General features: G+C 36.4%; 2 protein-coding genes and 2 non-coding genes across 4 annotated transcripts; 2 read left to right on the top strand and 2 right to left on the bottom strand.

The window, feature by feature from the left end:
• Positions 1–17,269: 17,269 nt before the first annotated feature.
• On the bottom strand, positions 17,270–17,376 carry LOC145103610 (small nucleolar RNA R71). The gene has a single exon (XR_013706694.1). It is a non-coding gene; the product is annotated as a small nucleolar RNA R71 (small nucleolar RNA).
• A 7,358-nt stretch (positions 17,377–24,734) lies between these two features.
• LOC145098242 (uncharacterized) lies at positions 24,735–25,229 on the bottom strand. The gene has a single exon (XM_079035895.1). It carries the CDS (start codon positions 25,227–25,229, stop codon positions 24,735–24,737), a length of 495 nt encoding a protein of 164 aa, XP_078892021.1.
• Positions 25,230–26,166: 937 nt separating this feature from the next.
• LOC145103472 (small nucleolar RNA R71) lies at positions 26,167–26,273 on the top strand. The gene has a single exon (XR_013706564.1). It is a non-coding gene; the product is annotated as a small nucleolar RNA R71 (small nucleolar RNA).
• A 7,830-nt stretch (positions 26,274–34,103) lies between these two features.
• Positions 34,104–36,003, top strand: LOC145100059 (coniferyl alcohol acyltransferase-like). Its single transcript, XM_079037476.1, has 3 exons — positions 34,104–34,530; positions 34,757–35,314; positions 35,567–36,003. The coding sequence occupies exons 1-3, from the start codon at positions 34,114–34,116 to the stop codon at positions 35,972–35,974; spliced, it is 1,383 nt and encodes a 460-aa protein (XP_078893602.1). The 5' UTR covers positions 34,104–34,113; the 3' UTR covers positions 35,975–36,003.
• The last annotated feature ends 26,297 nt before the right edge of the window (positions 36,004–62,300 follow it).

A 62,300-nucleotide genomic window follows, 5' to 3' on the forward strand; every position in this document is an offset into this window, starting at 1 on the left:
ATTCAAATTGACCAATTAATTTCATAATTATCTATATTTGACCTAATCTTAATTTTAGTCATTAGATAATTACCAAATAATTTTAAATAATCCATATTTATCACATAAACAACTAATATTTAAAAGATTTGAAATTATCTATTCTTTTGGCAAGGATAAACACTTAATTAAGATAAAATTCGGATTTTAACTTCATAAAACAAATTAAGCATCAAGTCCAAGTCAAAACAGCAGCCAAAACCCGAAAATCCCTCTGCCTGACGAACTGACTCGCCGAGTCAGACCTGGACTCGCCGAGTAGGGGTCAACTCGCCGAGTCCAGATACTGACTCGCTGAGTTGAGTCGGGCAGGGGCCAAAAACTCGATTTTCAGCAAATAAAGCAGTTAAGCATCACATACAACTGAAACCAATCAAGGCTCTGATACCACTAATGGGTTTTAGGCATAAGAAACATTCCTATGTGCTCATGCATACCCTAATGCTTGGATCTAGGTTTCACTATTGAACATGCATTGATTCCAAGACTTAAAAACCCTAATTTAGCATATAAACAACTAAATTAACATATAGATCCGATCTAGATGTTTACCTCTTCAATTGTCGGCTTAGATCTTCACTTTCTTCTTTTCTTGAGCTTAGAGTCACAAATGCAACTCCTCTAATGGTTCACAAACCCCACAAGCAAGAAGGCAATATGAGAGAGGGAGAGCGAGGCTAGAAATCGGCCTAGGGATCTCTTAGAATCAAGTGGTAGCCGAATTCAGTGCCCTAGGGGTCATATTTATAGTTACAGGTTACTAGGGTTTCAGTCTAAACCCTAATGGACAGCTTAGCGACCAAGCAGCCCATGGAACCTTCTGGAATAAGGCCTTGGACGAAAATATGATGGTTACCCATCATAATTTCGTTCCTCCTTAAGCCCATTAGGTTTCCTTAACCTAAAACTCAACTATCATACATTTGACAGTTTATACCCCTTTATTCAATTAATCTCTTTTGATCATCAAATTAATTCCTAATTAATTTATGACCAATACTAATTAAATAAATATGATTTCTCCTTTAATATATTAATCTTATAATATATTCATAAATCATAATACTCTCTCTTTCTCCTTAAATTACCTTGTCAAGTTGCTTTGGAGAAGGCAACCCAGAAGGACCATGCACAACTGGGTCAAGTACATACCAAATATAGTTACGGGCTTAGACACTATTCCAACAGCTTTATATCACGAGCAATCTCATATGGTTCATTGCTTCCCTGATCCCATACCTATAGTGGCACTCCTTTAGTCTTATCTCTGGCTCGACCAGATCTAATCCGTCTGGGTAACTCCGAAATCCAATCCACGGATTTCCATATCCTCACTGCTACACCCGAACTGGTGGGTACTACTGTTCTTTCCGCATCCTAACAACACACTCACGCTATTTACCAACCTAGTGAATGCTACGGCTACACCCGCAGACTTACAACACTCTAGCATTATCTGACTGCTAGTGAATGCTACGACTACACCCGCAAACTTACAACACTCTAATACTATCTGACTGCTAGTGAATGCTACGACTAAACCCGCAGACTTACAACATTCTAAAACTATCTGGCTACTAGTGAATGCTACGGCTACACCCGCAGACTTACAAAACTCTATCACTATTTGACTGCTAGTGAATGCTACAGCTACACCCGCAGACTTACAACACTCTATCACTATCTGACTGCTAGTGAATGCTACAGCTACACCCGCGGACTTATAACACTCTATCACTATCTAACTGCTACTGAATGCTACGGCTACACATGCAGAATTACAACACTCTAATACTGGGTCGAGCACGCACTCGACCTAACACACAACTAAACTTGAATCCTAACTGGAAGTCTAACCTGGTTCCCAAAGCTTGCTATCACGTGACCCCACTGTATCAGTACCGCGCCCATGCCCGTGATCAAAGTGTCACAGTAAACCACGAAAACATCTACACCCTCTGGCAGGGTGAGAATCGGTGCCTTGTATAATCGCTGTCTGAGAGTCTTTATGATTCTAAATTACCGGTGTTCTTCTAGGCCGATGCGATAAACACTGTTTGCTATGTCCAAAACCATGTCCTGATCAACAAATCCCAAATGAAGACCCCATATGAACTTCTGTACAATCATAAGCCATCGGTTGCAAATTTCAAAATATTTGGATGTCCTTGCACCCTTCTTCAGCTAGAATCCAACCCCAAGTTCAACTCGAAGGATGATGAATGCTACTTTGTAGGATACGCCGCGTGCACTGCTTATCGTGTATACAACAAGACCACCAAGAAGATTGTGGAATCTTTCAATGTGTGATGGCTGGAAGATAATGAGACAGATGCCCGAGTCGGTCCTGATTGGTTATTTGATTATGCTTCTTTATTTAAATCATTTAATGTGTTTTCAGATGATGTGTCAGGTTCTTACTCAGGTACGAAGGTTTTTATTGAAGATGAAGAGGAAGATGTTGTGTACAAACCACATTTTGTGCCTCCTACGACTCCTGTGGTGGATGAAGCTGTTCCAAGTACTTTTTTAGGTTCTCCAAGTCAAAGGATCAATCCTGATGTTGAAGCCACTCCTCTTACTCATGCTGAAAGAGAATTCATGACTAGAGATACTTCCGTTGCTACTCAATCATTCATGGAGCTGGAGCTTCTCTTTCCTGAACCAATAGCAAATGAGTATGTAGCAAGCACCTCTCACGGTTCCAGATCGTCTAAGGTGGATGATTCAACAGATGACGGACTCATCAACATCAACAACCTTCCTGTCATAGTCAATGACATCAGCCAAGAGATCCCATCTATACTTCAACGTGATCATCCGATCGAAAATGTCATTGGCCAACTGGGCGACGAAGTTAAAATGAGAACTCAGAGTGGAGATGTCAACTCTTGTCTCTACTCTTACTTCATTTCTCAGATCGAGCCAAAGAATGTGGAAATGGCACTGAATGAGCCTAGTTGGGTTGATACGATGCACGAGGAACTTAATCAATTTGAGAAATTGGAGGTATGGAAGCTGGTTGAGCTGCCTAATGGAAAGAAGTATTTGGACACGCACTGGGTGTTCCGTAATAAGCAAGATGATTGTGGGGTGATTGTGCAAAACAAAGCACGTCTGGTTGTTCGTGGGTTTCGGCAAATTGAAGGTCTTGACTACACTGAAGTGTATGCTCCTGTAGCGCGCCTTGAAGCTATTTGTATCTTCCTGGCTTATGCTTCCTACATGGGGTTCACCGTTTATTAGATGGACGTTAATACCGCCTTTCTATATGGAGCTGTGAAAGAGGAAATTTATGTTGATCAACCTCCTGGTTTTGTTAACTCAGAATTTCCAAATCATGTCTACAAATTAGACAAGGCTCTATATGGGTTACATCAGGCTCTTTGTATGCTACTCTAACAAATCATTTTCTTGAGTATGGTTATACCAGAGGCATGATTGATTAGAAGCTCTTCATCAAGAACTTGGATGCCGACCTAATTCGTGTACAGATATATGTTGACGGCATCATTTTCGGGTTAACAAGCTCGAAGTTGTGCAAAGAGTTTAAGGCTGTTATGAAGAAGAGATTTGAGATGAGCTCTTTGGGAGAAATGACCATGTTTTTGGGGCTGCAAGTTCGACAAGATTCAACCGGAATCCTTTTGCATCAAGGAAAATATGTTGAAGACATGCTTGAGAGGTTTGGGTTTAAAGATTCTAAAGTTGCCCTGAAGCCGATGACTGAAGGACCCTTGTTGACTCCAGATCCTGATGGAGAATCCGTAGATCAAACAAATTATAGATCAATGATCGGATCCCTGATGTATCTGACTGCGAGTAGACCCGACATCATGTTCGCAGTCAATCAATGTGCACGTTATCAGGCTAATCCTAAACTCTCTTATTTAATTTCTATCAAAAGAATTTTTAGGTATCTCAAAGGTAGCCCAAAACTGGGTCTTTGGTATCCTAAAAAATTCTGATTTTGATTTATATGCATTTGCTAACAACAATTATGGAGGTTGTGAACTTGACAGGAAATCAACTTCAGGGGATGTCAATTCCTAGGAGACCATTTGGTGTCGTGGCAATGCAAGAAACAACAAAATGTCTCAACCTCAACGGCTAAGGCGGAATACATTGCTGCCTCTGCCTGTTGCTCTCAAGTAATCTGGATTCAACACCAACTTTTGGACTACAGTTTGAATTTTCTAGAAAACCCTATTTTTTGTGATAATGATGCTGCAATCCAATTAGCTAAAAATCCTGTCCAACACTCCAAAACCAAGCACATCGACATCAAAGTTCATTTCATTAGAGATTGTTATGAGCGTTCGCTCATCCGTTTGTAACAAATTCACACTGATAATAATGTGACATATATGTTCACCAAACCGTTCAACAAAGCTCGATTCAATGTGCTTGTGGGCTTTCTCAAAATGATATGTTTTGAAGACTAATTTTTGTTTTAGGTTAGTTTAAATTTGCGCATTTATTTTCCTTTCTCTCCTATGCACAAAATTAGGGGGAGAAGTAAAAACAAAACAAAAATCATAAAATTCAAAAATCCAAAAATATGTTCTAATGGAGGTTGTCTGCAGGTAATTAGTTAGGAAGTGATATTAACCAAGTGATAACAGGCAATTTTAGTTTGTGTAAGGTACAAACGATGAACTATGTAGGCTTTGTGTTCAATGCACTGGTAGGCATGAAAGATTTAAGTGGACCAGACTAGGCATAGATTGACATGTAAAAGGACTTGACAAGTATTGACTTAGATAGTTCCGTTTGGTCTGAAAATACGATGCTCAGGTAGATTAAGCAGTGAGATATACATGGGAACCTACAGGCTACACTAAATTAATATGTATCTAGAATTGTGGCTTAACTTTCTCTTGATGTATGGTCTCATGCCCTTAATTCCAGTACTGATAGGGCGACTGGGGAATTGCGATAAAGTAGGTCGGTAGAAGGTTATTTTCTTACTTTCTTTCTTTCAGTCACATCTTGCCCCCTCTCTATGACTGGAAGAGATCTGACCTGGACTGCAACATATGCAACTCTATTTCTATGCATCTCCTTCTATATGCAATTATTTCTGTTTGTTAGTCATATGTTGTCTCCTTTGTGTGATAAGTTCTTATCCGACCTGGAACACAACATATGCAATATTCTATTTCTCAATCCCTCTAATTCAGTTAGTCATATGTTAATCCCTCTGCATGATTGGAAGAGATCCGATCTGGGAATAAGGCATATGCATTTCTAAAATTTATTTTCTTCCTTAATAATTGTCTGCTCATCTAAAGTAAGGAGTATTTTGGAAGTCCTTGATTATCGGGGTATATCAGGAAGCGGGAAACACATTCTAGTACATCTAAAATTGAATATTTAACAAGTTGTCTGTACATCTCGCTGCTGAATTTAGGTGGACAACAATATCCTTGGTCGTCGTCAGCTAAATGGTCCCTCTAGGAGTATTATTTAGGTATATAGGTTCAAAAGTTTTGTCACTTGTAGAATGTCCAAATTCGGCACAATCTTTCATGTTTAAGTGAACCACAATACCAATGATTGACTATATCTATTCATGAAGGTGGAGGTACTGAAAAACATATTAAGGATGTTTTAAATCTTTGATCCCAAAATCATGAAAATAAAATTAGCAATGTTGAAAAGAAATTAGTGTTATTTTATTTTATCTTTTTATTTTATTTAATTTTCTACAAAATTAAAACTTTTAAAAAATTGTTTGTTTGAATTTAATTTTTTAGATTTAATTTTATTTTATTTTAACTTTAATTTTATTTTTTAAGTCTTCCAAAATGTTTTCATTTTCTATTAAATTGGATGTATTGGGCTTAGACTTGAGGCTTTTGGGTTTGCAGCCCATGGGCTATGAACCGGATATGATCCAAGGTATAAAAGGTAATGTTTCCGGCTGTAATCCTCATCACCCTCACTTTTTCTTTTTCGGCCGCAAACACCCACTTAGTTTCTCTTGACTGTTCTTCGATCCAATCTCTGATTCACCATCTATTTGCTGTGTTCATCGGAAATTCACCCTTGTTTCTTGTAGATACATCAAAGGCGACCCTCACCATGCTGAAACTAACTTGAATCTATCGCGTTTGGAAGGATTATTGAAGCAAAAACGGTTTTCGGCATCGAACAACGTTTACGGCTGCAAACCGTTTACAGCCGTAAACACGTTTATGACTGTTAACCTGTTTTCGGCCATAAAATTGTTTTTCGTTTAAATCTTGTTTCATTAAGGCCTAATCAATTGATAATTAAGAAAACTTAATTTTAATTGATTAAATCATTAGTTTTCTCACTTGGCTCGTTTGGTGCAGAACAAATGGCAGACTTGAAATTTGCGGATAACCACAACATTGCTGCTTTCTTGTTTGATCCTCTAGCAGCACACCAAGAATTTAGGTCTATGATTCATGGACTTAAGAGATGTTGTCTTGCACATGACTTCAGGTCAAATCCCATCATTTGTCAAGACTTAGTGAAACAGTTTTGGAACAAGGCTTTTGTGAATAAAAGAGAAGATGGTGAAGACACAGTGGAATCCACTATTCAAGGAAAGAAGATTGTAGTGTCTAAGCAAACTATTCACGAAGTTCTGCAAATGAATGACGAGCCCGGGTTTAAAACTGAGATCTCTGTGGAGCAAACTAAAGAGATTATTGAAAGAATGGGCTATGAAGGAGTGTTTCCATCTACCGTGAAGAATCTATTGCCTCCTTACTGGCGATTTCTTGCTCACTCCTTCATAATCTGCATCTCAGGCAGGCAATCTAGTGTTGATGAGATTTCCTTATTGAACACTGGTGTTATTACTGCTCTTTCCATGGGTCTTGAGTTTAACTTTTCAAGATACATTTTGAATAAGATGATGAGCAATTTAGAAGGAAAAAGGAAGGATAAGTTTCTGATGTTCTCAAGATTTCTCAGGACGATATTTGACAGTAAATATCCAGAGTTAGAAAGAAGAGGTGAATCCTTGGACTTGAAGTCTTTGGGTGCTAATAATTTTGGCCTCATGAAACAAAACCGCAAGGGTACGAAATTTGTATTTCAAGGAAAGCACCCACTAGAGAAGTTTGGCTAATTTGTAGAGATTAGTGAAGCATCCAAGTCAGAAAGCTCCGCAGAAAATGAAGATGATGAAGATGATGTTATTACCGCTTCTGAGCATGAAGAAGACCCTGTTCCTCCCATTGCAATTATTGCCAAGGAACATGTACCGATGACTAATGTGGAGGTAAATGATGTGACGATGCGAATGATGATGATGAAGATGAAGATGTGATGAATCTAGGGGATAATGTGCTTGACTTTGATGATGATGAGGATGATGATGCAGCTAATATGGATCAAGGTGGTGATCTATCCAGATTTGATGATGATGAATTACTCTTCGACTTCGAGCGGGGTGATGATTTCAAACCATGTAATAAGGAACTCAATGTGTTCTTTGATGATGTCCATGATGTTGTATAACCTACAACGGAGACTGAGGGAGTTATTAATGTTCTCAAGGTGACGCCTCCAACTACGGATCAGATGGCCGACACTTCAACTAATATGGATTCAACTAGAAGGATTCCTCCCCTTTCAGTTGCTACTCCAGCCACTTTGCCATCTGAAGGTGATCTTATCATGACACTAGCCTCCCAGCCTCCACTCAAAAGGAGAAGAGTCGATCCATGGCTGGGAGTGCGTATTAGAGAACAAGCTTTGCCGACCAAACAATCTTTTGCAACTGCTACATCGACCCAACAAGCCCACGTTTTGAAAGAAGGACCAAGTGATGTTTGATCTTCGTATGAAGCCATGAGTTCTTTAATTCCTGGGGGTTCCTCTCCACCACAACCTGCGCACGATGCTACCTCCGAGAGGCTTGCCAGGTTTTTGGCTCAACAAGATTCTAACCCTTCGCCCCGAGGTAAAGGGTTATCTATAGGTGAAGGAAGTTTAGGGGGAGTGGACCCATCAATCATTGAGCTCAAGGAGGAGAACGGAATTATAAATCAAAAGCTCATTGAAAAGGATGTTTTGATAGGAAAACTTTACGTCAGAGTTTCCGAGCTTGAAGATGAAAATATTCAAAAATCAAAACAGATCTCCGACATGCAGCTAAACCTTGGTGCCTTGACTCCTGGTTTCTTCGACCTAAAAAACAAGCTAATCAGTGAATTTGATGACAAATTCAAGACACCGGTCGCTGAACCAAATGCAACAGAACCTTCTCATTGTGATCCTTCACAAGCTGCTCAAGATTCTCCTGTTGATCAATATGTCAGAACCACAAGAATTGTTGACCAATTTTAGAATGAACCGGCTCAAGACAATCCAAGGATTATTCTCAAACAAGCTCAGAAACATGTATCTTCAAAAACCAAGGGGAAGTGGCTCTTCATGAAAAATTCAGATCCAAATGTTCGTGGAGACCAGCCCCAACTGACTTTGACCGAGCTCGAAAAGAGGTGGTTCAGAGAAAAGTATGGCAACCGGTCAGGAATTATTCTGTGGATTTTCATGACAAATTAAATTGGTGGTTGGTAAAGCGCAAGAGCGAAAAGGTGGAGTATTACAAGCACAATAATGACTTTTCTTCTTGGACAAAGTTGGACCTCACTGAAGTTGCCGATGCTCCATTTTCAAACCCAGCTAATGATCCACGAGGAACAGATTTCAAACTCATCTTGGAAAATCAAGTTAAGAGGAAATTTGATGGGATGAAAACTGTCGAATCATTCATGAAAAGAGCCAAAGGTGTTCTTGATCCTAAGACCAACAAGAGCTTCAAGAATGTAATGTTGCCTCTTACAAAGTGGGTTACACAAATTCCTATTGTTAAGCATTTTTGTGATGGATCACTAAACAATATGGAATACTGGGTTTTTGATGAAGCCACAGCCTCAGTTGTCATCAAATTCTCGGATTGTGTTTTTCGTATTGTTGATAAGAAGGATTTGCTACAGTTTGGTGAACGGGATATTCACACTTTGGCTTACAATCAAATCGTATGCAAGCATGAGATTTTTGAGGTTGCTGCTAAAGAATTTACAAGCATGATTGCTAAGATTATCAAAAAGAAAATGTGGCTGGGAGTAATGGGAAGGTCAGACGTGCTTATCATTGAGAAGGATTGAGCTTATGCTAACCTCAAACCAAAGGGGAGACTGTTAGTTCATATTTTGTTGGTTTGGGCTAGGCATTCATTTATATGAGTCTTGTTAGTATTTTTTTTAGGTGTTTATAGGGTTTGCGGTTGGGTGAACCGAAAACAAGGTGTTTTTGGTTCAACTGGTGTTTATGATTGCAAGGTTGTGTGCGGCCGTGAACTGTTTATGGTTCATGTTCCCTATTTATATGTGTCAGTCTTGTCAGAATGTACAACAGTTGTATGTGTGTGTGTCCATTGTACCAGACGTTTGCGGTTCAATAGAAACGTGTGCAATTTGAATCATCTTCTCTTACAAAGTGTTAATATTTTTCAAGATGTTTGGTTCTTTGGTTTTGTTATTATCACAAAACACTACTATAGCACAAGATAGAGGAGAAAGAAGTTAGAGAAGGAGATTGCAAAACCAAATAGCCTCAATCATGGTCTTTCCAATACCGAATATTAGGTTTCAAAAATGGAATGTGAGACAAGGTGTTGAGTTTTAGATGACCATTAGAAAATATTATTACTAACAGATAAATAAAAACGAAGATAAAAAAATAATATATAGAACATTATTCAAAGTAAGCAAGCAACAGGGTAAGAGACCAAACTGTCTGTCATGGATGATAAAAGGTGAAGACCATAAGTCATAGTGTAACATCCTTTAAATTAATAATAATAATAATAATAATAATTTAGCATGTGTTTAGCTATGGTTGTATAAGACAACAACTGAATTGATATTTCTTATAATGCTAATTTAATGAAAAATGGAAGTGAATAAGCTTAGAATGCGGATAGTAACAATCATAAAGAGTATGTAAGAGAAATTAGTGAATAAAGAAGTTTCATAAATTGATAAACACCCTATTTAGGGCTATGAATATCATGTTATTGATTGTAACACCCAAAAAAATCATAGAAATTTAAAATTTTTAAAATCAACCATTTACCAATCATTGTTTACAAAAGAGTCATTGTTACAAAGGTATTATTCAAAATCAGAGTTTTCCCAAGATCCTATAACACAAACAGGAAGATGTGCATGATCACGCCTTCGCTTTCCCGTGATCATCTGAAGTACCTGAAACAATAAACTGAAACTGTAAGCCAAAGCTTAGTGAGTCCCCCTAAAGTACAAACACATAACATATAACAACATATATTGGGTCCATAGCTAACGGACTGGATTACCTTTAAGCCCACAATATGCGTATGGCTTGTCGTTCAAGCCCACAACTCATATTCGGCTTGCTCTCGAGCCTACAACATACGTTTGGCTTGACCTACAAGCATACAACTTATGTCTAGCTTTCTCCCAGGTTTGTTAGCTACCGCACAAAGCAATACTACCTAAACCCAACCATACCATGTCGACATATACATACCATATAACATATATCCGATAACAGATAAATATATAACTAGTCATCAGACAAACATATAGATCTACAGATCACTGCTGCATACTACATCCTATTTACCAGGATACCGATCACTATAACATATCGAAATCCTCTATATCAGGATCCATAATCTAGTGGGTCGACATTGGTGCTTTCGAACCGTAATTATAGCGAGGAAAACTCAATTCTCAGTCTGTAAAGATATCTGATAGAACACAACTCCGAATGAATATTCAACTGGTCACCTAAACACCAAATAATGCTAAATATCAAGTACCACTGAATTTTCCTAGAATACCCTTAGTTCAAACTAGGTCAAAGGTCAAATTCTACAAACCAGACAACTCGACCCATCTGAGTACACGAGACGTACTCGATGGTTGACCAGGAAATGAGGGTTTGGCCGTGTACGTGTAACGTACCAATTGGTACGCCCAATATACACAAATTAACTTCTTCTTAATGTACTAAGTGCTTAATACTTGAACTTTGACATCCAAATTGCATATCCAAGTCCCAAATATCGCTCTTGAACATAAAGTTTCCAACTTTATGGTCTTACATGAGCAATAAGTGCTAAATGCTAGAAACCCCAACCTCTTAACCAATTAAGACCACCAAACACAAGCACGGGGAAGAGTTAAGAGCCAAGACCCTATTTTTATGCTTCTAAACTACTCACAGCGTGTAAAAGGATGGTTAAAATGGGTTGTACCATGCCATACTCAAAAGGTCAATTCTTGGGACCAAAATGTTCATGAATCAAGAACTTAGCAAGATCTAAGAAATTACAAGCCAAGTTTAAAGCTTTATACCTCTTTGAGATTGCTAGATAGGTGAAGATCCCAAATCCAAAGCTTCCAAGGTGGTTCTATTTCCTTCTTTCTCCTTCAAGACCACCAAAAACACACACAAGGGTCAAGAATGCTCAAACAAGTGGCTAGAGTTTGCTAAGGTCATATGGAGGTATTAAAGGCTGATGAGAGATGAGGTTTGGAAGCCATAAGTTGATTAAATAGGGTCCAAACCCTAAAAATTAGGGTTTTTGGATATCACAGGTATGCCCCACATACACTAGGTACGCCCTGTGTACGTGAGTCCACCACAAAAATTACAAAAATGACACTATGGGTCATTTTGCAAGCTTTCTCATGCATATGGGCCAAAATGCAATAACTCTTCATTGTTAGGGTTAAAATTGAAAATACCTCATCATCGGAATGTTACATTAATATACTCCCATGTTTTGGAATTTTGAAAATGGCATTTTGGTTGTTTGGGTAATTAAAGTATACATACCCCTATGTTAAAGGTTATGAAATTTGGTATTAAATACATTAAATCGATTGATTCTTCATTTTATAATGTAACCAGGATGACAGGGTAAAAGTGGCAAAAAGAGTCAACCTAATATGAGTTTGTATGAGAGAGTTATGAGTGTTTGAATTTGGGAAAAAATGTTGCATGAGTTGATGAAAGTGCATCACCAAAATAGAGAAGCAAAACAAAAAACACGGACCATATTTTTCTAGGCATGAAAACACAGACCTATGTAGCTTGACGCAAAATAATAAGTGTTTAAAATGTTTAAGTCGTTTAGGTAGGTCTTGTAACCTTCTAAAACATTCCAAAACTCTCCTTAAACTTCAGAGAACATTATAGGATGATTTTAGGCGTTAGCACAAATTTAGGGCAAGGAAAATAATTTTAAGGGAAGAAAAAATATTTCATATACATCTAATTGAATAAAATGTAAGTTTTCTTATTATAAAGCTTTGACAACTGGGTTGGAAAATAACTCACAAACCCTAGCTATCATGTGGTTTATGTAATGCACACAAATACAGGCTAGACGTTTTAAGAACTATAAATTATAAGTATTCGTTTTATCGAATAATTAAATCATCAAATAGGATAACTGTAAATAAATAAGTATCCTTAGTATGCAATACGAATTATACAAATAATATTTATATATTGTGTACATGTTTTAGGAACAAATTCTATGGGCTTATAATATTTGTATAAAAAATTATTTTAAATCTAACAAATTACATTAAATAAAAGTTTAAAAATAAAAAAATTACTTTGGATAATTAGTCTTGACAAAACTAGTAGTAGTCATGATGACAATTTTATGGGTATAAAGAACATTCAAATTTGACTACGTATGATAAAGTTATGATTGTTTGAAGTTTCGTATTCAGTCCTATACGGAAAAATGTGTCATAAAAGATCATAGATAGGTTGTTTATTAACCTAAGTGATCTAATCAAAATGCATGGTAATTGTAATTACTAAAGTGTGCATATAAAGAACACCTAAATTTGACTTCGTATAGATAAATTATGATTTTTCGAAGTTTCAGTGCGACAAGGTACAACAATATGCAATATATAAATCGAAATAAAAATCGGTTGATTGTTTGCAAAAACAATATAATGAGAGTTGAAGATATCGTAAATATGAATTCATCGATATAGAGAACGTCGAGAACGTTGTTTGTATGAAGAAATTATGAATTTTTTATGGTCTTTTACAATGTAATCTTCATAGACTGTAAATATAAGATGGAATGAGAATTATCCAGCGAAGTCTAAAGGAAAGTTTTAGCACTTATAGATACAAACGTGTAGATATAAAGAACGTCGAAGATGGAGCTTGTATGCAAAAGATATGATTTTAGAAAACCTAATAGCGTACCAAATGGAAAAGGTGGCAACCACTTTTGCCACCGACCAATCAATGTGGCACCAGTAAGAGCATGACATGTGGCACCATGTAGGATGGAACACATCGAAGAGGCGCAGTGCACTTCTGAACCTAGGAGCGACATGCCCTATGAAAACCTCCTATAAATAGAAGCTGAACTCTCTTTATTTCCTTGCCCATTTTCACTCAACCCTCTCTCCCTCAAACTCTCTCTCAAACCTCTTGTATCTGACTTCTGAGTATCAATTATTTTAGCAAGGTGTTGTAGCATTGTAAATCCTGATGAAATGAAGTATTCAGAGTCAAGGCTATATCTGCGACTTTTTGCTAGAAACTCTATAACTTAAGCTGCACTTACTACGCTTTACGTGTGACTTATATTTATATTCATGACTGTTATTATGAATTTGTAAATACGATTTATCAGTGATTTCATTCAAAATATTGATTGGTCTACTTACGAGAGTGATGTCTAGGCTAGATCTAGTGAGGTGTTTAAAGTGGATTTTCCAAACAATATACTACATATATCGAACAGATCCTACTTCCGATAGGATCTTACCTAGTTGTTCCTTATTTTATAGAACTCAAACTATTTCTTGGAATTATTGTAGAATCAAGAAATAATTTATTAAGCTTATAAATACGAATGAATACAGAAGCATAGTACAACTCGTATTTAGATTGTATAAAAGGGATAAACAGAAGTATTAGTCGAGGATATACCTTTCTTGTGGATCTTCCACCTCAATCATGTGAGTGCATAGTTACTTACATGAACATGATTTTAATACAAGTATATATTAAAAGTTTTAAATATGTGTTGAAAGTTTGTATGTGAATTAAATGCTTATTATCTGGAATATGTGTTAGATGTATATTCGACGACATACATTATGCAAACCAGATATAGTTATATACGCGTTAAAGTATTTATATGATATTATTACTTGAAATTATTAATAGAAGTATTATTACTAAAAAAATATTAATTTATATTAAATACCTAATACTATGTGTTAAATATATACACTAAATTAGGATAGTGTTATCTAAATATAATAGGTATTGGATGTTGATTATAGGGATTGTAGCCTAGTCTAGTTTCTAAACTTACACATAAAGGATGTTTAGATCCAAATAAGTTGGATAATAGTATGGTCATACTTTATATCATGATAGTATCGTGAATACTATATTGACGATGAAGAATGAACTGGTCTAGTTACAAACTAAGGTTTTTCAACGAAATTTAGCTCGAGTTGAAAGAATGCTTAGTTATACCCTATACTGCAAAGATATTACATAGGCACAGAATTTGTGTTGAAGGTTGATTACATGTATTGTAATCTTGTCTAATTATACACTAAGGCCCAACGGAGATGCTCGGTTTATTTATGTTTGGATAATGGATAACATCATATTAGGGTATGTGTAAGATGGGAACGGAGAGTAGAACTTTGTTTGATGACATTGATGTTTGGTGGGGTATGTTTTATGTACATGAGTACTATATTAGTATTCCCTATCCTTTTTAAACAACCAAAAATGGTATGTCTATATCAGGTAACCATTAGGTTTGTAGATGACCAGTCATCTGCCGAAGTAGGATGAAGACCACTAACTAAACATAATCTTGTGGAATCACTATGATATGTGCATATATATATATATATATATATATATATATATATATATATATATATATATACACACACACACACATTACATCATATCTTAATATTTGTAGTTATTTTTATTCTCATTATACAACAAAAGATTCTTAATCTATTGTGTGTTGTGTTGTAGTCGTAAAATACATGCTCAAAGCAAAAAGGAAGCTGGAGGCTAAGAACTTTGATCAAATCTAAAATGAAGATAAGTCCCATTCTACGTCATGGTGACATTACGATACCGTGGTGTTTTGAGATTTCATGTCGAACCTCAAAGACTTGCGGATTATGTGATAACCCAAAGACCACATCGTGGTGGACCGACTTCGAGAAAACTATAAATCGAAGGCGTATTCCTCCAAAAACTGAACTTTTGTTGGAGCTTTTGTTGATTTTTGAAGGCCAGGAACATAATTTGAAGCTTGGAGTTGCAGAAGATCGATTTGAAGCTTGGATTTGAGAGATTTGAGGCAAAACAACTTACTAATACTTTTTATTCTTGTGTTTAATCATGAATAACAAGTTGAACTTCGTTTTTATGTGTTTACTTGCTAAAATCATGGGCTAAAAACTGCTGAGTTTCATTAATTTAGATTAGATTACTTGTCTTTTAATTGTTTGATTTATGGATTGGATTATGTTTAGTTGGTTATTTGTTACTTTAACTTATTAAAGAACCTCTTTATGCTTATGAGAACTACTTTTCTTTTTATTGTTGAGTTTAATTCAGTTTGCATGACCATCATTCTTGATTAAACTTGAATCTTATGATCTTTGTGAATTGAAAAATTGTAGGACTAGTGTTTTGACCAAAACTTATGGTTAAATAGAAAAGTGAGTAAGTAATTGTAGGAGCTAATATATGACGAGCAATCTTATGTTGAATTTATTTAATGAACCAAATTGATCAATCCATTATAAGTCTAACTAACTCGAACCGAACACTAGTAAATTTGTTAGTGTACCCACTTGATCACCGTATGAATGAACATATTTGCTAAAGGATTAGGTTAGTAAACATTAACTTGATCATCTTAGGAATCGGTAACCAACAAAGTATTAATCCATTGCACTTCCATTAAATCAACCATAATAGCAAGTATATCGAAGCTAATGAAACTCTCTCAATTATCATGGTTAAAATCGTTTTTTGAGTTTCCAGCTTTTAATTTAGCTTTTTGTTACATTAGTTGATAATTAGTTTTAATTTAATTAATTAAGTTTCTAGTCTTGCAAAACTAGAGAAAACCCCTTTCATTTATTAAATAGTAATTTACGTAATTAGTAGATAAAATTAGCTAATCATTTTGTTCCCTGTGTTCGATACCCAACTATTTGTGATATTATATTTTCAACTAGGAACACTGCCTTAGGAATAATAATTAGTTACATTAATAGGTTAAAACTAGTGCATATTTGTTTTCGTATCGAGTTTTTGGCGCCATTGTCGGGGAATGGTCTATTTTTAGTTAATTTTAATCTACTATTTTATTAGGAAATTTTTTGTCTATTTTCTTTTAAATTTTCATTTTAGTTTTCTTCTGTTTAACTTACCATGCCGTGGACATAAACACCACGTCGTGGTGTCATTGCATTTTAATTTTAATTTTTTGTTTTTTTCTATTTACGCATTTCATTTTTTTTTTGTTTCAGTGATTTATGACCCGAGGATCAAAAACACCAATCATACCACCGTTTGACGATCCTAAGTCAGCATTCCATAAGAAGAAGACAACCAAATTCGGGGAATCAAGCAAAAGGGCTTATAGAAAGAGAATTCAAAATTTTGAGAAGACTCCTAACAAAAAGGAATCAGTTTATGATCCAGAAAGCGAACTCGAATCAAACAAAGTAAGCGAACCCGAAAGCGAGCCAAAAGCCAAAATGATGGACATTGCTGAAATGATGATGGAGGCATACAAGAGGTAGATGTGTGAAGACACTGGACCGGGACTTGTGCAACCCGCAATTCCCAATATAGCTAGCTTTGAACTAAAAATACACATACGTGCTCAATTGAAAGGCATACCATTCTATGGGAAAGACCACGAGGACGCCTACAAGCACATTGATGAGGTCAATGATATCACCGACTACTTTAACATACCAAACATACCACCAAGACAGTTTTGCTAAGAATGCTCTCTATTACTCTTAAGGGTGCAAAAAAAGATTAGTTGAAGGCACTCCCACCGGGCACAATAACAACATGGTCACAAATGCATGAAGAGTTCATACAACAATTTTACCCACCATCTAAAGTTTCAAAGTTGAAGAAGGCTATTGCAAATTTCAAGAAACAAGTGGGGGAGTCACTGTATGAGGCATGGGAGCGATACAAGGGTTTGTTGAGGAATTGTCCTCAAAATGATCTAAATGTGTAACAAGAAGTCTCGACTTTCTATGATAGGGTAAACATAACGAATATGAAACTACTTGATTCTCCAGGTCACTCACAAAGAAAGCACCGTTCGTAATCAAGGAGCTAATTGAGGAATTTTCCAAACATTCAAGAGAATATCATAACCCTCAACAAGATGTGACAAGGGGAATCGTGAGTTCCGCTTCAGATGACATGTCAGCGATCTTAGAAATGTTGCATAACATGGATAGGAGGATAACTACAATAGATCAATCCATCTATGCAATTCGAGCGGTGATCATTATCGCGAAGATTGGAGAAAGCCCCAAAAGAAGTGGTTGCCTTATGACGACTACAAGAAAGCCAAGGAAGAGAAATATGAAAAAAAAGGAAAAGGCATTTAACAAAAGAGGAACTGGCTCTTGAAAATAAACTTGATGTCGAGACAATGCTTGCTCGTTTTGCTACGACACCAGAAAAAAGACACAAAGATACTGAAGCAATACTTAGAAACCAGCAAGCTGCAATCAAGAACATTAAGCAACAAATCGGGCAATTATCAAAGCAATTCAACGAAAGATTACCGGGCTTACTTACAAAAAAAAACTGAACAAAATCCAAGAGGAGCTCACATCCAGACCATTACAACGCAAAGTGGAAAAATTGTTACCTATCTGACTCCTATTAACAAAAGTAACCCAGATGATGAGCAGGAAGGAAGGGAATCAAGTCAAGGAAAAAGTAATGAACAGTCACCATGCCATGGTGAAGAAAGCACGACGTGGCAAGCACCTAAAAACAAAATTGTTAAACTGTTAAGCCATACCGTGCACCGCTGCTCTTTCCAAGTAGAGAAAGACAAGATAAAAATGTTAAAGACTACCAGAAGTTCCTAAAGAAAATCAAATCCCTTCAAATCAATATTGCGTTCATTGAAGCGTTAACTCAAATGCCAAAGTATGCGAAGTTCCTTAAGGATCTCTTAAAAAACTGAAAAAAGATGGGGGGAGGTATCTAAAGTAGTACTAAATGAAACCTGCTCAGCTGCTATGTTGAACATGCTACCAAAGAAGATAGGTGATCCGGGTAGTTTAACATTTCCATGACAATTCGGGAACCTATCCTCAAGCCACGCTCTAGCTAATTCGGGAGCAAGTGTCAACTTAATGCCTTATTCATTCTTTAAGAAACTTGACCTCCTAAAACCAAGACCAATCCGAATGGACATCCACTTAACAAAAAAAACGGTGACCTTTCCAAGAGGAATCTGTGAAGATTTATTAGCTAAAAATGACAAGTTTATTTTTCCTATAGATTTCAGTGTTTTAGACATGGAGGAAGATAAAAAAAAGTGTCGCTTATTCTTGAAAGGCCCTTTTCAAGCACCGCCCAAGCCTTGGTTAACATAAGAGAATCTAAACTCACTCTTTGAGTTGGATAAGAAGCTGTAAATTTCAGGGTTAATAGAACAATAAAACATTCAAGAATAAGTGATGTGATATGGGCATATTTAATCATATAATTTATATATTATCTTAATACTTTATGTTGATTTTATCTCATTTAATGAACAAAAGGTTCTTAATTAGTTTAGAATTTCATTTTTCAGCAACAATGACAAGCTCGGATGGAAAAGGAAGCGGAACTAGTGATTGGAAGCTTGGATCTTGGATTTTGAAGAAATAAGGATATCAGACTCGTGAGAGTAAAATGTTGCATAGAGAAGTGGGAGGATATCGGACTCGTGAGAAAAGTGTAAGGTTGGGTGTAGAGCCCTAGTAGAGAATGAGATGACTAGGTGTCATCTAAAAATAAGAAGTCAAAAACATTAGGAGTGTGTGACTTCCTAATGTAAGAGGTGGGTATTTAAGTGAAAATGCATCTTTTAGATGTATTACATGTAGAGTTGATAGGAAGAAGTGAGAAAGTCATAACAATTGGCTTGTGAGCAGCTGAGGGATAAAGAAGATAAGTACCCAAAATTTCAAGTAGAGAAATGGGTTATGAGACAAGAGATAAGATAGTTGTGAATCAAATAATAAAGTGATAATAGTGAAACGAGATAAATATGATGTGCACACAGTGTATGAGCACTGCAAACACATGGTACTTATTGTGATTTAATGGAGTCGTTAAATTACTTTAGGATTAAGTGGTTTGGGATGAGATGTGATAACATGGTAGATTGAGAAGAACTTAACATGTAATAAATGGGACTTGTGAAGTAGGGATGGAATGGCGAGATTAAACTAGATAACTATGGTATGTATGCAGTGTATGGGTGCTACAAATAGATTGTACTTATTGTGGTCCAATGGAATCATAAAGTTACTTGAGGATCGAGTGAATGGACAAGAAATATTAACATGGTACTTGGAAGAATATTTCATGTTTAAACTAAGACTTGGAGTATTTGAAACAGAGGGAAGATACATGTGAACGTTTGGTGCACAAATTTTTAAGAGATTGTTAATATAAGAGTTGTAGTTAGATACAACCCTTTAGAATGAAAGTGAAGTGATTAAGTGTAATAATTCACTAAGAGTTAGGAAAGATTTATAAAAATGGTAGTGTAACCCCTTAATAGAGTTAGAATGACATAGTGGAAGCACAATGGATTGGTAACTTAATTGAGAGTAGATGGCTAAAAAGTTTATTGGTACACTTGTGAGAAAGAGAATGAAAAAGGTAAGTTTATGCACATGGTTGTGAAAGTGGGACAAAAAGATGAAAAACGTTACTAAGTATGCAATATGATTGCGTAAGAGTAGATAGCATAGTATATATCCCTTACCAACCATTTTGAGTAAAGAAATGAAGAGATTTTGGCCATTACATTAAAAATGCAAGTAAATGGAAAGTAGATTATTATTTTGGGTTAAAAGGTTAAAGTTAAAGATAACCTTAGAAATGACCCAAAGAGAGAGGAAATGGCAAAGTAAAGTAATAAATTATTTCAAAGACAAAATCTCTTTAAGGAGGGTAGATTTTAAGAACCCAAAATTTAAAGAGATTTAACTTTTAGTCAAATATTAACCAAAAGGGCAATATGGCCATAAATTAGAATTTAGTGAGATTATGAAGTTGTGACTTCATGAAAATTACCAAGATGAATTTAATTCACTAAGATAAGGTAAGAGGAGTAAGTTCAAGAGAAATAATCCATGACAAGATGAATTGTAGTCAAAAGGGTAAAATGAGTATTTTTTATGTTTTTTGGGCCAAGTTTGTGACTTAATTGATTAAGACCGGTATTAAGGCAATTAAAAATGAATTAATAGAGTTATATAGTATGTTCCCATATTCGCGTGGATATAAAGATCATACAAAACGGGTTAGAAATAAAAATGTTGTGCAAGTTAGAAGATTGGAAGAAAATATCCCAAAGTCAGAATGGAATCAGCTAAGGAACTATTGTCAAGCAGTTACTGTGCCATAGTAAATATATCACCATGGTGCGGTGAAGGATGATGGGGATTCAGAAAAAATCCTTCTTTGTAAGTAGAGGGCAATGTATCTTTCCCCACGGCGTGGTATATTGGTGCCACAATGCGGTAGCCAAAGTAGGATGGTGTTGTGGAAAGGCACCATGTCTCAGTGAAAGACTGACCATGGCCAAATAATGTGCACCGTGGAAAAAAAATACATGAACACCATACAATTATGAGACAGATTAAAAGCTTTTAAGCCCTCATTCTTGCCAACAACACTCCCTATTTCTTAGAGAAAGGAACTTTAAAAATTTGAGGAAGGAGAAAGATCAAGTATTATCAAAGGTGTTAGAAGCAAGGATTGAAAATCAAAACTCCTAAGGTAACCATCTTCATCATTTTTAAGCTAGAAATGATTTAATGGTGATTTATGAAATTGAGATAGATATGAAAGATTACTCTTAGGAAGCTTGTTATTGATGTTATTAAGAGTGTTTAGGGGCTTTGAACAAGCTCTATATATATGATTTCCATGGTAGAATGAATCCAATGAGAGTTAGGGTTTGAAATCTTAACTAGTGGTAATGTTGAATTGATGAATTAGAGATTGAGTGTAATGAATTAGGTAGTATGGATGCCTAGTTTTATTATTTGGATTGAATTTAGAAGTAGAAAAATGAAATGTTAGAATTATGATCAGTTAAATGATCATTTTAACATAAGGAAGTAGATAAGCTCTTAATAGGCTAAGTCAAGCTTTAAGGAACTTGAAATTTTGTATAAATAGGCCTTGTACAAGAGGATGATCCAAGATGCATCAATAGAAGATTGGAGCCATGTGATAATTAGTCTTCACTAACTAACAAGGTGAGTAATAACTACCTTTCTCTCTCTCTCTCTCTCTCTCTCTATGTGTGTGTGTGTGTGTGTGTATATATATATATATATATATATATATTCAGTTATATAAATGTATGTATGATTATATTCTTAGGATCATGTATCCGAGCATGATATAAAGGAAGCAAAAATAGATTATATGCACTATAATCCTATGTAAGATAATGTACATATAATTATACGTTTAAGATCATGTAACTGAGCATGTACATATAATTATAGTATGTATGGTTAGATGAAAGGTATTTTTTAATAACTAAGAGATTTAGAAATAGAATATGATATATGTGTTATCATTGATGTGTGTAAAACGAACTAGTTTTAATCCTACTTTTAGTTAATAAATTGAGCACACAAAGGCAGTGAACCTGTCTTTTAGTGGTATAGTTGGATAAGTAGGGTGTCAAACTCAGGGAACGGAAATTAATCTAGTAACTAATTTTAACTAACAAGTAATAAAAGTAAAGGGCTTTTTCTCTAGTTTTACAAGACTAGAAACTTAAACTTAGCACTTAAAACAATTAACTAACTAAACAATTAAAGCAAATGACAAATTCACCAAATTTATTAAAGGGTTTCTGTTTAAGTTCAACTAATTCACTCCTATGGTTATTTAAATGGTCAATTAATTATTATTAGTTACCAACTATAGTGGTTAGGTTCATGTTCATTACTCCTAACCCTTAGACAATTAATCAATTCAAGCATGGCCAATTGTTTAATCTAATTAATTCCCTAGTTCAATTGTTTGGATTAAATAAGATTTGTAATTGGTTAGTCAAGTTGGTGTTTCAATTAACCTCTTGTTTGTTGGTTTCTCAAACAAGCTCACACATTAATTTACCCATTCTCTAATTAATCTTAATTTCATATTCATTACTCTTAAGCATATGATCAAGTGTTCACATAACATATGAGGTTAATAATTAAGAGATGTTCATGCAGCTTAATTACCTTCCAATTAATAGAAAATAGTTGTCATTAATGCATAAGGTTCTTTAACAAACTTAATTTAATAAAATCACCAAATAACAATCAATCAAAAAGTATATTCTAAACCATAGGAGCAAATTAGTCTTCCCCAACAGAAACAAAACGAATTTAGTTCATAGTCATGATAAAAACAAACTCAAAAACAGATTTAACTAAGCTAAACATACTTAATTCCTAAAGCTAAGTGGAATGATTAACCTAGTTGCCTTGATTCTTCCAAGGATTGAAGATTAGGGTTCCTTAGCTCCTCCAAGGGTTCTTCAATCGCAGATGAAGCTCCAAGAACGTCAAAAGTCCCTTTCTTCAAGATAATGGTTTGGTATTTATAATTATCTCAAAACAGGGTGTACTCGGCGAGTAGTAGACACAACTCGCCGAGTAGGTGCTATTTATCCGTCTCAGATCAGCAGTCTTGACTTATCTTCTGGAATATTCAAGTGTACTCGCCGAGTAGGCTCGAGAACTCGCCGAGTAGGAAGCTTTTGTCCCTCATTCTTCATTCTTTGGTCTCTAATTGCTTCCCCTTGTTCCATTTTACTCCCAAGCATGTCTTTTGGACTGAAAACAAAATTTAAACATTATTAAGTACCTTTTGTCCACATTATACACATAATTGGTTAAAAATGAATAAAAATGTATGCTAAATAATTAACTAATTATGCACATATCAAAATACCCTACACTTGACTTTTTCTTGCCCCCAAGCAAAACTGAAATTTAAACATATTAGAACCACATATGACAACTCCAATCTAACCCAGCCATTATGCCAAGACCGCAACGCATGCATTTGTGTCTAAGATTGTCCTAAATACCCCCATACTCCAAACACTCACAATCCTCATAAACATTCGCCCACTCACCCCGAACTATGCTCATTTTATGCATCCCTCCGAATCCATCCCCAGAAAACCTCTTAACCTCAAGGTATTTTTGGTTGAGCAACCTAAGCATACATAATCTATATAATTACAATTTATGATACCACATTGGAGCTCTTTGGAATTCTTCACTTCTTTGACATTTCATCTTTGATCTCTTTGAATTCACCACCTTGTTGTTTGATTTTTGGTATCTTCAACTTTTTGAATTTCTTTGGAATTTTTGATCTTCATATTTGACTTTTGACTTTGATGCTACAAAAATTCTTCAAACTTTTCTTGTAATTTCTCTCTTTTTTTTTACATGTTCCTCACTTTTCACTCAAAACCCTACATGCTTAAACAGGGGCGCTCAACTTCAACCTTTATTGGCTAAAGATAACAATTTTCCTGGATACATTTCAAGTACACGATGCTAAACATATTGCATCCCTCAGGCTGAACGAGTTCGTGTTTTTGTCCCATGATTTCACTGGAATAAGGAAGCCACAAATGCACTAGAACGTGTATAGGCTCAACTAAACATTTGGGTTTTCATGCAATTATCAACACAATTCTAACATGGAATCCTAATTTGCTTTTACCAAAATTTTCTCAATTAATTCCTAAGTAATATTTTTGGTATGCAACAATTTTTTTTAAAATTAGCCTAAATTAAGACTCTAAATTTTCTAATATGTGACCAACCCCCTACCCCACACTTATTTTATGCAATGCCCTCATTGCATATTATGCAAAAAAAATAAAAATGCAAACATAGAAAGAATTGGAACAAACTCCCCTGGGGTAGCAATCGATAGGTTGATACTCTTTTCTGAAACTCCATCTTCAATTGACTTTAGCCATGGGAACAGCTCATCCATGCCTTGGGTGTCATGCGTCTCGTATGGTTGACAGCTCAAAAATATCACGGAACAAGCTTCTTAGAAAATCCCCAGTAACAACTCTTCACGAAAAGTGGATAAATGTTGCAGTGAAAGTGCTCAAAACAGCTCTGGAACTCGAAAATTATCAATGTACTCGGTGAGTAATAACGTGTATTCGGCGACTATCTCTTAACTTGGGACTACAACGTGTAATACCCCATGTACTCGCCGTGTTGAGAAAGGGTCTTCCGAGGATGATCAGGACTTGAGGATCCGCCTCCATATCTAAAATTATAAAATCAGCTGGAAAGATGAATTTGTCCACCTTGACCAGTAAGTCTTCGCATATGCCCCTTGGGAAAGTGAATGTCTTGTTTGCTAAATGAATTGCCATGCGAATTGGCCTTGGTTCCGGGGAGATCCAGCTTCTTGAAGAATGAATATGGCATTAGGTTCACACTTGCTCCCGAATCGGCTAAGGCATGAATTGTAGCTAACTTGCGAAATTGGCAAGGTAGTGTTAAGCTCCCCGGTTCACCTTTCTTCTTTGGTAGCTTGTTTAGCATAGCAGCTGAGCAGTTTTCATTGAGGACTACCTTCTTCACTTCTTCAATCTTCCTTCGATTAGTGAGAAGTTCCTTAAGGAACTTAGCATATTTGGGCATTTGGACGACAGCTTCAATGAAGGGTATGTTGATTTGAAGAGCCTTGATATGATCTAGAAACTTCTGGTACTCCTCTTCCTGCTTCTCCTTCTTAGCTCGGGCTGGGTATGGCATTGGAGGCTGATACATCTTTTCAGGTACCTGCTTCTTCGGATTTGGCTATGTACTCGCTGAGTCCATATCTTGTACTCGGCGAGTAGATGTGTCAGATTGAAAATTTTGATTTTCTTCTTGATTTTCTACTTCCTCCTTCTGTGAGTCCTTGGGTGCTTCATTCTGAACAGGGGCCAGAGGAGTGATTATTTTCCCACTTCTTGTTGTAACTATATTTATGTGCGCTCCTCGTGGGTTATTTTCGGTTTTACTAGGAAGTTCGCCTGGTGATCTTTGGTTGATTTGTTGAGCAAGTTGCCCTAGCTGCATTTCTATGTTGTGGATAGATGTTTGCTGGTTTCTAAGCATGGTCCTTGTTTCTTGAATTGCAGCATCATGATCACTATGTCTCTTTTCTGAAGTAGCTACAAATTTGGTAAGCATTTCTTCCAAACTAGGTTTTCTTTCATGTGCCGGCTCCTCCTTTTGGTAAAACCCTCTTCCTTTCTGCCTAAACTTCTCCTCCTTAGACTTCTTGTACTCTTCATATGGGAGTCACTCTTTCTTTGGTTTTCGCCAATCTTCATCATATCGGTCTCCACTTGAGTAACAAACTTGCACCTTCTTGTTGCCATTTTCATCCAAGTCGCAATCTCTAGTAAGATGAGGCCCATTGCAGTTTTCACAATCCACACGAATAGCATGGATCGTTTGATCCATTTTATCCATCCTCCTATCCATGGTTTTTAGCATAGCCATGACCGCGGACAAGTCTTTAGTAGCTGCATATGCGGCTCCCCTAGTAACATCATTTCTTGGGTTGTGGTATTCTCTAGAGTGTTTAGAGAATTCTTCAATTAATTCCTTGATCACCGGGGGTGGCTTCTTTGTGAGCGGGCTTTGCGAGTCAAGTAACTTCCTAGTTGTGACATTGACTCCATAATAGAAAATGGAGACTTCTTGCTGGCTATTTAGGTCATGATGTGGGCAGTTTCTTAGTAAGCTCTTGTACCTCTCCCAAGCTTCATATAGTGACTCTCCAGCTTGTTGTTCAAAGTTAGTTATTGCTTTCTTCAGTTTGGATATCTTGGAAGGTAGGCAAAAGTGATCAATGAATTCTTCTTTCATCTTGGCCCATGTGGTGACTGATCTGGGGGGAAGTGACTTGAGCCAGTCTTTTGCAACACCTTTGAATGTCACCGGAAGCATGCGAAGTAGCTGAGTCTCACGAGGCACATTTGGAACATTAAAGTAATCAGCTACATCATTGACTTCATCCAAATGCTTGTAGGCATCTTCATGGTCTTTTCCATAGAAAGGAATTTCTTTAAGTAAAGCTAGGATATGACCCTTGAGCTCAAAAGTAGCAGTCGTGGGAATTGCGAGTTGCACAAGTCCCGGGCCAGTGTCGCCGCGCATCCTATTCTTCCATTCCCCCATGTGGATTTCATCAATGTTAGCCATGGTAAGAGCTAACTCGTCGTCGGAGTCGGAGTCATGCCTGTATGTGGGTTCTTCTTCTTCCTCGGTGTCGTACTCGGTGTCTTCCTTGATCGGGTCTTCACTTGCTACAGACGCGCTGGATGCTCCTAATTTGCTGCTCTTCTTCTTCCCAAAAACAGTCATCAAATTGGACAAAGGTGACTTCTTTGGTGTACTCGAGCTCTCCACGTCCTTTCCTTTGTTTCTTTTTAATGCTGATTCGGGATCTTCAAACGGGGGTACTAGCGGGGTGTTTGATCCTCTGGTCATGAAAGTCCTGAAATAAAAAAGATAACAACGTAAAAAGAACAAAAAAGTGTACTAAAAAAACGAAAATTAATCTGAAATACTGTTGTACTCGCCGAATAGGTGCGAATGCACTCGGCAAGTATCAGTGAAATTTTGGAAAACTCCTAAGCTTAAGTATATAACTAAAACAGATGCTAAAACCTAATTACTAACTACTAATCTGCAATAAATTAACTTTGTGCCAGTAAACTCACACAAAGGATCGAAAAAAATTAGAAATTAGATTAATTATTTAGAACCGTTCCCCGGCAACGGCGCCAAAAACTTGATGTGTGTAAAACGAACTAGTTTTAATCCTACTTTTAGTTAATAAATTGAGCACACAAAGGCAGTGAACCTGTCTTTTAGTGGTATAGTTGGATAAGTAGGGTGTCAAACTCAGGGAACGGAAATTAATCTAGTAACTAATTTTAACTAACAAGTAATAAAAGTAAAGGGCTTTTTCTCTAGTTTTACAAGACTAGAAACTTAAACTTAGCACTTAAAACAATTAACTAACTAAACAATTAAAGCAAATGACAAATTCACCAAATTTATTAAAGGGTTTCTGTTTAAGTTCAACTAATTCACTCCTATGGTTATTTAAATGGTCAATTAATTATTATTAGTTACCAACTATAGTGGTTAGGTTCATGTTCATTACTCCTAACCCTTAGACAATTAATCAATTCAAGCATGGCCAATTGTTTAATCTAATTAATTCCCTAGTTCAATTGTTTGGATTAAATAAGATTTGTAATTGGTTAGTCAAGTTGGTGTTTCAATTAACCTCTTGTTTGTTGGTTTCTCAAACAAGCTCACACATTAATTTACCCATTCTCTAATTAATCTTAATTTCATATTCATTACTCTTAAGCATATGATCAAGTGTTCACATAACATATGAGGTTAATAATTAAGAGATGTTCATGCAGCTTAATTACCTTCCAATTAATAGAAAATAGTTGTCATTAATGCATAAGGTTCTTTAACAAACTTAATTTAATAAAATCACCAAATAACAATCAATCAAAAAGTATATTCTAAACCATAGGAGCAAATTAGTCTTCCCCAACAGAAACAAAATGAATTTAGTTCATAGTCATGATAAAAACAAACTCAAAAACAGATTTAACTAAGCTAAACATACTTAATTCCTAAAGCTAAGTGGAATGATTAACCTAGTTGCCTTGATTCTTCCAAGGATTGAAGATTAGGGTTCCTTATCTCATCCAAGGGTTCTTCAATCGTAGATGAAGCTCCAAGAATGTCAAAAGTCCGTTTCTTCAAGATAATGGTTTGGTATTTATAATTATCTCAAAACAAGGTGTACTCGGCAAGTAGCAGACCCAACTCGCCGAGTAGGTGCTATTTATCCGTCTCGGATCAGGAGTCTTGACTTATCTTCTGGAATATTCAAGTGTACTCGCCGAGTAGGCTCGAGAACTTGCCGATTAGGAAGCTTTTGTCCCTCATTCTTCATTCTTTGGTCTCTAATTGCTTCCCCTTGTTCCCTTTTACTTCCAAGCATGTCTTTTGGACTGAAAACAAAATTTAAACATTATTAAGTACCTTTTGTCCACATTATACACATAATTGGTTAAAAATGAATAAAAATTTATGCTAAACAATTAACTAATTATGCACATATCATCATCATACAAAAGAGTATGTAAGAATGTGTAAATTCTAATTGTATTATGAGTAATACCTACAAGATGTAGATGAGAAAAGAATAGAATTATATGCATTATAATCTTATCTGTGTATGTATGTATGTCTAGAAATTAATCGTATTGTGTAGAATACATGTATGTTAATAGCAAGGTTGTAAAAATCGTTCGACGGTAGCTCGGCGGTCGACTAGTGATAAGCGATTAATCAGACTCAACGGGGATTAATCAACGATTAATCGAGGACCCTAAATTATTAATAAAATTATTTAAAAATTAATATTTCCTAAAATATTAAGTATTTGGAAATTTTAAATTTTAAAATTTTGAAAATTTAAAAATTTTAGTATAATCTTTTAAAATTTGAAAGCTTAAAAATTTAAAATTTTAAAATTTTGGTGAAATATTTGAAAAATATTTTTTTTTAATTTTTTAAATATTTCCCGCCTATAACCACCAATGACCGCCAAGGCCGCCAAGAACCGCCAAGCCCGAGTTTGACCGATTTTGACCAATTTCCGCCAAGCACCCTAATCGTAATCTGTTCGAGGCTGTCAAGCGATTAATCGCCGATTAATCGACCGCCAAGGCTGATTTCTGCAACACTGGTTAATAGACATAGATGATGATTATGTACTTAATGAGTTAAGTACTAAATATGAAGTTGCAAAATATCTTTATGAGATAAAGAGATAGATTGTCCATGGGACAAGTGTCATGTGATGAGTCACATGAAAGATTAATAGAAGTGTAGAAAGATGATTCCTTTGGGAATAAGAGTATGCTTCCTTTGTGAACGAGATTATATTTCCTGCATGGAAAGAGATGATGATTCCTTCGGGAATGTTAATAGATGATTCCTACGGGAATTGAATATGTGTGGTTAGATAATATTGAGAAGGGTTAAGAGAGTTCTTGAGAGAATCTAAATGTAACCCATGAAAGATTAAGAGTAAGGTCCTGTTTGGTTCGCAGAATGTTGCTGGAGGATTTTGAATTGAAATTGGAAAAGGAATCTGTCAGGAATTTGAATCCAATTCCATATGTTGTTTGGTTTGCAGGAAATGGAATTGGAATTAATTCCAGAATTTGTTTGATTCGCAGGAAATGAAATTGGAATTCATGTAAAATAACATAATTACCCTTTTATCAGGTTTGTTTTATTTTACCTTGTTTTCTAACTTATATGTAAAAATACATTATGAAAATGATAAAAAACAGTAAAATTTCGGTGGTGGTGGCAGTGATGGTGGGGTCAGTGGCGGTGGTAGTGTCAGTTGGTGGCGACAGCGACGACGGTGATGGTGCTGGTGGTAGCAGCGGCAACTGGTGGCAGTGGTGGTAGCGGCGATGCTGGCAATGTTGGTAGTGGTAGTGGTGGTGGTTGTGATGATGGCGGTGATGGTGGTGGGTGATGGAATTGGTAGTGGTGGTGGGTAATGTTCGTGATGGTGGTGGCGGTGGTGGTGGTTGGTGGCCGCAGTAACGGTGGTGACGACGATATTGGTAGTGGTGGTGGAGTCACAGGCAGTGGCGGTGGGTGGTGGTGACAGTGGGGGGTGGTGGCGGCGGCGGTGGTGTTGGGTGGTGGTCATGGCGGTGGTAGTGGTGGTCGGTGGCAATGAAGGCGGTGGCAACGACGACGGTGGTAGTGGTTGTGACGGCAACGATGGTGTTGGTGGTCGGTGCGACGACAAAACGGTGGTGGTGATGGTGGCGGTGGTAGTGGCGGTGGTAGTAGTGGTGGCAGTGGTAGCGGCGGCGGTGGTGGTGGTCAGTGATAGTGGTGGTAATGGTGGTGGGTTTTCTGATAAATACAAGGGGTATTTTTGTAATCTGCCACTTTCCTTGATGAGAAGGAATGTTTTCCATCCAACTTTTGAAGGAATTCACTTTCCTCCATATGGTGGAAAGTTTATTTCATTTAGGAATCCTTTTCCCTCCTCTAAGTCCAACCAAACGCATGAATTCGAGGGAATTGGAATCCTTTTCCCTCGAATTCCATTCCTTTCCTGGCAACCAAATGCACCCTAAGGAATTCACGAGGGATTCAAGAGAGGAAAGAGAATGTCAAGGTATCAGTGAAGGATCAAGATAAGAAGTATGAGATGAAGCAAGAAGAGCATGAAAAGACATGCTAACAGTTAGAGATAAGAACGGAGTAAGAGATAGAGAAGATCATGCATATATAGAGCATAAAGAAGAGTAAAGGAAAGATGGGGTGAGATAGAGTATGAAGAGTGATAGAAAGATAAAGAAATGATTAGAGAAGAGATATAAGCAGATGTAGAGATAAGAGCATATATATATATATATATATATATATATATATATATATATATATATATATATATATATATATATATATATATATATATATATATATAGAATATGATATGAGCCTGAGAAGAGGACAAGAAGGGTATGGGAAGAAGAGTAGATGATAGAGTAAGGGATATGTAGGATGAGAAGGATAAAGAATAAAGTAGAGTCTAAGAAAAGAGGACAAAATGTAGAGTCTATGAAGATAAGAGGAAGAAAGAGAAGAAGAGTTGGATTGCAGAGTATAAGAAAGACAAGAGAAAAAGATTAGAGAATAGAAAGATAGAAGCTAGTTGAAGAATAGATAAAACATTAAAATAGATTAGAATATAACTCACCAGACCTAATATCTGATGTAGTAGACCTATGATCTAATGTAGTAGGCCTATGATCTAATGTAATAGATACGTTTCATGTTTTGCGGGTTCATATAGTAGTCGTGATATGTGAAAAGACTGGAGCACAAGGATTCAGTGTAAAAGAATAATTTTTTAATTATTGAACTTTTCTTTGTTGTTCATTTGTATATATAGATTTTATTTTAAACTCTGATTAACCCTGAGATGTAAAATGTTTAATTTTTATACAATTCCGCAGATATTAGAAAAACTCAGATAATCCCTAAATAATTAGATGTAGAAAATCCTTGTTGTTACACAAACTCCAAAGGGAATATCTCAATTTCAACTCTCTATTCAAAGATTTTCATTTTTTCTAAGATGATGTGACAACTTAAACTAACAATAAGTATGCCACATCATCAATTCAATCCAAATATACAAAGGAAGTCAACAAAAATCATCACCTGAGTAGTAACATGTTTGTGACTTGTTAAAACTCAAAAACTGAATTTCTCATTAAGAAAAGTTAGGGTATATTGAAAACTAAGGTCTAAATGTTATGACTTTTATTTAATACAAAGCTACTAACCAAAAAATTTCTTAGCTCAAGGGTAAGCATGATGCATATCGAAAGGAAATGTCTCATTTTCAACCCTCCATTCAACGATTTTCATTTTTTTAAGATGACGAGGCATGTTGAATCAGCATGCCACATCATTTAATCCAAATATGCAAGCTAAGTTAACGAAAATCACCACCTCAGTGGTAACATTTTTCTGACTTGTTAAAACTCAAAAAATGAAAAGTTTCCTCATTAAAAAAAATGGAAAATGACACATACACCCTATGAACTTTCTAGGGTTTACTCTTTTAGTCACTTAACTTTTTAACTGACTTTATGAGGGAATAAATTGTGAGGCGACCTGTCTTTTTGGTCACCTTAACCTGAAATAACTGGTTTCTATCTACCAAATAAGCAATCGAAGATGACATGGCTTGTAAAGTTCACAATTCAGCTACCATAGTCAAAGTTGAGGAATTGTTGAATTGAACACATAAACACACTGACACACACCATATCCTCTGTTTCACTCGTTAACAAGAAAAAAAAAACTTTTTCCTTAAACAATTCATCAGACACACCTCCGTTAAGAACTTCTGAAGAAAACATTAACTCTGCAATTTGTTTGACTTTGATGAGTAAATGCCAACTAGAGTTGCTGATTAGAATTCGACGTACGAATTTCTGGAAAAAAAATCACGAAATCTACATAAGAATCAACTCAAAATAACTTGTTTTACTTCATTGAATCAAATTCATTTTTCAATTCCTTTAATCATGCTACAATAGTGAAATTCTAGAGAGAGAGAGAGATTTACCAATCTTTCTAGTGTTAGTGTTGGTGAAGGTATACATAAGAAGATGAACAATACGCCAACTGCTAAAACTTTGATTGTATGAAGACGATGCCCTCTACAATTCATTATCATAAATTACTCCACTTCCGTCCTAATCGGCAACCTGGAAATATGCCACCAAGTTCATATCTGTTCCTGGAGGAAACATTGATGATATAAGATCGCAAACGGGCTTTCGTGCCTATGGGTATCCACCATTGGGTTGAGGAGCACCGTAGGGGGAGGCTGAGGGTTTGTTGGGAAGAAGGAAAAGGGAAATCTTTTCTGTGCCAAAGATTTGGCTTAGAGGGAAGAACGGGAAGCCTAATTCAACGGTGGCTGCCACTATTGGGACATCGTCAAAATGGGTTTTCTCATTCTGTTTTACTGTTTTACCGTACACTGGAATGACATCCAAGCAAACATTTGGGCTAATTCTAAATTGGATATTGAAAGGTGATCGGATAACTTGGAGATGAGGATGAACGCACAGAGGAGACAAGGCGGTTTTGCATCGTACCTTGCGAGAACAGGTTGTTTAACTTCTTCACCAAATTGCTTCTGCGACAGGTTTTGTTGTGGTGATTTGGGGCGAACGAAAACAATCCATAGCTCTCACCAAAGAATTAGTGGGTAAATCGATTTTCTTATGTTGATTTGGGGATATATGGAAAAGACAACCCAGAAGAAGGATTTGTGTCACTGTGTGTTTGTGTGTGTGAGAGAGGGGGGAGGTGTCATTTTCTATATAATAAACAAATAAATAATTACATCAATTAGGTGAGGTGGAACCGGGTTACCCCTTCGTTTTGTCAAAAGTAACGTATTCGATCCAACAAAACTAATATGTGTCATTCTCCCTTAAAAAAATTTTGGATAAATTGAAAAATGAGGTCTATTATGGCTTTTATGACATTAAACCTCTTTTCATTCCATAGAACCGTTCAGTAACATTACCAAGCAGCATCATTAGATATATGAATTATGCATGTTTCTTAATAGTCAACTCTTTTATCTTCTGTAAATTTATTATGACAAAGGGCACCGTTTCTAGTCTCCAACTACCGTGTGGAACGAATGCTAATGCTTGAATTTTACTATCGCTTTTATGAAAACGACAAAAGAAATACATATTACTTTAAGACCACTATTCACAAGCAAAATTGTGTGCTTATTTTCATTATTTATTAAACTATAGTTCACACGTGCCACATGCTTTATGTGTTTCTTAGTATCTATTAAACAAATACTTCACACTAATTTAATTGAAGAATGACATTCCAACTGGTACACTAACCGTGTGATATTACACATGAAGGACTCCTATATATATACCTAACATTGTTAATCTCGACCTCCAACACTTTCCGCCCTCCTCTCTCTCTCTCTCTCTCTCACACACACACACACACACATATGGGTATTCAGGGTAAGAGTTACTCGGTGCAGGTGACTGAGAATTCAGTCGTGCATGCTGACGAACCATGGAATGACCACTGGTTACCCTTTACAAACCTAGACTTGCTTGTTCCCCCATTTGATGTGGGCTCTTTCTTCTGCTACAAGAAACCATCCCATGGGAGTTTCCTCAACATGATAAACACCCTCAGAACTTCCTTATCCCGAACCCTCGCACTCTACTACCCACTTGCTGGTGAGATCCTATGGAATGCAGCTGCCAGAGAGAACCAAATTCACTGCAACAACCGAGGAGTTCACTTCATCGAAGCTGTTGCAGACGTGCAGCTCAAGGAACTCAATTTGTACAGTCCTGACGAGAGCATTGAGGGTAAATTAATCCCTAAGAAGCTACATGGTGTGCTTGCTATTCAGGTAATCACTTATTTTAACCCATATCTATGGTGTTTGGATAAAAAGCGGTTTTAACCGACACTTTATACATATGAATTAATTAAAGATTTAATGCTAAGTTGCCACTGTTAGTGTATCAGCACATCCCTGTCCAATCTTGAGATCCACTGACCACTGGCAATTTATTTCTTTATATATATCCTTTGTTTATCATGGAAAACTTCTAATATCTTTTCATGATATGCAGGTTACAATGTTTACATGCGGAGGCATGGTGCTAGGATGCATGTTTGATCATCGGGCAGCTGATGGATACTCAGCTAACATGTTTATCTCTTCATGGGCAGACATGACACGATCGGAAACTCCATCTATGTTGCCTTCCTTTCAGAGGTCGATCCTTAATCCAAGGTCCCCAACCAGTTATTCCTCGTCCATAAACGATGTATTTTCTATATATGAACCCACATCCTTTCCCAATAATGAAGAAAACCATGATGGTGGAGATCCTTTATTCATTAATCGGATATTCTACATTGAGGGTGAGCAGCTTAACAGGCTACAATTGTTGGCGAGTGAAAGTGGGAGTAGGAGGTCAAAGCTAGAGGCGTTCACCTCTTTCTTGTGGAAGATAGTCGCATTGAGCTTGGAAGAGTCAGGAAATCACAACCAAATGTGTCATGTGGCTCTTGCAGTCGATGGAAGGAGTAGATTGAGCCAGGGAGATGGAGAAGAGAAAGAAAAACTAATGGCTTCGCACTTTGGCAATGTGTTATCCATGCCTTCTGGGGCAAAAAGATCACAGGTAAGGAACTTATTCTAGAACAACAGTATTTGATTAATGTATAAAGAACTACATAATTTGACTATGATTGCAATAAAACATTCCCATAGAATTATTCTTTTTGTTCCTGGTTTTCAAGTCAACTAAATGTAGTAATTTCGAACTTAATTTTTTTTGATAGATTCATATGTATAATTAATGATTGTTTTTTCAACAACACGACACGTAAAATGGCAATAAATATAATTAACTCTCTTTCTTTTGACATGTTAGGAGTTGATGGATATGACATTGAGCAATATAGCTATGGAGGTTCATGAGTTCTTGCAGACTGCCACTGGGAAAGACCATTTTCTTGACCTGATAGACTGGGTTGAAGAACGAAGATCAATGCCACTAGTCGCAAGGGCTTTTGCGAGCACAGAGACATCGATGATGGTGTCATCAGGACAGAGGTTCCAAATCATGGACAAGATAGATTTTGGGTGGGGTAAGGTGGCATTCGGATCATGCCATGTGCCACGTGGAAGGAAAGACTTTTACGTGATGACTTTACCAAGTCCAACGAACAAAGAGGATTGGGTTGTCTACATGCATCTCCCAATGATTCATATGAACTATATTGAGGCACATGCTGGGCAAGTGTTCATTCCGATTAATGTTGATTACCTCGGGCTATAAGACATGTATTGATTAAAAATAATGTTCGACTTTTTAAAAATTTGCATGTTGTTCTTGTGCTATTAAATAAATATTTATTTATTTTTTCTAAATAGGACACCTGTCCTTTTAAAGACAACACAGAATTCACCGATCGATAAAAGTGTAAATAGGACACTTGAAAAAAAAAAGTATTATATATTTTTAGCTACTAATTAAAACTTTTTAGCGACTACATGTATCATCGATAAAAGTTCATTGTGAAAACATTTCCAAAGGTAGAATTCACCCACTACTAGAAAACTAAGTGATTACTTCAACAAAAAACGGGTTGCAGGAAATCCCTCGTAAGATAATTTTTTCGTGCGAATTACCTAAAAACTTTCCTACGGTTTTCTTATGGAATATTTTGTTACAAATTTACCTACGGAATATCTAAAGTTTATTTGCCTATGAAACACTTACAAAGTACTTATGAATTATTTTCCTATAAAATGTACATACTAACTGTTTTTCCTACAGAATATCTACAGATTTTATTGGATTTTATTTCCTACATAATATTTATTTCCTACAAATATTCTATTATTTATTTTGCCAAATTTTATTGAATACAATTCCATCAAAAATTTGTTGTTATATTAAATTTATAATTTAAAAAATATCCAAATTTTTTGCTCAAAATTAATACGAAAAAAAAAACACAAGTAATTATAACAATAGTTGAAGACCATTACATTCATTAACATTGAAATAATCAATTACATAATATTCATACATTCAAATACTCAAAATACTATTACAATATCATGGAATAAACTAAGAACTAGTCAATAACATAACATTCATTAAGTGTTTTAAAACAAAAACTAAAAACTATTTGGTGGATTACAACGATTCTCATAAAAGCCACCAATTGTTGCCTTTACAATTCCATTCCATTTCTTTTCACATTTGTTATATTTGTAAATCCGTTTGATTTTTCCTTTCTTTCAATTGCATCAATTTATCTTTGCGTTTGATCCATGGTTTGTTACATGCTTGACACTTATTCATGTTGTTACACACCATAATCAATGTTTTAACACAACATAATCAAAGATCAGAAAAAAAAAATACAAATATAGTCATAATTGACGCTTGTTCCATTTGGTAATAAGTGACATACTTACAAGATATCCAACACATCAAACGGATCATTATCTTCAAAAAGAAAGTCATACATGTGAGGAGGGTACACAATTAATTTGTATAGGAAGCGATCCACCTGATAAATCATGTATTAGAATATAACCTAAAAAATGAATGTTACTTAATACATCAATTATCATCATCAGTTGCCTTGATAAGTCATGACATTCTTGAGTTTGTTACTAAACTAGAAAAACGAAAAATATAAATTTCACTCTAGTGTTCTTGTTCAAAAATATCTTTGATCTTCTTGCTTAATTAAGTAGTATCAAAATGCACTAAGTTGTTGCAGCTGCCTATGCATCAGTTATAGCAGCATTTTGGGGACTTAGTTCTAGGAGTTATCGATCATGAGGCTCACTACAAAAACATCAAAGCTTCAAACATATTATACAAATTCGATTTTCATACTACCATTCAGAAATTATACTCAAAGAAAAAAGATTATGGCATAAAAAACAGACATCAGTTCATACATATTTGCTTTCATACATATTATATTGATTAGATTTCATATTACAAAGTCTCGATCTGATACAAATTATAACATATAAAGCAAAATCGAGTTCATCAGTTAAGAAAATCGACTTCAGAATTGAGTTTTCAAAATCGATTTCATACAGATTATAATGATTCTATTTTATAGAAAATAAAATCGGAAATAGAAAAATCGAGCTCATATTATAAATTATCAAGTTCATATTGCAAAATATAGAGTTTGGATTGGAAAAAATCGATTTCATATAGAGTAAATCGTACATTATTTCATACATATTTCAAAATCGATTACGGTAGAAAAAATGATTTTAGCAATCGATTGTAAGTTATAACAACAAAATGTTAGAAAAAAAAAAAGAAACTTAATCGGTGATTTTTTATTTTTTATTTTTTAAGGGTTAAATGTCATTTTTTTTTTGTTTTATTTTTTTCACAACATTATTATACTTTGTTTACTTAGCTTTCACGAGGTTATATATAACATAAATGTACAAACAACCGTATGCACCATTAGACTCTCTTTATTATACATAGTACATACAACCGTGTGCACCATTAGACTCTCTTTATTATACATAATACATAATACAAAAATTACATATCTTTGTTCTTAGAACCATAATTAACCATAATTCAACATATACATGATATACGAAATGTAATACATACATATGTGTGTGCGTGAATAGTCCTTTCTACTAAAAATAACATGGATTTATATAAATAAAAAAATGAGTAATGGTGCACGTAATTGTATGTTCATTTATATTATTTATAACTTAGTCAAAACCAAGTAATATAAGTATAATGATGTTGTAAAAAATGAAACGAAAAAAAAAAACGACATTTAATCCCTGAAAAAGAAAATGTAAGATCCATAAAAATCATGCCAAATTTAAACTTTTAAAATCATTTCAAAACTTATGATTATTACAAAAAAAAAAATCGAAATAGTATAACGTCAGTGTATCCCAGAAACATAGTCATAAAATGTGAGGAGTTATACGATCACGCCTTTACCTTCCCGCAATCCTCTGAGGTACCTGAAACCAAAACTGAAACTGTAAGCCCAAAACTTAGTGAGTTCCCCCAATATACCGATACATAACAAATAGTACTCATAATAACAACATGTAATGGGTCCACAACTCTATAGACTGGATTGTCCCCTAGGCCCACAGTATGAGTCTAGCTTGCCTTTCGGGCCCACATCTCACATCTGGCTTGCCTCCGAGCACACATTGATCATAAGTATGGTTTGCTTTCGAGCCCGCAACTTATGACTGGCTTGCCCCCTCTTCAGTCCTAGAACTAAAACATAACTGATTTGCTCTCAATACGAGTCTGGCATACCACTTGGTCCTCAGCTCGTATCTGGTATGCTAATGAGTCCTCAGTATGAGTCTGATATGCCTTCTCGGCCCTCAGCTCATATCTGGCATGCCAATGAGTCCTCAATATGAGTCTAGTATGCCTTCCCGACCCTTAGCTCATATCAGGCATACTCCAGGGTTTGTTGGTCACTGCACGAGACAGTGCAACCTCAACCCTACCCATACAACATGTCTACATATACAACTAATTACACATATAGATAATCAAATGGTAACACATGTAGTCCTACAAATCTACCTAACTGGCATAGCAAACTAGCATGTATAACTATCTCATACTCAACACATCATCAACTACAGGGATATCAAATCCAATGGGCCGGCCTTGGTGCCTTAGACCCCTTACTATAGTGAGGATAACTCACCTCGAAATGTCGACCTGAACTGAAGAATCGAACTCCTGAATCGTTGTCTCACCAAAAATCCTGAACTATCCAAATAACGAATATTAAGTCAATAAATGGGAATATCAATCTTGACCAAGTCCTACAACTATTCATAATCCATTTTTCCTTTTCCCTAATTTGGGCCAAGGCCCAATGCCAAATCCATGATCCATAAGCCCACATATATAAGGCCCATCATTGGTCCAATTTTCCAAATTCGGCCCAACTCCCTAATTGGGCCTTTTTCAAAGACTCACTACCAAAACTGGCCCAAAATACCCTTATCTAGGGAGCCCATCAAGGTCCAAGTCCAACTAGTCCAAAAGCGGCCCAATTCCAAAGCCCAATTTGTTAAAAGCCCAACAGAGGACGTACGTGGGGCATACTCCCCTGGTACGTTGGGCGTGATGGGTTTTATGCATAAGAACAACCCTATGTGATCATACAAACCCTAATGCTTGGATCTAGGTTTCTCTATTGTACATGCTTTGAATCCAAGATTTGCAACCCTAGATCTATCATATATAATTCAAAATTAACATCATGAAAACAGATTTAAGTGTTTACCTCTATCAAATAGCTTGAAATCCTTGTAGTCTTCTTGATCTTGAGCTTAGAGTCATAATTGTAACCCCTCTAATGGTTCACAAACCCCACAAGCAAGAAGGCAATATGAGAGAGGTTGAGAGATGCTAAAATCGGCCCTAGGGTTCTCTTGGAATCAGGTGTAGCCGATTTTCATAGCCTAGGGGTCTTATTGATACTTGCAGGCTGCTAGGGTTTCAGTATAAACCCTAATGGACAGCTTAACCACCAAGCAGCCCAAGGAACCTTCTGGAATAAGGCCTTGGACAAAAATATGATGGATCCCCATCATAATTTCGTTCCCCCTTAAGTCCATAAGGATTCCTTAGCCCAAAACTCAACTATCATACATTTGACAGTTTATACCCCTTTATTTAATTAATCTCTTTGAGTCACCAAATTAATTCCTAATTAATTTATGACCAATACTAACTAAATAAATATGATTTCTCCTTTAATATATTATTTTTATAATATATTAATAAACCATAATATTCTCTCTTTCTCCTTAAATTACCTTGTCAAGTTGTTTTGGTGAAGGCAACCCAAAAGGACCATGCACAACCGGGTCAAGTACATATCAAATATAGTTACGGGCTTAGACACTATTCCAACAGTCTCCCACTTGGATAAGTATAGTAACTATATCTCACATATGACTTCATGATCCGATTTGCAATCGTTGCTCTTATACTTCGCTGTCAACTTTGATCAGCAGCTTGTCCTTCAGATAAGGGATCGTATAATCCTCTGTTCTAGATATCATGCTGACAATGCTTATTGTCCAGCACTTGTTTCTTGATCTCCGATTTGTTCGACATAGAATTTAGTTGAACACATCAACTTCATTCTGACCGGGTCCGACACATAAGTCAAACCAAATCATCAAGTGGCCAAGATATCACTTTTATTTTCATAGAATAAAAGGAACAGATCAACTTCGACTCATATGCATCTATTATTCACTAATTGAATCATGCACAAAAATGTGTTTTATAACATCAAGTTACTGATGCGTTTACACATCATCAATGCATAACCAACCCGCAAACAACAACCATATCTCTAGGTTTTAAGACTATATGATACTATCGCTTTGCGATCACTTTAGGTACAGCACCACGAAGTGATACCGCAAACGCAGGTTTATTCCAATGCTCAATCAAATTCATAAGCACTCATGAACTTTGCAGCAAACCTTTGCTATGCCCAAAACCTTTTAGACATTCTACAAACAATTCATGACAGTCTTCATTCATACCTACTTCCAAAATATGAACGACTGTGGACCGTTTGAATAATCTAATTATTGAGGAAGTCAAAACATGCAAAATAGAAACAATAGATAAATAACCAACACAAGATAGTAGCTTTACTCATAAATAACACAACTCTATTTATTCATCAAAATGTCAAGTACAAAATATCCATTACACGTTTCTTATCTATCTAATCCAAACTTATATCATCCTTCAGCCCAATGCTCCTAGCGTGCTGCAAATGTTTAACCCTACTCAGTCCCTTCGTAAGGGGATCTGTTGGGTTTTCTTCTGACGATACCCTCTTCACAACGAGGAGTCCCTCTTCTACCCGATGTCTGATAAAATGGTATTTTCTATCGATATTTCGAGATGTACCATGATCTCTTGGTTCCTTGGTTCATGCAACCGCTCCTTCATTATCACAGAAAATTTCCATCGGCTCCTTTATGAATGGCATAACTCCAAGGTCTCCAATGAAGTTCTTCAACCATATAGCCTCCTTCGACACTTCACTTGCCGCAATGTACTCTGATTCACACGTTGAATCAGCTACGGTCTCCTGCTTGGAACTCTTCTAAGTCACTGCTCCTCCATTTAGGGTAAAAACCCAGCCCGACTGCGATCAGTAACTATCCCGATCTGTCTGAAAACTAGCGTCACTATACCCTCATACCCTTAAGTCGTCACTCCCACCAAGAACTAGAAACCATTCATTGGTCCTTCGTAGGTACTTAAGAATATTCTTAACTACAATCCAATGAGCTCTACCAGGATTCCCTTGATATCTATTGACCATGCTCAAAGCGAAGGCCACATCAGGGCGAGTACAAGTCATAACGTACATGATAGAGCCTACTGCGGAAGCGTAAGGTACTCGGTTCATATCAGCTATCTCTGCCTCTGTACTCGGGCTTTGAGTCTTACTCAACTTGGTATTGCTTTTGATTGGCAACTCCCCTTTCTTGGAATTTTTCATACTAAAACGCTTTAGTATCTTATCCAAGTATGTATCCTGACTGAGTCCTATCAATATCTTTTCCTTGTTTCTTACTATCCTTATCCCCAAAATATAAGCAGCCTCTCCGAGGTCCTTCATAGTGAAACATTTCCCAAGCCAGGACTTGACCTCCTGCAAGGTTGGGACATCGTTTCCTATGAGCAGTATGTCATCAACATATAATACGAGGAAGCCTACTATACTGCCACTGGCTTTGACATATACACAAGATTCATTTTCCCTTCGCAGAAAGCCAAACTCTTTAACCTTCTCGTCAAAACAAATATTCCATCTGTGAGACGCTTGTTTCAATCCATAAATGGATTTCTCAAGCTTACACACTCTATTTGGATGCTTCGCATCGAAAAAACCCTCTGGCTGATTCATATACACATCTCAGCCAACTTCCCATTAAGGAAAGTTGTTTTCACGTCCATCTGCCATATTTCATAATCATGAAACGCAGCTATTGCAAGCATTACCCTAATAGACTTTATCTTCGCAACTGGTGAGAAGGTCTCATCATAGTTAACTCTAGGAGTTTGAGTAAAGCCCTTCGCAACCAATCGCGCTTTATAAGTGTGCACATTCCCATCCATGTCTGTCCTCCTCTTGAAGATCCATTTGCACCCGACTATCTTACGACCCAGTACATTATCAACCAAGTTCCAAACTTGGTTGTCGTACATGGACTGAATCTCGTTGTCCATCGCCTCTTTCCATTTGGCGGACTCCGGGCCTACCATGGCTTCTTTGTATCTACTAGGTTTGTCCAAATTTATTAGTGTTTCATCACTAATTAACGTATCCCCTTCAGTAGTAATATGAAACCCATAAAACTAGGGTTGAACACTAACCCTATTAGAACGTCTAAGAGGTAAGGACTTGTCAACGGGTTCAACAGGAGTTTCCTCCTCGGGTTGAGCGCCAGTGTTAGAGGTTCCTTCATCGCTTTGTTCTTAAATCTCTTCAAGATCAATTTGTCTCCCACTGTCTTCTTGGCTTATCAATTCCCTTTCTCGGAAAACTCCTCTTCTAGCAACGAATACAAAATTGTCATTTGGTCTATAGAAAAGATAGCCAAAAGACTTCTGTGGATAGCCGACGAAATAACACTTCTCACTACAAGGTTCAAGCTTGTCATGAGTCTTTCGTCTTACGAAAGCCTTGCAACCTCAAACCTTAATATGTGCTAACGAGGGAGCTTTACTTGTCCACATCTCGTGAGGAGTCTTGGTAACCTTCTTGGTAGGAACTAAGTTAAGGATGTGGGCGGCAGTCTCTAAGGCATACCCCCAGAAAGCTATTGGTAACGAAGTCCGACTCATCATAGAACGAACCATGTCCAACAAGGTTCGATTACGTCTCTCAGCCACACCATTCAATTGTGGCGTTCTCGGAGGCGTCAATTGTGAAACAATTCAGCATTCTTTTAGATAGTCGTGAAACTCAAGACTTAGGTACTCTCCTCCTCGGTCTGACCGAAGCATCTTGATTTTCCTGCCCAGCTGATTCTCCACTTCATTGTTAAAATCTTTAAATTTTTCAAAGGTTTCCGACTTTTTCTTGATTAAGTAGATATATCCATATCTGCTATAATCATCCGTAAAAGTCACGTAGAAGCGACAAGCATCCCTTGTGGTGGATCTAAAGGGCCCACACACATCGGTGTGTATGAGATCCAATGGACCCTCAACCCTTTCACAAGTGCCAGTAAAGGGTGACTTGGTCATCTTCCTAAGTAAACAAGATTCACACGTGTCATCGTCCCTAAGGTCAAATGATTCCAACACTCCGTCCTTTTGGAGTTGGGCTATGCGTTTCTTGTTGACATGGCCAAGGCGACAATGCCACAAGCATGCTTTGTCTAGGCTAGCAGACGAATCAATATTCAATACATCATTTCCTAAATTATCAACAACCATCACAAATTCATAAATCCCATTACAAGGTAATGCATTGAAATAAAAAAAAACACCATTCAAATAAACATTAATAGAACCATTACTATTATCAAAAGAATATCTGAAACCTTGTCTAAACAATCCATGAAATGAAATAATGTTTCTTGCCATATCTGGCGAATAACAACAATTTTCTAAATCTAACCCTAACCCATTACTCAGCACTAAAGAATAAACTCCGACTCTGGTCACAGGCGACAATCTTCTGTTTCCCACAATCAAGTTTATCTTCCCATGTTCCATCTCCCTACTTCTTCTCAGGCCCTGCAAATCAGAACAAATGTGGTAACCACAACCTGTATCAAGAACCCATGAAGTAGAAAATGATGAGTTATTAGATTTAATAGAATACATACCTGCGAAGGTGGGCTTAATCTTCCCATCCTTTATGTCTTGCAGATATTGAGGGCAGCTTCGCTTCCAATGGCCCTTCTTGTGGCAGTAATAGCACTCTGCTTCTTTGGGGTCGGAAGAGGGTTTGACCGAACCAGATTTGGTTCCACTAGAAGAGGAACCATCTTGGGTCTTACCCTTATGGTGGCCCTTACATGGAGCCTTCCTCTTCTTTCCCTTTCCTTGACCAATTGCCAACACGGGAGCAGCCACAGCAGGGGATGGTGCAACAAATTTGTCTTTGAGGTTGCTCTCAGTAGTCCTCAACAGTCCTTGGAGCTTGCTCAGGGAGACCTCCTCCTTGTTCATGTTGTAGGTCATTTTGAACTGGTTGTAACAGGAGGGCAAGGAGTGGATGATTATGTCGATAGCCAAATCCTCATCAAACTTAACATTAAGTTTGTGAAGAAGATCAACATACCTCTGCATTTTTAGCAAATGAGAGGTTAGGGATTCTCCACTCCCCATCTTAGCGGTGATCATGTTAGTAATGATCTCATAGCGCTCTTGCCTCGATCTTTGGTGGTACCGGTCAAGCAAATCCTGATGCATTTCATACGGATACATATCCTCATAGGACTTTTGTAGTTCGAGGTTCATGGTGGTCAGCATGATGCAATGAACTTTCGTAGCATCACGCTCGTGGGCCTCAAAGGCGGCCAACTATTCAGGAGTAGCAACATCTGGGATGATCTTCACAAGCTTTTCATCGAGGACATATTCTTTGTCCTCGTAGTGAGTGATCATGCGAATATACCTCATCCACTCATTGAAGTTTGAGCCATCGAATGTCACCTTTTGACATAGGTTCATCAATGAGAATGACCCAGAAGCGTTGTTGTTGTTGTTGTTGTTGTTGTTGTTTGCAGACACCTGAAAAAGTAAAGGAACAAAGTTTGATTAGAAATGAGTCCCTAATTAAACACCCAAATGAGAAATTAGGGCTAGGACCCAACAACATTATTTATAACTTAGAAAGGGATGCCGTACTCTAAAAGTAAATAATTTGAAGGTAAGTGAATGACGATTCACTAATTCTCACCATGAAAAACGAAAAAGAAGATTTAAGTTTTGTATTGACAACTCCTAGATCTTTGAGATTCATTGAACATTTCAATGGAATGTTTAAATCTTGATATGCACTTCAAATTTGCGACTGGGATGCCGAGGATCACAAACAAGTTGTGAATAACCATGCGAATGAACATGGTGCACTCAATGTCTCTATCACCTAATCAATGTGCCGGTAAACCACACACGCTCCATTGATCTATGACAAACATCGAATCACCCTTCGCCACCAATGTCAATCCCAAATTAGTGTGCTGGTTAATCACGTACGCTCCACTAACGTTTGATAAGGGTACAAAGTGTAATTCCATGGAATAACATCATTTTCACATTTTGACCTAAAGTAACTAAGATTGGAAATTTTTAAAACATTGTAGTTACTTTGTATCTTACATTATACTTTTAATGAGGAGAGGATTGCCCTATCCTACCCGTTCGGCTAACGACCCTCCACCAGTCAAGCAAGCGGTGGGTGTGAGTGTACACCTATTAAGCGCTATTTTATAGGCAACAACCTTATACTCACCTTATAGAACAACTTCGTGAATGAGGCCTACTAACGGTAAGACTAGCATTTTAATTATACATATATATATATATATATATATATATATATATATATATATATATATATTCATTAAGGTTGTAATAATATAATAGTATAGGGTTGAGTTTTAAACTTGTAAAATTCTAAGGGTTTGAAATTTAAATTATTCAAAATTAAACTTTTAATTACAAAATTCAAATTTCAAAACTTGAAGGCAAGATTTGAATATTTCAAAAACACAAGGGATCAAATAACAAATAATTTAAATTAAACAATTAATTTCATAATTATCTATATTTGACCTAATCTTATTTTAGTCATGAGATAATTACCAAATAACTTTAAATAATCCATATTTATCATATAAACAACTAATATTCAAAGGATTTGAAAGTATCTATTGTTTTGGCAGGGATAATCATAAAAACATAATAAAGTTCGGATTTTATCTTCAAAAAACGATTTAGGCATTAATCCCATGACAAAACAACAACTAAATCCCGAAATATCTTCTGTCTGACGCACAAACTCACCGAGTCAAACCTGGACTCACCGAGTACGGCCAACTCGTCGAGTCCAGATACTGACTCACCGAGTTGAGTCGGGCAGATGCAAGAAAGACGATTTTTAGCAAGAAAACAGTTAAAGCATCACATACAATTGAAACCAATCATGGCTCTCATACCACTGATGGGTTTTATGCATAAGAACAACCCTATGTGCTCATACAAACCCTAATGCTTGGATCTAGGTTTCTCTATTGTACATGCCTTGAATCCAAGACTTGCAACCCTAGATCTATCATATATAATTCGAAATTAACATCATGAAAACAGATTTAAGTGCTTACCTCTATCAAATAGCTTGAAATCCTTGTAGTCTTCTTGATCTTGAGCTTAGAGTCACAATTGTAACTCCTGTAATGGTTCACAAACCCCACAAGCAAGAAGGCAATATGTGAGAGGTTGAGAGATGCTAAAATCGGCCCTAGGGTTCTCTTGGAATCAGGTGTAGCCGATTTTCATAGCCTAGGGGTCTTATTTATACTTGCAGGCTGCTAGGGTATCAGTCTAAACCCTAATGGATAACTTAACCACCAAGCAGCCCAAGGAACCTTCTGGAATAACACCTTGGACGAAAATATGATGGATCCCCATCATAATTTCGTTCCCCCTTAATTCTATAAGGATTCCTTAGCCCAAAACTCAAGTATCATACATTTGACAGTTTATACCCCTTTATTTAATTAATCTCTTTTAGTCACCAAATTAATTCTTAATTAATTTATGACCAATACTAATTAAATAAATATGATTTCTCCTTTAATATATTATTCGTATAATATATTAATAAACCATAATATTCCCTCTTTCTCCTTAAATTACCTTGTCAAGTTGCTTTAGTGAAGGCAACCTAAAAGTATCATGCACAACCGGGTTAAGTACATACCAAATATAGTTACGGGCTTAGACACTATTCCAACAGGGCATACTTTTGCCTGACGTTGACCACCAACGGGGTGGTTGACCCAGTACGCTGGGCGTACAAAATTTATGCGAGATGTACGCGAGGTTTTGACAAAACCCTAATAAGTGCTTAATGGCTTAAGCACTTAAGTCCAAACTTGAGATCCATTGACCAAATATGTCTAAGAATCAGAAAGTCTCAAACTTTAACAATTTGGATGTCCAGAAGTTCCTAGCACATGGTCTTAATCCATTAAGACCTTCCTACTCCATGCATGAGACACATTTAGCTATTGCGACATCATTTTTATCACTTAGGACCTCTTCAAGGGTCTGAAAGGACAACTTATCTTGTCCAAATCATATCATGCACTAACTTGGGACTTTTGGGACAAGAAATGGTTCCATAAAGCTAAAATGCCAAGATCTATATCATACAAGCATAAAGTTTGAAGCTTTTTACCTTTTAGAGCTTCTAGGGCACCAAACAACTTCAGATCTACAAGCTTGTTCTCCTTCTCCAACTACTCAAAACACACTCTATAAGCTCACACACTCAAGGAAATGATTAGGGTTTGGGGAAAACGACTTTAAACTGTGGAGGTTGAGGTAAGGGAGGGTTACGATGAGCTCATAATGATGTTTATATAGCACTCAAACCCTAAATATTAGGGTTTCCTCCTGACGTGAGTACGCTTAGCGTACACAAGTGTACGCCCAACATACTAAGGTGCACCTAGTACGCTTAGCGTACTAGCCTTGTTCTTAAAGTTGCAACTTTAGTCCTTAGGCTTCTCATGGGTCGACTCTTCTAACCTTAGTGACTATAAATGACAAAATAATGATAATAGAAGAGAGGATTCAAAAATACCTGGAAAATCTCGGGATATTGCAGAAAAAATACAAAAATTGTCGTTGGTAATTTGTAGGTAAATACCTACGGATCACCTACGAAAATCCATTATGCGTAGGTAATCCGTAGGATATCGATTACCTTTGGTAGCTTTTGTATTTTCATTTTTAAAGAATCAAACATTGTTTTTTCACTTAATTTTTGTCACAACAATATTTGAATTTGATTATTTTGTTTTCTTCTAGTTATACATCATATAAATATACATGCAATCGTATTTACCATCAAAATTCATGACTCATTTCAAGTTTTATCATTTTTCTATATATGCATACACCTATACATATATATGTATATAAAATACGCATACATAGACATAGACATTAAAATATATACATAAAAATACATATATAAAATGTATATGTTGTAATAATAACAATAATATATATTATATAATAATAATAATAATAGTAATAATACTAAAAAATTAAATAAATAAAATAAAACATAATAATTATTAGTCTATAAATAATAATAATAATAATAATATAAATAATAATAATAAAATAATTTATAAATGTAATAATAAAATTAATAATTATATTTATAATATTAATAATGGATAAAAATAAAATAAAAAATATGCATGTGCATACAAATATACATTCATACACATAAACATATAAAATACATATAATAAAAATAAAACAATAATTATAAATGTAACAATAAAAATAAATTATAATAATAATAATAATAATAATAATAATAATAATAATAATAATAATAATAAAATAAAAGATATTAGTTATAATTTAGAGATTAAAAAGGAGGGAAATAAAAACGTTTACTACGGACTACTTATAGAATTTGAGAATATTCGGCCTTTTTCCTATTGTGTAGGTATTTTGTAGTAAATTACTTACCTACAAAATTTGAAATAATCCAACTTTTTTCCATTTCTGTTGATATTATGTAGCAAAATACCTATAGAATAACTACAAAATTATTTTCTATAGATATTCTGTAGGAAATCTGTTATTAAATTAGGGCAATTTTATTTGGTAGGCAGTCGATCGCTATTCCGTATATATTTTCCTACGGAAAATTTATGTACGTATTTCCGTAGCAATTTACCCCGTTTTAGTTTTCTAGTGGTGACCAATTACTCTACAACAACGGCATTGTTATCATAAAAGTAATAAATTTCAGAATATTTAAAATAAGTTGTTGCTAAAAACCATACCTAGAGCCACAACTTCTTGGCGTCTCTATAGCATGGTCGCAAAAGATCTTGTTTCTTGTGCTTTATACAAGGAAAAATGTCATTATAGCACAATAAAGTTAGGGATTTGGTCTGATTTGACCTTTTATGGTTTTTTTTTTTTTTGCACAATATGTCATTTAACTATTAATTTACATGTCAATTAAGCCACTATGACCGATTTTAGAAGGTAAGTCAATTATAGATCTTACATGGCATCCGACATGTAGGGAAGGAGATAGGAAACTATGATGTTGACTACACGTGGACTTCCATGTTAATGGTCCTCTATTTAAAAAAAAAAAAAAAAAAAAAAAAAAAAAAAAAAAAAAAAAAAAAAAAACTCAGTTAGACCACACGCAATTTCTTCCTTTCCATTTGACAACTTGAAATAACTATGTTACTGGACTTTCCTTGAATGTGCCTTATAATTTTCTTCACATTTTATGTTCTTGAGGAAATTAGCTAGGGTCTCAATTTTGTTATTTTCATATTAGTGCAAAAATGTTAGATTTTAAAGATTATGTAAGACTAATTATCACATGTGCAACAACGTATTTTTTTAAGTAAAATTCTTAACTTCCCACCAACATGTGCATAAAGTATGTTAGGGCGCCAGGGTCGGATCTACTTTAGTTATAATTAAGCCCAAGCTTAGGGCCCCACTTGACCCAAGAAATTTCAGCAAAATAAAAATCTCGATTCCTTATATTTTCTGAGTTAAATTACGTATGCCACAAAAATCAACATCCAAATTGATTAATTGAAAGCGACGGTTCTTCTTCCTTCTCGTCTCATTCTTGATTCTTGAAATCAAATCTGAAAAAATACCTTCTCTTCTTCAATCTTCACTTCTACTTCTTCTCTTCCTTCTATGTTCTTTGATTGATTATCCATTCTTGGAAAAATAAATATATTCGGCTTCTCTATGTATTTCTTTCTATGTCCTCCGATTCCCCATTGTTGATCTGCACTGGATTGTTCAAAAGACTCACTGGATTGTTCAAAAGACTCAACACTTCAAAGTTGGCATAGTGTCATTCAAAAAGACAAGGACAATATCTAAAGATCAAAATAATTGAAACGGTAACTCCAGTCCGGTGTTTATATTTTTCAGTTTTCAGTAATTTAGTTTTCCACTGATTAACCCTAAATCGGCTATTAACCATTGTTCATTGATTATAGAAGGGTTTAAACGAGTCCGAATTCTTGAAAACAAATTTTTGTTTTGCATTATCTTTTATTTAACTATTTTCAAGGTTGTCCTTTGCTAACTTGGAATGAAGGTAAAACAGGGACTTCCTATTTATTTTTTGTTCATTTGTATTTGTCTACTTGTTTTGGTGATTGAAAAATTAATCAAATATTCAATAAACATGTGTAAAAGAAAATACGAATCAGAGGATTTAACTCCACCATTTATAAACTTTTTAGTTTATTATTGCCGATCCGAAACCCGGATAAAGGAGAAGGTTTTACAACATTAAGTATAGTATATGCCAAAGGACCCCAAAATCTTGGTTCGCTTAGAGCCCCAAACTGGTTGAGCCGCCCCTGTAGGGCATAGAATGTGATGCTCAAACTTAAACTTAGAAACTTCTCTTATAAATTCTTAACTCATTACCGCTTTGACATTCATGAGGGATGGAGTACGGTGGAGAAACAATAAATCTATAAACAACTTTGATCTCCATAAACACAACACCATTCTAAAACTACGAATGGACGAATAATTAATGAGCACCATGATATTACGAAATCTTTACATGGTTTTGTTTTCAATCATATACGTAAATCGTTGTGGGTTTGGTCAAAACTACAAGCTATGTTCCTCTCTTATTTAATCCATGACTTTCCACATGTATTTTTGTATTTTTTTCATGATTATTGTCTTTATCAAACATTTTACCCTTTATATATATATATATATATATATATATATATATATATATATATATATATATATATATATATATATATTTTGACACCTTATCTTGTTCACCTCCAAAAACTAACGTCGGTCAGTTTCGTTATTATAATTTAATTCTTCAAAATAAGCGATTTTAATTAATTAACAGAAAAAATTACATTATATTAACTTACAAACAATGGTTCATATATCAATTAACCATCATGATCGAAATTTAAAAAGAAAAATCAATAGATAAGTAACTTCTAAATTAATTAATCATAACGTTAAATCCTAATACTAAATAAAAAAAATAGTTTATTTAAATATAAATGATGCATAGATGTCATTTAATGACTGATATATATATATATATATATATATATATATATATATATATATATATATATATATATATATATATATATATATATATATATATATATATATATATATATATATATATATATATATTAGAAAAAACTTTATAAATGGTCCTAGTAGTACCCCGAAATCTAAAGTTTAGACCCTAAGTTCAAAAAACCTCACAGATAATCTCGTGGTTTCAAAACTTTTAACAAAAAGTCCTTATTGATGACTCCGTCAAGTTTTGTCCGTTAAGTGAAAAACATTTCCATCATTTCAGTACTATAGGGACCATTTATGAAGTTTTTTCTTTTAAAAAAAAGTAAATATAATTATTTAATATATAAAGGATCCCACCTCTCTCTCTCTCTCTCTCTCTCTCTCTCTCTCTCTCTCTCTCTCTCTCTCTCTCTCTCTCTCTCTCTCTCTCTCTCCCCCCCCCCCCCCCCCCCCCCCCCGCCGTATACCTCCATTTATGTACAATTTTCGTTTGGATATGCAAATTGGGCAAAAAAAACCTTACAACAACATCATCTTTCCAAGTATTTGACTTTCCTGAACCAAAGTCATTTCCTAAAATTAGAACACCAATTCATGTTCTTTCTGGGTAATATTCAGTTATAGAACTGGTGGGGTTGTGACCTAAGCTTCGTAACAACTCCTAACTCCTCATCAGAGGCAGCAATACCGCTTATCCCACTACCACCGTCTCAGCGGTACATCTCTCAATTCCTAAATTCCAAACCCATATATGATATTACACCACCATTGAAGAAATCACAAAATTATTGGTACGAGATAAACTAGTAATTACCCAATATATATTTAGTTATAATTGAATGAAACTGGAGCATCATAAGATGAAAAGAAGACGTTGATTTCAGATAGTTTATGTAGGGTTCAAGATTAAGAAGTGATGACATACACAGTAGGTGAGGTGGAAGAGACTGCAACGTATTTTCAATCATATTCTGGATTGACGGCAAAGTAAGGGGTCATCCATATGGTTTAAGGTGAGATAAAACCCCTAGAAAAAATTATATTGGAGATACGAAGTATGATATGTTCTTTGTTTCCTTCGATCACTAGGGCGTTTGTAACATCCCAAAAATCACGATAAAATTTTTCATCTTTCAATTAAGGTAAAATCAGTGTTTCCATTCAAAACCAAATATCGAATACAAATATCCCAAAATTAGAGTATCATAAAATCTCCAAAACATGTCATTGAAGGATGTGTACGATCACTGTAACACCTGGTTCCTGGTATGTATTTTAATCTAAGTATTTTTGCATTTTTAGCTAGACTCGGCGAGTTGTAAGCCCGACTCGCCGAGTAGAGGCGAGATTTTGAGCACGTTTAAGTTGGCAACTCGGCGAGTCCACATCCTGGACTCGACGAGTTCGCCGGTCCGGAAGAAACCCTAGATCCACGGGTTTTGCACCCTATTTAAACCATGTTATGAGCCCCAAACTCGCCTCCTTCACCCTCAGAACGTCATTTAGCAAACCCTAGCCATTCATTGAGCATTTGAGCATTTCTTGTGTGAATCTTGAAGTTTTGATGAGAAGGAGGAGGCTAGATCCAAAGGAGTAGAAGAAGATCCAAGATCTTGCACCCACTATAGAGTTTATTGAGGTAATAATCGGATTCCTTCTGTTTCTATTATTGATTCGCCATTATGAGCACATTTAGGCCATTTTATCCATTTCTTAGCTTGTTTATAGTAGAGAGATCACATTGGGTTGATTAGCCTTCGGATCTAGCCATGTTTCAATTCCAAAAGTGTAGATCTAACACCTTTATGGAGCCATTTTGCATGAAATCCCTAGATTTACTCTTTTAAGGGTCTTTTGAGCCTTTAAATCCCTTTTCATGCATATATACACGTAAAGTTGGAAACTTTATGTGGTAAACAAGCCTTAAGAACCCAGATCTATAAGTTGTATGCAGTGGTTTTGAGCAGAATCGATTGTATAGAAGTTGCATGCAACCGACTCGGCGAGTCGTTCTCCAAACTCGGCGAGTCGGGTCGCGAGTCCTCAAGTTTTCCCCCTTCTGTGTATTATGCCGAGTGGAACCAGTGATTTGTAGGTGGACTTAATGAGTCAAAGATCGGACTCATTCATGGAGGGACTCGGAGAGTCAATGCCCTAACTCGGCGAGTCCAAGGCAATCTTCATATTCCAAGAACAGACTTGGCGAGTTGTTCATACAACTCGACGAGTCACAGTTGAAGTATTCATATGTTGAAGGAGAACTCAACGAGTTGTTAATACAACTCGGCGAGTCGGATGTAGATTGACTAAGTGTTAGTATCAATGAGGAACTCGTCGAGTCTATGCCAAACTCGACGAGTAGTAGCGCACAGAAATGAGAAATGAGAGTAGGGACTCGACGAGTTGGCGGCCCAACTCGACAAGTCAAGTCAACTGCATGTTGACTTTGACCAAGAGGTTGACTTGGACCAGGGGTAAAATAGTCATTTTACCCTCAGTATAGTTATCAGTATTTGACTGAGTGTACTTATGGAAATTATAGCCGAGGTGAACCCGGAGCCACAGCAGACAGATTCCAGAGCAGTTCATTCAGCAGCTAGACTACGAGGTGAGTCTTCCTTCCAGTAGGAACGGGTCTACGACCACAATGCCGGACTGTTTAGTTAGCAGTAGTTCCGGACCTCGGTCCGATGCAGTAGTTAGATTGCTTGATGTCTTTGTGATTCAAGCATGTTTTGTGTTATGTGTTCCGGACTTCGGTCCAATGCAGTATACAATATATGTGTTTATGCTAGTTGATATGTTTATACTATGCCATGTTATGCTCAGTCAGTTTCCAGACTTCGGTCCGATGCAGGGGACAAGGTCCCAGTCAGTTCCGGATTTCGATCTGATGCAGTTAGTTCCGGACTTCGGTCCGATGCAGTGGGCAAGGCCCAATATGTGTTTTTATGATATTGTATGGTATATGGTAGTTTGGGGAGCTCACTAAGCTTCATGCTTACAGTTTCAGTTTTGGTTTCAGGTACTTCCGCAAGTAAAGGGAAGAGCTCGGGTTGATGGCATCGCACACACCACAACTTCAGTTTCTATCCTGGGAGTTGATTTAGTTTTTCGTAGATTTGATTGATACAGTCTTGATACAGTTTTCTCGTGATACTTTGTTATGGTTTTGAGATATTGACATATGGGTTTTTTATTTATGGTATTGATCTAATGATTTTAGTAATGATTAAACAAAAATTTTTGGGTCGTATTTTGGGATGTTACAATCACGCCTTCGTCTTTCCCCGATCATCAGAAGTACCTTAAACATAACACTTAAACTGTAAGCCAAAGCTTAGTGAGTTCCCCAAAATACCACAACACAAACATATAACAACGTGAATACTAGGTCCACAACCATTGGGTTGGATTACCCCTAAGCTCACAGCATGAGTTTGGCTTGCCTTTCTGGCCCACAGCTCATGTCTGGATTGCTCTTGATCCTACATCATAAATGTGGCTTGCCTATCTGGCCCACAACTTATGTCTGGCTTGCTCCCAGGTTTATTGGCTTCTACACAAAGCAACATTGCCTCAACCCAAACCACACTATATCGACATATGCAATAGATAAACATATAACCAAAAAACAGATAATCATACAGATCTAACATATCACTACAACATAGCAATATCCGATTTACCAAGGTACATAACCTAGTAGGTCACTATTGGTGCCTTCAACCCAGAAGTACAATGAGGAAACTAACAATATAGTCTGAAAGATAGTAGAAATGAATGATGCTCCAAATGCCAACTCTATAGGTCTCCTATACAACAAATAGTGACCTAATCTCAATGTATGGCTCAAAATACCCAAAATTCCCCTAAGTCAAACTTGGTCAAAGGTCAAAGTCAGAACGTCAAAGTCAAGGGAAGTCAAAGTAGGCTAAGTACACCTCGCGTACTCGGCTACTACGCTGGCATAGTCACAATCCTTCCAAACCATGAGGCCGTAGCCCAGTACGCACAATGTACCTCTTAGTACGCCCAACGTACTCCGTTTAGATCAAATTCTTCTCATTAAGTGCAAATTCCATAAAGACTTTTCATCTAAACTTAGATCTAGACCCAAAACATCGTTTAAATCATAAAGTTTCCACATTTATGACATTCCATGGCTAGAAATGGTCCAAGAACGAAAACCCTAACTTAATATTCCATTCAGACAACACAATTCTTGCATGAAAGGGATAGAAGGACCAAGATCACATTTTTATGTTTCCTAACACCTAAAGACGTCTGAAATGACATCTCTTCAGGTTAGAGTAAGCTAAACTCATGAACACCAAGCTCATGAGGACCAAAAATGAACACAAACTCTAGGCTAGCAAGATCTAAGCAAATAACTCATCAAGTTTCAAACTTTATACCTTCAAAGGATGCTTGAGGGTGAGACACTTCTGGAGCCAAGATGTATTGAGCCTCCAAGATGATTCCACTTCCTTCTTTTCCTTCAAGAACACCAAAAATGCACTCTCAAGCTATAAAATGCTCACACAATGGATCAAGGTTTGCAAGGGACGATGTAGGAGATGGATGCTGATGATGGAAGATAAAGATGTTTAAATAGGCTAAAAGCCTAAAAATTAGGGTTTGATCCCCAACGTACTTCATAAAACACATGTTTCTTTTGTAATGGGCTATGAGACCAATTTTGCAACAAATTTCATATTAAGGGGTGGAAATGGAAAATACTTGGCATTAAGGTGTTATTGTCTTGAACTAGGTAATTTGAATGTATGTAGAGGTAGAATCAATATGCGATTTTTCTAAATTTGACAAAAACAACATCAAGTGGGGAAGATTGGGTACTGATCGATCCACTTCCTCAAGTGTATAGAGATGGGGGTATACGGTGGAGAGAGAGAGAGAGAGAGAGAGAGAGAGAGAGGGACATGTAGTAGTGAAATGACAAAAATGTCATTAACTTAACGGACAAAACTTGATAGAGTTCGCTAAAAGAACTTTTTGTTAAAAGTTTTGAAACCACAAGAACTATCTGTGAGGTTTTTTGAACTTAAAGACAAAGCTTCAGAATTCGGGATTCCTTAGGGCTTAGTTATGAAGTTTTTTCTATATTTTATTATATGGTTTAAAATAATTACAAATTTATATATCAATATAAAAACAATTATTTTATAATTAATATCTTATTTTTCTTTTCAAAATGTATATGAAAAGAATTTAACTATATAAGTTTATTTTATACAACATATTACCTAATATAAAATATAAAAAATTATTGTAAAGTACAATAATTTTTTTTTACTTCTGCGTGAATGAAAATTGGAAAAATAAAAATAAAAAAGTTATTAATAGTACTATGATGATCGAAGCGAAAAACACAATTTTGAACAACGACCGACAATTCATCAACTTACTTATGATTATTTAAGGAATTCCACAAGGCTTGTTCGTAGAGAAAAAATGTGCAGATGCTTTCGAGTTACCGCAATTAAGTTTATGCTACTCCATCCGCTTAACAACTCTTCAGATTTCTCAATATGCTTCCGCGACTTCACAAGAGTTGGCTACACCTAAACCCGTCTCCACGATATCACCAAAGGGGCTTAATTTCTACATCTCTACCCTCCAAACATGTGTATCTGTTGATCAACTTCATCAACTTCATGCTGAGATTCTCTAGACTCACTGTTGGTCTTAACATGTTTACACAAGCTTTACAGGGGCAAGGGACAAATATATACAGAGCATGGGACGGAAATTGACAAGAAAAAAGGAAGGCAAAAGTGTATCTTTTATTCATTGAATATGAAAGAAAACAGCTAGGGACAAAAACCAACGTACACTTGCCTATCTATTTATACTAAGACTTAGCTGGAAAATAGGAACAAACTTGACTAGATGCCAAAGACCGGGAACACACTCACTGGAACTTTGATTTATTGAAAACAATAAAAATGTGCATAATATTAATATTCTGAATTAACCTTAACATTTTCCCCCTTAATTCCGAATCTTCTCAACTCCATTTAAGTCTCGCATCTCTTCATGCTTCACTCTTGCTAGGGACTTCATGAGAATGTCTGCTTTCTGGATTTTCCCACACACATGTGTCCCTGTGATTTCTCCATTTTCAACATACTCCCTGATAAAATGAGACCTAAGGTCGATATGTTTGCTTCGACCATGAAACACTGGGTTTTTCATTAGATCAAGGGCTGCTTGATTGTCTACAAACAATGTCATAGGTGGTACTCTTTGACCTGTGATTTCTGTGAGAAGCCTCCTTAACCATATTCCTTGACAAGCTACGATAGTGGAAGCAACGAATTCTACCTCACATGATAAAATTGCCACTACCCTTTCCTTTTTAGATGGCCATGTAACCAAGTTTCTATTTACATAGAATGCCATTCCACCCGTGCTTCTCCTATCATTAACATCCTTGGCCAAGTTACTATCAGTATAGCCTGAAATAGTGACCTTTTCTCCTCCTTTAGAATAGACTAAACCGTAACTTAAGGTTCCTTTTACATAGCTAAGGATCCCTTTTACAGCTTCGAGATGTTTTATGGTGGGATTCTCCATAAAGTGACTAACAACACCAACAACAAAGGTTATATCGGGTCTAGTGTGAGTGAGATACCTTAGGCAGCCAACAATGCTCCTTTACTCAGTTAGATTTACCAGCTCCTCATCTCCATCTTTAGTTGGTGAGAGTTTATGCTCCATTGGACTCTTGGTGGGATTGCAGTCAGACATCCGGGTTTTGGCCAAAATATTCTTGGTCTAGGCTTCCTGCTTCAATGTGATTCCATTACCTTGTTGGTTTACTTCAATTCCAAGGTAATATGTTAGCAAGAAAAGGCCACTCATCTCAAATCTAACCTTCATCGCATTCTTAAAATCTTTCACGTCTTCTGGGTTGCTTCCTGTCATAAGGAGATCATCCACATATACTCTAATGATCAAATTATTCCTATTCTTTGTTCTTGTATACACCGAATATTCTTGAGCACACCTTTTGAAACCCAAACTCTTTACGTACTTTTCTAAGCATGAATTCCAAGCTCTGGGAGCTTATTTCAAGCCATACAGGGCTTTTGGGAGTTTATACACCTTGCCAGGTTCATCTTTCTTCTCGAAGCCTTGAGGTTGTGAGACATAGACCTCTTCGGTTAAGTGCCCATTCAAGAACACCGACTTCGCGTCCAGATGATGCACATGCCACCCATTCGAGCTTGCAAGAGCTAAGATGACTCGAACTGTTTCAATTCTCGCTACTGGAGCAAAAACATCTTCATAGTCGATGCCTGCTTTTGAACATAACCCTTTGCCACAATTCTTGCTTTGTGCTTCACAATCTTTCCAATCGGGTCTCGCTTCACCTTTAAGACCCACTTTAACCCAATTAGCTTCCTACCCCTTGGTAGTTCGACTAGGATCCAAGTATTGTTCTTCTCAGTTGAAGCTATCTTAGCGTTCATAGCCTGTACCTATTCCTTCTTCTGACTCACTTCACCATAGCTTGGAGGTTCTTCTTCACTGCACATCAACATGAGTTCTTCTAGTGGCAATTCGATTTCATCGGTGTTTTCGTTTAAATTGGTGAGTAGGCGGTATCGTCTTGTAGAATCACCACCAGTTGAGCTTGAGGCGGTACTTGGAGTCGCTACAGGATTCGGGGAATTTGGTGTAACTGGAGAAATGGGTGTACCCGGTGGTGTGTTAACGGGTGTAGTGTGTGGGCTTGAATCGGCTGGTGAGTGAATGGGTTGAGTGGATTCGGCCCACATATCGTTACTTTTTGGTGCCCCGGTTTCATTCTCAGCTGTATCCGACCGACTTAGTTGTTTAGGTGTATCCAACACCCATTCATCATCATCATTGTAATACTCGTTACCGAAGTAGAAGTTTCGACGGTGAAGGATATCCCTGGTGTTCATTTGATCCTCGACGATTTCTCCCATTCCCATCTCCTGTTTTCTTCAAATATTACATCCCTGCTTACATATATCCCACCGGTATTAGGGTCTAGTAACCTGTAAGCCTTTGAGCCTTTCTTAGTGCCAAGATACACCACTTTCTTACTCTGATCATCCAACTTCTTGAGATGACCCTTCGCTATTTTCGGGAGCCAAGATGTATTGAGCCTCCAAGATGATTCCAGTTCCTTCTTTTCCTTCAAGAACACCAAAAATGCACTCTCAAGCTATAAAATTCTCACACGATGGATCAGGGTTTGCAAGGGATGATGTAGGAGATAGATGCTGATGAGGGAAAATATATTGAGGAGATAATGATATTTAAATAGGCTAAAACCCTAAAAATTAGGGTTTGACCCCCAACCACATACGCCCAATGTATCCTTTAGTACGCCCAACGCCCAACGTGCTTCATAAAACACATGTTTCTTTTTTAATGGGCTATGAGACCAATTTTGCAACAAATTTCATATTAAGGGGTGGAAATGGAAAATACCTGGCATTAAGGTGTTATTGTGTTGAACTAGGTAATTTGAATGTATGTAGAGGTAGAATCAATATGCGATTTTTCTAAATTTGACAAAAACAACATCAATTGGGGAAGATTGGGTAGTGATCGTTCCACTTCCTCAAGTGTATAGAGATGGGTTTACGGTGAAGAGAGAGAGAGAGAGAGAGAGAGAGAGGACATGTAGTAGTGAAATGACAAAAATGTCATTCACTTAACGGACAAAACTTGATAGATTTCGTTAAAATAACTTTTTGTTAAAAGTTTTGAAAGCACAAGAACTATCTGTGAGGTTTTTTGAACTTAAAGACTAATCTACAGAATTCGGGAGCCTTGAGGTTGTGAGACATAGACCTCTTCGGTTAAGTGCCCATTAAAGAACACCAACTTCACGTCCAGATGATGCACATGCCACCCATTCGAGCTTGCAAGAGCTAAGATGACTCGAACTATTTCAATTCTCGCTACTGGAGCAAAAACCTCTTCATAGTCGATGCCTGCTTTTGAACATAACCCTTTGCCACAATTCTTGCTTTGTGCTTCACAATCTTTCCAATTGGGTCTCGCTTCATCTTTAAGACCCACTTTAACCCAATTGGCTTCGTACCCCTTGGTAGTTCGACTAGGCTCCAAGTATTGTTCTTCTCGATTGAAGCTATCTCAACGTTCATAGCCTGTATCCATTCCTTCTTCTGACTCGCTTCACCATAGCTTGCAGGTTCTTCTTCACTGCACATCAACATGATTTCTTCTGGTGACAATTTGATTTCATCGGTGTTTTCATATAAATCGGTGAGTAGGCGGTATCGTCTTGTAGAATCACCACTAGTTAAGCTTGAGGCGGTACTTGGATTCGCTATGGGAGTTGGGGAATTTGGTGTAACTGGAGAAATGGGTGTACCCGGTGGTGTGTTAACGGGTGTAGTGTGTGGGCTTGGATCGGCTGGTGAGTTAATGGGCTGAGTGGATTCGGCCCATATATCGTTACCTTTTGGTGCCCCGGTTTCATTCTCAGCTATATCCAACACCCATTCATCATCGTCGTTGTAATACTTGTTACCGAAGTCGAAGCTTCGACGGTGAAGGATATCCCTGGTGTTCATTTGATCCTCAACGATTTCTCCCATTCCCATCTCCTATTTTCTTTAAATATTACTTCCCTGCTTACATATATGCCACCAGTATTAGGGTCTAGTAACCTGTAAGCCTTTGAGCCTTTCTTACTGCCAAGATACACCACTTTCTTTCTCTGATCATCCAACTTCTTGAGATGACCCTTCGCTATTTTCATATGAGCAACACAGCCAAAGACTCTCAAGTGACCAATGTGTTACTTTCTTCTGGTCCACAATTCATACGGTGTAGACCCATCTAGAGCTTTGGTGTTTGAGTTCTTTAATACATACAACGCGTGACTCTCTGCCTCGCCCCACAGTACATCGGGTACCACCATCGCCTTCAGACAACTCATGGCCATCTCTAGCACCATCTGGTTTTGCTTCTCTACCACCTCATTTTGCTATGGGGAGTAGGGTGTCGTGTAGTGGCGTTCCAATCCAATTTCACTACAGTACTCATCAAATTGCTTCGACAGGAACTCACATCCACGATCAGTTCTTAATACTTTTAGCTTTTCACCGGTTTCATTCTCCACTTTGCTTCTAAAATTCTTGAAGGTACAAAAGGCTTCATCTTT

This window comes from Lactuca serriola, chromosome 4 (genome assembly GCF_051521515.1).
Source record: "Lactuca serriola cultivar US96UC23 chromosome 4, Lser_US96UC23_V15, whole genome shotgun sequence".
Taxonomy (NCBI): Eukaryota; Viridiplantae; Streptophyta; class Magnoliopsida; order Asterales; family Asteraceae; genus Lactuca; species Lactuca serriola.

Excerpts from the sequence above, each read along its gene's own strand:
- LOC145098242 (XM_079035895.1), bottom strand. The coding sequence starts at position 25,229 with ATGTATCAGCCTCCAATGCCATACCCAGCCCGAGCTAAGAAGGAGAAG.
- LOC145100059 (XM_079037476.1), top strand. The coding sequence starts at position 34,114 with ATGGGTATTCAGGGTAAGAGTTACTCGGTGCAGGTGACTGAGAATTCA. Across the intron at positions 34,531-34,756 it reads ATGGTGTGCTTGCTATTCAG|GTTACAATGTTTACATGCGG; the intron begins GTAATCACTTAT and ends CATGATATGCAG. Across the intron at positions 35,315-35,566 it reads CTGGGGCAAAAAGATCACAG|GAGTTGATGGATATGACATT; the intron begins GTAAGGAACTTA and ends TTGACATGTTAG.